This window comes from Sarcophilus harrisii, chromosome 2 (genome assembly GCF_902635505.1).
Source record: "Sarcophilus harrisii chromosome 2, mSarHar1.11, whole genome shotgun sequence".
NCBI classification, from domain to species: domain Eukaryota; kingdom Metazoa; phylum Chordata; class Mammalia; order Dasyuromorphia; family Dasyuridae; genus Sarcophilus; species Sarcophilus harrisii.
This window is the reverse complement of record NC_045427.1, coordinates 154417741-154489829: the sequence shown is the minus strand read 5'-3', so window position 1 is coordinate 154489829 and position 72089 is coordinate 154417741.

The following is a 72089-nucleotide window of genomic DNA, read 5'->3' as shown; positions in this document are numbered from 1 at the left end:
TCTCTCTGTATATGTATGTATATATATATATATATATATATATATATATATATATATATAAAACATATAATGTGGAGAGAGAATGAAAGAGTAAGAGAATGATGATATGTATTAAAATAACCATGACTTTTGCTTCTCTACAGCTTTTAAGTTCTCATGCATTTGTAAAATTAACATATTACATTTTATTTCTAAGGGATTTTCCTTTTTGTGAGTCATCTAAATGGGGATCTTAGATTTGATAATATTAAGGTCCCTTAAAGCATATATATATTCTATAACTCCAAGATATTTTATGCATTTTGAATATGCTTTATGTGAAAACCCAAAGGAACATCTGAATCAATTAGGATACAATAGTCATATTCTTCATTGCCCTAAGAAAAGAAACATTTCTGAGAACCACTAAGATTAGTAGCTCGATCTTGAACAAATCATCAAATCATCCTTTTAATGATGAGGAAACAGGTACAGAGCAATAACTTCCCAAGTTCATTTTGATTTTAAGAGAATGAAGGTGGAACCAGGAGACTAATGTAAAAAGTAAAGTTTTTGCCAGGAAAAATACCTTTCTGTCTTTTTCTTGGAGTTTTGTTTATTTGTTTGTTTTGTTTTGATTACAATGTCCAAGCTAAAGTTTACTTTTGGGAAACAGTAGAACAACAAACTTTCATTGCAGCAAATTTCATTTTCCTGACTAAGGAAATTTCAATTGGAATTTAGAAGCAGTTCCTATCCTGTCTGAGGTGAACAGACTGTGGGGCATGGCATTCCTGTTGAGATACTGCCTTTAAAAACTCTGCTGATTTTCAGCATGGTTGATAAAACAGCGAGTTAAGAAAAGGATCTGGTTTCCCATTTTATGATAGATATGACTAATTAACTATAAATGTCAAGTATCCACACTTAATTAATTCCAGTTCATTTACCTACTGTAATTAGATTTTTTCTTCAAACAAAGCAACAGTCTGCTTTCTAAGGTCATAAACTAACACTACAATAAAAACCATGGATTGTTGCACTTCAGATAACAAATGATCTAATGGTAGAAGTTGAGAGGGGAAAGGGAAATGAACATTGCAAACAAAACCAAAAACAATGGTGGTCTATTTTAGAAAAGACTTACTCTTTATGAATCTTCAATTCATTTTTAATTGATAGTTATTAATAAATGTTTTATATTTCTTTATATTTTTATTTATATTATTTACATATTTGTATTTATACAATATAAGATTTCTCCTTGGAAAGAGAGATCAGATTGGTGACAGCACTGATTTCATTCTGTTTCTTTGTGTCCTAGTTGTCTCACCTTATAGTACTTAGAATGATCTCAAACAACAAAAAAAATCTTCCTGAAGATAAGTGCAGCTCAAGCACAAAGTATTGTAAAATATGAAGAGAGAGAGGTAAATATTCTGAAGATCATGACAAAATCCTTCAAAATGAGTCGGCATTCTCATTGGTACTTGGTGATTTAGCCAATAGCTAACACTATATAAGTGTTATGTTCCAGGAAACATGCTAAGCACTTTACAATTATCTTACCTGATTTGTACTAGGTAGGTGGGTGTTATTATTATCATTCCCATTTTACAGATGAGGAAGCTTCAGCCGAGATTAAGTGACTTCTGCAGGGTCATAAAGATAGTGATTTAATGAATATCTGAGGTCAGATTTTGAATTCAGGTTTTCTGTACAGACTCAAGGCCCAGCTTTCTATCCCCTGTCTCATCTAGTTACCTCAAAAAAAAAAAAAAAAATGCTAATGGAACAAAATGTTTTGAAAAATATGTTGAAAGGTTAAGAAACAGAAAACTTGTCTGGCTTGTAGACTATTTAGAAACTTCAAGCTCGATGGATGGTCTGTGGGACATAGTAAGCATCCAACAGTATTACAAAAATCAAGCTGACAGCAAGTAATGTGGACACTAATGTGGCAGCGATTTTTGATTCAGCTTATTGTGAGCAGTTGGGGTATTGATGCATTTGAAAAAAAGCAAAAAAACAACACCAAGTTAGAGAGCAAGGAGGACAGGAACTTTTGTCTTAGCTATAGGCTGTCAACTTTGTCTCTCCCCTTACAGTGCTGCGAAGTCCCTCTTTGAAACATCAAGATTTTAAGGCAATTTCCATGGTTGAAATCCCATAGTGGAGTTAAATAATTAAACTAGAAACCATGGACTTCCCACGTTCAGAGGCACTAGTGATTCTTTTAGATGTGACGAGATGATCAAAGAAACTGTAAATATATTGATTAGTCCTAAGTCATATTATTCTGGGCTATTCTTATAAAAATAGGGCTAACACCTCCCAGAAGAAAATGGTGTATCATGAGATGACAGCTCCATCAGAACACAGCAGCATTCCAACAACGCACAACGGTTTTGGAGGCAAATGACATATAGGTTGAATTTCAGTAAAAATTTGAATGGTAGAAGTGAGGGGAATTCCAAAACCATACTAAGAGCTTCAAGAGTCAACAATCACAACAGGTTATCAGGAGACAGAGCTTTGAGACAGGTTATCAGGAGATAGAGCCTTTCTTCATAGAGAGAAAGAGACTAGAGGACTTATGGAAGATGATATTCTTTTGTATATGGGAAACTGGGGATAACATTTCTTGTTGTTTGTTTTTTTTCCTTCTGCCATTTATTTGGCTATTCTGTCCCAATTAAGTTTAATCTGTCCATTAATAGAGAATACATTGCACATTTCTGTTTAAATAATGGTATGTTAATATCCAGAGAACCCTAGATTTTCTCATATCTCCCAATAAATCTCTAAAAATGCCTCAAAAAGGACAAGAATACAGAAAAATAAAGGTAAATAGCTATCAGTTCCTCCATCTGGTTCAGAACTGAAAAAAAAAAAAAAAAAAAAAAAAGATGACTACCAGAAATTTGTAGGGACTCTGAGCAGAGACAGACCAGGGTCTACAGAAAGGATAGCATACAAGCAGCCCAGGTCCACAACAGGAAACAAGACCAAATACCAGCATCTAGTTCCAGGCTCTAGCAGCCTGTGCCCAAGCCGTAGCAGGGAACAGACTAGAAGAGTGTTCAGGTAAGTTTGCCAAAGCCACAATAGGACAGTGCCAGATAACACCACATTGAAGTATTTCACATCCAAGCCATTATTAAAAGTCATTGAAAGAGAAAAAGCTATTACAGCACCTGGGAAAGACATGGTCACAAGGACTATAATAGAACCAGAAATAAAAGAAGCAAGAAATATAAAAAGTAAGAAAAACTTAAATGAAAGCTAGGGGGAAAAGTTTGGGAAAGATAATTAGGAAATTAGAAATGAAAGTAGAGGAGATTTCAGAATATAATATTCCAAAAGCCTTACAATCAAGGATAACTTAATTGAATATAATACTACAGTTTAAAAAAAATTATTTTTAATGAAATAGAAGTCTTTCAGTCATTCCTGATGAAAAGACCAAGGATGATTAGTAACTTTGCCAACTTGCAACCTTGAGTAAAAAAAAAGTAAACTTATGTGAGCTATTAGGAGCTGTATGATGATAAAGTAGTAACATTCTACTTAGCGGGAAGAAGCTGCAGCAAATTTCATTGAAGAATTTTAATATTATGAAAGTGAATTGAAGGATTTAAATATAAAAAAGAGAAAACATGGAAGTGGTTAATCTTAGTTTTAAAGGTTTTAAGGGGAGGGAAAAAAGAGGGTAAAGTAAATATACTTATGTAAAAAAGGAGAAAGAAGCAGTGGTCCTTGCTATTCTCATAAGTGAGATGTGCAAGAAGAAGAGTATGAAAGTATGGAAAGACTTAGGAGATCAGGTGTCAGATGAACCTCCAAACTGGACAAAATATAAACAGACTCACAGATGCAAATATGCAAACACAAACATTTTTATAAAGAAATATATCAATTTAGTAGGGGAAATGGGCAGTGCTAAAAATAATGAGTAACAGGGAGGATAGCACCAAGGACGGAACAGTTGCAAGCAAAAAACAAAACAAAACAGAAAAAGAAAATGAAGGAACAATTAAAAGAGAAAAAACCCAAAGAACTGAAAACTAAAATCCTGACTATTAATTTGGAATGGCTGAACAAGTTGTGGCATGTTAATGCAAAAGAATATTATTTCCTTGTAAAAAATAGCAAAAGAGATCATTTCAGTGAATTCTGAAAAAACTTTTACGAATCAATGTAGAGTGAAGTGGAACAATTTATATACTTTATATACTATATAATTTATATATTTTACATGCTATATAATTTTTAAAAATTATAAAGAAAAACAATTTTGGAAGAATTAAGAACCTACAAAAGGACAATGTGAAATAACTTTCTAGCTAAAGACAATTTGGAAGATCAGCAGAAAAGTTCTATCCAACTCTGAGGTACCACTATTCATCTCTCAGATTGGCTAAAATCAGGAAAAGATAATGAAGAATGTTGGAGAGGATGTGGGAAAACTGGGACACTAATACATTCTTGGTGAAACTGTGAATGGATCCAACCATTCTGGAAAGCAATATGAAACTATGCAATTCTTTAATCCAGCAGTGTCTCTATTGTGCTTATATCCCAAAGAGATCTTAAATGAGGGAAAGAGACCCATATGTGGAAAAATGTTTATGGCAGCCCTCTTTGTAGTGGCAAGGAACTAGAAACTGAGTGGATACCCTAGAGAATGGCTGGAGAAGTTATGGTATGTGAATGTTATAGAATATTTTAGTTCTATAAGAAATGATTAGGAAGATGATTTCAGAGAGGCCTGGAGATGCTGATGCTAACTGATGCTAAGGGAAATGAGCAGAACCAGGAACATTGTACATGGCAACAAGATTATGTGATGATCAATTCTAATGGACATGGCTATTTTCAACAATGAGATGATTCAGGCCAGTTCCAGTGGTATTGTGATAGAGAAAGCCATCTGTAGCCACAGAGAGGATTGTGGGAACTGAATATGGATCACAATATAGTATTTTCACTCTTTTTGTTGTTGTTTACTTGTATTTTGTTTTCTTTCTTATTTTTTTTCTTTTTCCTTTTTGATCTGATTTTTCTTCTACAGCATGATAATTGTGGAAATATGTATAGAGGAATTGCACGTTTAATATATATTGGATCACTTGCTGACTTAAGAGTAGGGAAAAGGATGGGAAAAATTAGAACACAGGTTTTTGTAGGGGTGAGTGTTGACAATTATCCATGTATATATTTTGAAAATAAAAAGCTGTAATTAAAAAAAAAAAAAAAAAGAAAAGGTCTGTTGCACTTTGATGAGGATGAAGTTGGCCAAAAGTGGCCATCATAGATCAGAACACAGCAAAGTAATGAACAGGCCTTGGGAACCATTGAATAAGCAGTGGTAACTGGAACTTTTAGCACACAGATAGTAGAAGGCTTCAACTGGTCTGAAGGAGATTACAGGGATCTTTTTGTTAGTACTGAGGAAGGACCCCTCTGCTTTGCCCATGGTAGGATCTAGGTCATAATCCTGTTAGCAGTCCCAGGGGAAGGAGGAGTACTAGTTTACCAGAACTTGTGACCACAATGGAGAGCAAACTTTCCTCACAGTTCTAGGGTGGAAAAGAGTGCTTGTAGTTACAGATCAAAGTACCAACCAGGAGAGGAGAAAACACAACTCTTCTTAGATTATACCACCTTGGAAGGCCTGAAAATTTACAGTCCCTGGAAGGAACTCAGAAAACAGCTGTACAAAACACCTGAAGTTTGGGACAGTGCGTCTTCCACCCTGGAAATAGAAGCCTACTTTGGCAAAGAATTAAAAACCAAGAAATATATTGGGGAAATGAGCAAACAATAAAAAAAAAAATTCTGATCATAGAAAGTTACTACAGTGACAAGAAAAATCAAAATACTCACTCAGAAGATGATGACAAAGTCAAAGGTCCTAAATCCAAAGCCTCCAAAAAAAAATATGAATTAGTCTCAGACCATGGAAGAACTAAAAAGGATTCTGAAAATCAAGTATGAGAGGTAGAGTCAAAATTAGAAAGAGAAATGAATGATACAAGAAAATAATAAAAAAAAGAGTCACCAGTTTGGTAAAAGAGACTCAAAAAAATACTGAAGAAAATAATACCTTAAAAACCAGACTAGGCCAAATGATAAAGGAGATATAAAAAGCTGATAAGGAAAAGAATGCTTTAAAAAGCAGAATTGGCCAAATGGAAAAAGAGGCACAACAATTCACTGAAGAAAAAAGACTACTTATAAAGTAGAATTGACCAAATGGAAAAGAAGATACAAAAGCTCAATGGAGAAAATAATTCCTTAAAAATCAGAACTGAGCAAAATATATATAATTGGAAAAAAATACTAGTAAATTGTGGGAGGGGTGACAACAACAAAAGAAAATATAAGCAGTTAAAAATAGAAATAATTCAAGTATTATGGAGCCATAGTCCAGATAAACCAAGATTTAGCAGCTTCTACAATAAAGGACTGGAGGACTTGGAATATGAAAAATGGATATTCAATGAAATAGAGGATTTTTCCATATTCTTGATGAAAAGATTATTCTGAAAATTTGATTTTCATATACAAAACCCAAGAGAGGCATTAAAAGGTAAATAGGAAAGGGAAATCATAAGGGATATACTAATATAAAACTTTTTATATTCCTATAAAGGAAGATGATACTTGTAACTCAAAAGAACTTTCTCATTATTAGGATAGTTAGGAGTATATATAGACAGAGGGCAGAGGTGTGAGTTGAATATGAAAAGATAGTAACTAAAAAATTAAATCAAAGAGTGAGAAATTAATATACTGGGAGAAAGAGAAAGGGAAAGACAGAATGGTGAATGTAGCATAAAAGAAGTAAGAAAAAACTTTTGTAGAGAAGGGGAAGAGAGGGGAGTGAGTCAACCTTACTTTCATCAGAAATGGCTCAAAGAGGAAATAACATACCCATTTAATTGGGTATAGAATTCTATCTTATTCCAATTGAAGGTAGTAGGGGAAGGAGATAAGGGAAAATGTGGTAGGTGGGATGGCAGATTAAGGGATGGGATATTCAAAAACAAAACACTTTTGAGAAGGAACAGAGTGAAAGGAAGGAGAACAGAATAAAGAGGAGATGGAAATAGAATGGAAGGAAACAGTTATCAATAGTAACTGTGAAAAAAGTTTTGAAGTAAGTTGCTCTGATAAACGTCTTTTTTTCTCAAACATATAGAGAAATGGGTCAAATTTATAAAAACAAGAACTATTCTTCAATTGATAAATGATGAAAGATATGAATAGCTTTCAGATGAAGTAATCAAAGCAATCTACAGCTATATGAAAAAAATGCTCTAACTCAATATTGATTGGAGAAATGCAAACTAAAACAATTCTAAGGTACAACCTCATACCTATTAGATTAGCTAATAGAAAAGGAAAATGACAAATGGTGGAGAAGACATCAGAAAATATGAGACATTAATTCATTGTTGGCAGAGTTGTGTACAGATTCAATCATTCTGTAGAGCAATTTGGAACTATGCCTAAATAGATATAAAATTATGAATACTCTTAACTTGCAGTACCACAAGTTCGCTTGTATCTCAAAAAAAGATAAAAATCAAAAAGGAAAAGGATAAATATATCCAAAATTATTTATAGCAGTTCTTTCACAGTGGCAAAGAATTAGAAATATAATTAAAAATTATATATTGGAAAACAATAGCTCATACCTAAAATGGAAATGGCATGCCCTTCAATTGGGGAACACTGAACAAGTTCTAGCATGTGATTTTGATGAAATGTTATTATGCTATAAGGAATTGTAATGTCTGGGCTAGCTTTCTCGAGGATCTTTCTGTAGCCTGGAGTCTGAGATCGAGCTCGAGCACACTCTCACTGGAGTCTCTCTCCAGTCTGCTTATTTCAAGTCCTCTCATCCCTTATATATCTTAATACAATTGCATCACTACAGCAAACTGAGCATGTGCCAACCGTAGAGCCATTACATCACCAGATTAAGTGCTAAGTATATGTGAACTAGAGAACTATCATCTCATTAATCATACTGTTAACACCTTGCTGTATCTTTGCTTCAAGTATACTTTTCTCAGAATTCCCCAATATCTGAGGTCCTCTACGAGAAATGATGAGTAGTATGCTCTCAGAGAAACCCTGGAAGACTCACATAAACTGATGCAAAGTGATAGGTACTGAGCATAAAGTAATAGCAATATTATAAGATGATCAGCTGTGAATTACAGATATTCTCGGCAAAACAATGATGCAAGATAATGCTGAAAGATTTAGATGAAAATGCTATCCATACACAGAAAAACTGATGAAGTATAAATACAAATTGAAGCATTTAAAAAATATTTTATTATTCTTAAGAAGGTTTTTTGGTCTGTTTTCTTTCACAATATGACCAATATGGAAAAAAAAATTTGCATAAGTATACATGTATAATGTGGAATTGTTTGTCTTCTCAAAGAAGGGAGTTGGAGAGGGAGAAAAGAAAAGAAAACTGGAATTCAAAGTTTTAAAAAAGAATGTTGAAATTATTTTTATATGTACCTAGGGAAAATAAAATACTAAAGAAAAATTTAAAAATGAAGAATAGATAATGCCAGACTAAACTTATTCCTTTTTTGAAAGATTTCATAGGTTATTAGATCAAAGAAACATCAAGCTATGGCTAAGACAACTAAATATATTTCAAAATGATTAGATGAATAGTCTCTAATGGATCATTGTCAATTGGGGGTTAGGTAGGGTTATAAGAATTTATATAGCAGCTAATGTGTTGTATGTAGGCACTGTGCTATTTTACAAATATTTCATTTAACTTCACAACAATCCTGTAAGACAGATACTTTTATTATCCCCATTTTACAGTTGATGAAACTGAGGAAAATAAAGTTTATTTGCCCAGGGTCACATGTGATTCAGTATGTAAGGCCAAATTTGAACTCAGTTCTTCCTGACACCATGTCCAGCATTCCATTAACAGTACCATCTAGCTGCTATACAATTAAACACCAAGTCTTGAGCACTCTAGGACATTGATTCACTTCACTAAAATCAATAAGTTGGACAAAGGCATAAATAATATAAGTATTAAATTGGGACAAGCCAAATGAAAAAAGACCATGGAACAAAGACCTCACTTTTTCTGAAAACTCCCTCTCATAATTGTGATCACATTAGATTTTCTGGTAGCTCTGTCACATTGACTCACATCTAGAATAGGGTGTTAATTTTGGGCATCATATTTTAGAAAGAAAATGAGCAAATTTTTTTTTTTAAAAAAGGACAAAGATGAGAAGGCTTTGAATATATTTATAATAGCTCATACCTAAACTATTCAAATAATCTAGGGAAGTTGAAAATTGACATAGATTTCAATACCATTGCCTAAAGTTTAATTGATAACTGTAAACCAATCACAACAAAGAAATCTTGGGCTTCTCCAGAAACTACTTCAGCAACAAAAACTTAATCATCTTTTCAAATGGAGACATGGTTAGCCAAGAGCAATACCAATTTAAAATATAAACTTGTTTGCAAAACATTAAGGAGGAGAATAGTAGAAGATTACAAGTATTACTACTTTATAAAATATTGATTTCAGCAGAGGAAAAAACATGAATCTTCAGAAAGCTTGGCATGAGACCTAATTCGTATCATCTCCAAAGCATTTGAAAATGAAACTGGAATGAGAACAACAAACAGAATTTTCAGCATTTTTATAATGAACTCTTTTAAAAACTTATGATAATACAATAAGCATGTTTTGACTCTTACACTTCAATTAGACTTTTAAGGTAGTAGAAATTGCACTAAGAAAGATAAGAAGAGTAAGTGGACCACACCAAATAAAAGAAATGCAAAAGAAATACATGTTATAAAGGCAACACAATTTTTTAAAACATTAAAAATTAATTTTTAAAATTTCTGGAAGAGGTGGCTATTAAGTAATTAGAAAAAACATTACTAATATTAATGTTATTATTAAAAGGACAATTAAGAGGATATCTACTGACCACTGCTTATTCTCTTATCTTATAATTTTTTTTGAGAATGATCTATATATGTAATAAGGATATCCTTTTTGGGGAAAAAAGGAGAAGGAAATAAAGAGGTTTCTGTAAGTGATTTTTCTATAGCAGACCATATCTATAGAACCAGACAGTTAACTGGAAAATTGGAGATAATATTTATTTTTTGATGATTAATAGAAAAAGAAAGAATTTGACTCAAAAGTTCCAAGAATGATCTTATAACTATTCTTCAATATGATCTTACATAGGTATTAACAAATGTTTAACAATTAGATCTTTGTGGAGGGCGGGAGGGGCTAGGGAGAGAATGTACACAGTATACTTTTAAGTTTAATCTACATTTTAAACATTTTCTCATTTTCTTCAATCTAAAAATCAATGAAATAGCAAATCAAGCCCTGATTTGTAGCATTTGCCAACTTCTGAGATGTAAATGCTCATACTGAAAATTTTACAATCAGCTCTTGGAAGTCAGGATGAGCTGGCTTCAACATACTTTTGGATGTCTCTCCTGTACTTAGCAAGACAGACAAAATGCTGTAATATGCAACCACATCACTGCCAGTGCTTCCTGTCTTAGAAATAGCTGAGTTCACATGGAAACAGGAACCACTTTCTCCTGCCATAAAATTTACCTGGCTGTGGAGAGACTTACACGAACTGATGCTGAGTGAAATGAGCAGGACCAGGAGATCATTATATACTTCAACAACAATACTAGATGATGACCAGTTCTGATGGATCAGGCCATCCTCAGCAAACAAGATCAACCAAATCATTTCTAATGGAGCAGTAATGAACTGAACCAGCTATACCCAGAAAAAGAACTCTGGGAGATGACTAAAAACCATTACATTGAATTCCCAATCCCTATATTTATGCACACCTGCATTTTTGATTTCCTTCACAAGCTAATTGTACAATAATTCAGAGTCTGATTCTTTTTGTACAGCAAAATAATGTTTTGGTCATGTATACTTATTATGTATCTAAGTTATATTTTAATATATTTAACATCTACTGGTCATCCTGCCATTTAGGGGAGGGGGTGGGGGGGTAAGAGGTGAAAAATTGGAACAAGAGGTTTGGCAATTGTTAATGCTGTAAAGTTACCCATGTATATATCCTGTAAATAAAAGGCTATTAAATTAAAAAAAAAAAAAAAAATTTACCTGGCTGTTTATCATTTTAATTTTTCCCTTGTTCTGTCCTCCTGTTCCAGGAAAGAACTAAATTACTTAATCCAGTTCCAAGAAAATTTCTCATGCATAAAGGAATAACATCATTGAGTATGTCACAGCCATGACTGTTAAATAAAAGATATTATACATCCTTTAGGTGCAGCTTAGAAAATAGTGCTTAATATTGACTGCTTACTATAGATTATACTCTATGGTAGGTGATCCTTCCAAATTTCCACTGCTTTGTTACTAAATAATTCTTTCTGGTATGCATCTAAATGATGTATAATATTTTTTATGAAGGCAACAGGCATAGCTGTGACATTTTCAACTTGGTGCAGTCTGTATTTAATTCATGGAACAAAAGCCAATATATCAAAATAAATTGGTTAAAAAGTTAATAATGAAACCAGCTTTGATTAGAAATCAATCTTTTGCATTTTGGGTGAAGCTTTTTTCATAAAACCATTTACTGTGAAACATATATAAGAAGATTTTGTCCTTGTAGGAGATTTCCAAAAGTAGATAATTGGTCTTATGGACTATGACTCCATAAGGCAGATGAAGATACTTTTTTGATAGTGGTCCTACTGATATGATAAGTATATATTAAAATGGCTAGTTAGTCACACCTAAATGATTTTCTTCTCTTTAGCTTCTTTAGCTGATAATCACAACCAAAAAAAAATTCTCAAATTAAAATTAAATCAAATGAACAACTACCACCTTTATTTAATTGTGAATCCCCAGAAGCTGGCACAGGGTTTTCTCATAAGTGTTTTATAAATGGTTGTTGAAATCAATTCCCTATAACCACTAATGAACAGAAATCTGACCTATCCCTTATTCACTTGTGCCTTTTCAGAAGATCTGTTCCATTCTTCCACCTTTTATATGTGATTCTTCATCATAGTACAGAAATGACTATGGTTCACTTTAAAAACTGAGTGTAAGCTCTGGCTTGTTCTACCTTGAAAAGTTTCAGGAAAATTCCTGAATTTTTTTTTAAGGACTAGCATAGGTGGATATAGAGAGACACACCAATATTAGGCTGTCTCCTTGGTGCTGAAATTAGCCATGGTAACCCATGGAAAACAAAGATAAATATAAAATGTCTCTTGTATATCTTTCTACTTTGGTAGGCATGGTACCAGAATGGTGGAAAGGAGACAGAGAGTGCTAATGTTAACATTTACACTGTTTATAGCCTCCAAATTGGCTGTTGATATACAAAAAATAAATGAGTCATGTGAATGGAAGTACTGCATTATACCTATCTTGCAATCCTTTCTATAAACAAAATCAGAAGGAAGAATTTGGTACTTGGCCACAGCAGATGCTCTTTTTGACAATGGTAATGGGTCCTGGGCTTCATGGGCAGGCATGGATAGGTTATGATCTTAGTTGGAAGGAACATCCTAGATCCATTTGAATGTTGACTTGAGATCCCTGCATGAGTTTCTAGTATTAGTTCCAGTATCATTAATGTTGTTTCCCATTCCTGTTGTCATTGTAGATGCAGCTCATCATGTAGATTCAACACAGAACCAAACTGACACGTGTATCTAAAGAAATAGTTTTGGGGAAATTGGTCCATTGCCTGTGATGAAAATGGGCTCTCAGACCATTTCTGAGGCTGTTTCCTCTTTATCCGCAAAGGAACAAACCTGTTATATCAACTGTCACATCCCATAGGCAATGGAGAGCCATTGAAGGGTTTTGAGCAGAGGAATATAATGAAATTGGTGTTTTAGAAGATTAATCTGGCAGCAAAACATAGAATGGGTTGACAGAGAAGCTGAACCTGAAACCAATTAAGAACCTATTTGAAATAATCCAAGCATTGGATAATGAGGGCCTTGGCCAGGATGGTACAATTCAAATTGAAAGGCATAAATTTGAGTGACAATGAAAAAGGAATCACAAGAATTTAGAAGAGAAGACTAAAGATGGGATAGGGAGGAGTTGAGGAAAATAAAAGCTAAACATAACTCCAAGACGTTAAATTTCCTATATTGAAGTCTTGGAAATGACTGGTAATATTCAGCTTTTATAATAGCCACAGTTCTCTGCCTAGAGGTCAACAAAAGCTATTCCTACACACAGATTCTTTGTGTTTAGAAACATGCCATTGGAAGGTATTTGTGGCACTGGGGGAACACTAGAATATGATTTCCAAAGCTTGGGTCCCCCTCTCACTTCTTGTAACTAGGACTACAAAGTCCTGTTGTACAAATAGACTGGCTATAGTTGGAAACAGCAAAGTGTGCTTGCCGGAAATTATCTTACTCTCTTTCATAAATTTGCTTTTTACATACTGGAATTTATTTATGCAAAGTGGCTCTAGCTTTTATAGGAATGGATATTTGGGGATGGGTTTGTGGGTCAGGGTGGAGAATTGGACTCAATAATATTAAATAATAGGCATCTGTGGTACTATGGTTTTACAAACGTATCCATAGAGATACTTAAGGAAATTTGCATACAAAGATAACAATTTCTGCAGTTTCTCCCTGGAGTTTTCCAATTGGCTTCTGTTTAGCATAATATAAAATATGCTTCAAGAGCAAAACTGCTGCCTCGCATTTTAAAACAGACTTTAGGTTTTGGGATTAGACAGCAGAATTATAATTTATATCTATATAACTCTTTCTATCCCACAGTCACAAAGCAATTTTACTCATTGTCACAATTTCTGACAGTACATCTATCAGTTAATTAACTGTTCATTGTCATTATTTTCTTTCCCTTTACAAGTAGAGAGATTGGTGCTCAACTTCTGACCATACTTCATTGAACTCACTCATTCTAAAGCTTATTTTTGATTTATTCCTTAAGTATCAGTTTACTTACTTATCATTCCTATGGATGGTGGTGAGGAAGTGACTCCTTAATTTTCAGGTTCCCCCACAAAAATGTAAATGGGATCTACACATTGCTTTAGTGACAGGAATAGAGAGCACAGATTTTCATCTCAGCCTTATCTGTTCCAGAGTTGCTAGTATTTTCTTGAGATTTATTGAAGTTTCAAGGTCATTTTTATAACCCGACCAATAACTAACTTTTGGGTCGCAATGAGAATTAGTAGGAATTCACTGACCTTATTCCAATTATCAGGAGGGGCTGGGGTCACTTATTATTAAAAACTGAAGTGAAGATAGTGGTGAATGAAGACAAAAAGGGGGTTTGGATGACACCTGAAAGATTCTTTGGTCTAAAGAAGCTGAACACTAAAGAACAAGAGAAGTCATCACCCAAGTTACATACTTGGCTGGGGCAGGCTTGAAAAATAATGGAAGTATTCCCTTTAAAAAATAAGAGCCAATCAAAACAGCAGCACCTCAACAAACAAAAGCAACAATCTCATTTTGGAAGCAGAAGAGCAGCAGTTTGAGAGGTGGAGTAGAGCAGGAGAAAAACATACTACTGGGGGACAGATGCTCCAGCCACAGCATAAATGGAGATATTTTGAGTCATCTAGAAAATGTGTTCTTTCCCAAGGAACAGGATATGAGCAGGACAAAGAATTTGAGAATCTGACAAAATTTAAAAGTTTTTTTTTTTTTGTCTATCTTATTGATTCCTGCTTTGCTTGTTGGTCCAGAATGCCTCAGATATATTCATGGACTGGCTCAAGTCATATTTAAACAACTAGAGTTATCCCCAAACATCCCATACTGAATCTAGAACACTGAGGATCAATAACGTGGGACTCATACTATATGAGAAAATGATTCTCCATTTAAAAAACTGGTCTATGGTAAATAAACTATTCATTACTTTCCCTTTACCATTAACAGGGTATATTAGAGCAAGCAAATACTTATGAGCTTATAGCTTCGTTTATATTTAAGGCCAAAATGGGGGTATACATCTATATTCATATATGTGTGTGTGTGTTTGTGTATGAGTAAGGAGATAGATGAGCAAATAAGCATTTATATACTAATTATTGTATGAGGCACTATGCTACAATTACAAATCTTATCTTAAATGATCCTCACAACAATTTCTTTGAGGTTCCATTTTTATAGATGAGGAAACTGAGGCAAATAGAAGGTAAGAGATTTGGCTAGAATTCTACAATTAGTAATATCTGAGTTGGATTTGAACTCAGATCTTTCTGACTCAAGGCCCAATGCTCTTTCTACCACTTTACCTGCCAACTTTACTTTGTGAACTTGATTGTTATCTCACAACTTTGTAGTGAGTGAGACATTTTTCCAGTGTTATAGGTGAAATATATTATTTTTGAGTTAATATAGTAAAAAACTGCTTCTGAAATTGAACTATCAGAATGCAGGAATTATAGAGGTAAAAACCTAAATTTTATTATGCTTAATCCCAAATTTAAGTCTCAGAGAAAAATATTAAATCTGTACAAGATTATAATTCTAATAAGGCCTCTTATAGACAAAATTATATCAGGGTGACAGAGAAAGAATTCTTCTACATATTGACATCTTGTATATTCCTCTTGGTCATAAAAGTTAAAAGAAAAGACAGATTCATAACCCCATGCTTCCTTCAATGTTATACAAATTGAACAAATTTAGTTAAGCAGAGTCATAATCTCACATATACCTTAAGGAAACAAACTTAAGAAAACAGATTCTATAAACAAATTTAATCAGGTTATAGATTAAACATCAAGTTTGCAAAATCCAACACCTATAAAACTACAAGACTTGATTTAATTTAATTTAATTAAAATTTTTTTTCAATGAAATGCATTGGAAATAAAAACGCCAAAGGGAAGACATTTAATGAATGGTTGATGAACTGAACTCTAATTCCTCTTTGGACAACCTTCTTAATTGTCTCTACCCTGCTTCATCTTAAAATTCATTTTAGTAAACTCTAGTCCTGGTTTTCACACAATGGAAGTAGCCTGAGTCCTCCTGGTCTGTTTCTCTGGTTGAAAGACTCCTCCTAGAGGACACCTAGGCCATACTTTAAAAATTTTTTTTTCAATAGTATTTTATTTTTCCAAATACATGGGAAGATAGTTTTCAGCATTTATTTTTTTTAATGCTTTGTGTTCCAAATTTTTCTCCCTCTCTTCTTTACCTTTCTTTTTTCCCCAAGACAATAAACAATCTCATATAGGTTAAATATGTCAAACCTCAATTTTAAAAAAAAAATCAAAATGAAGTAATTGAGAGGAAGGTATTTATATATCATGAAAACTTGGTGTCAGGAAAAATTTTCTATATATATTTTGAAATGAAATTCTATATATATAGGGGTGGTCTTAAATATGCTATATTCCTTTCTTCCTTTCATTTGTTTTCTTATCTAAGGAATATCAAAAGTCTTCCCTTGGGTAGCTAGGTGGTACAGTGGATAGAGCACCAGCCTTGAAATCAGGAGGACCTGAGTTCAATTCTAGTCTCAGACATTTAACCTTCGGTAGCTGCGTGACCCTGGGGAAGTCATTTAACCCCAATTGCCTCAGCAAAAAAAAAAAAAAAAAAAAAGTCTTCCCTTAAAACTATTATTCCATGAGACAGGTTTTGGGCCAATGAAGTTAATATTAACAGAAGATAGGCTTTTAGTTAGCCCAAAATTATAGATGTAATGGCATTGAGCCCAAAATAATAAAAAAAATTAATAAAATGAAATAAAAAATTTCTGTAACACTGAAATGCCTCATATTTAATCTTTCCTCAGTTTTGTCCATAGCAGATGAAAACTGAAACATAAGAGAAGGGAAACAGATAGGAAAAGCTACAGTTAAAGATGAAGAAGAGGAATCAGTTATTTCTCTTCTACCTATCTTGAATGATGGATTATGGTCAGATTTACTATGGTGTCATTATTGCCTTATTTACCTAGATATAGGAAAGATCCTTAAAAGAATAGTAATCCTTATAAACAATTTACATTATGTTATTTGCTTATATCTGGGCTTCCCATACCACATCTTTGGCACTGTTGAATACAGAGTGTCCAAAATTATTAGTAATTTTTTTAAGTTTAATATTTTAAGTTTAAATTTTAAGTTTTTTTTTAAATTTAAAATCAAGTTTTTTCCCCATTAACTATGTTGATGGGGATATGTAGAGGTTGATATGATATAGTAGACAGAGTATTGTATAATCTTGGGCAACTCATTTTACCACAATGGATATAATTTTTCTCCTCTTTAATGTGAGGAAATTGAATTAAATGATCTTTAAAATCCCTAACTTTTTGTTCCAAGCTGTCACTTCTGTCCTCAAGCTTTCCACACCATATATACTCCCCATTCCCTCAATCCCCTGCCCGTGGGCATCTTACCTCATTTTTTACTGAGAAAATAGTCATTCAATGGTTTACCTCTCCTCTTGCTCTCTATATCTCAAAAGCTCTCAACATCAAAACTACTTCTCTGTTCCTTTATCCCAGTCTTTGATGTAGAAGTGGCCTTTCTCTTTGACAAGGTCAATCCTTTCTATTTGTACCTTGATCCCATTTCCTCTAATTTTTTTCCCAACATATTGCCTCCTCAATCATTCCATCTCTCTTTATTCTTAAATCTCAACCTGTTCTTATTCTTTCTTTACTTCCTACAAATATGTCCATCCTTTAAAAGCTCTAAATGAACCCTATCATCCCTCCAGCTATCATCCTGCATTTTTTTCACTTTTCTCTCTCTAAACTCAGTATTTCTACTTTCTCTCTTCTTACTTACTTTTTGACCATTTATAGTTTCTGACCTCATCATTCAAATGAAACTACTCTCTCCGAAGTTATCAAATCAGTTGCTATATTGGTCTTTTTTTGGTCTTTTCTCATTTTTCATCGTTCTTGATCTGTGTGCAGTCTGACACTATTGATCATCCTCTCCTTCTGGACAGATAGATACATTCTTTATTAAGAGTTTACTATGGGGCGGCTAAATGGCACAGTAATTAGAACATTGCCCCTGGAGTCAGGAGGACCTCACTTCAAACATTTAATGGCTTTGTGATCTTGGGCAAGTTACTTAACCTCAATTACCTTGAAAGAGGTATCAAGCACTCTTTTAAGCAACAGGAATGCAATTCAAGTAAGAAACAGTTGCTACCCTCATGGAGCTTACATTTTAATGGGGAAAAACAACTCATAAAAGATAGCTGGAATTAATTATGTGAACCTAGGTAAATTGCTTAACTCCTTTGGGCCTCAGCTTTTGTTAAATTAGTTGGATTTGAAAGTCTTTATGGCCTTCCAGCTTCATGATTCCATGATTGATCATTCCAGTTATTTAGGTTCATAATCTGGGTATCATCCTTGATTTCTCCATCTCCCATGTTCCACATTTTCAAGCAATTGCCATGTTTTTTCTTTTCTGCCTTCACTGCATCCATCCAATTAATCCTAATCACAGAGATAACACCCTAATTCAGGCTCTCTACTTGACATTTGTAATAGTTTCCTAATAGTTCTTTCTGCCTCCATCCAGTCACCCCTCTCTTCAATCCTTCTCCACATGCCTACCAAAATAATTTTTACCAAAGTACGGACTTTGCTATGTCACTTCCCCTGATTAATGTCTCTAGTGACTCTATTTACCTCTAGGATTAAGTATAAACTCTTTGATTTAGTATTTAAAGACCTTTCCAACTTGGCTCTAATCTATCCTTCCAGATTTCTAGTCTTATTCATTCTCCTTCACATATTCAAAGGTTCAATCAAACTAGACTATTTACTATTACTTATATAAGCTACTCCATTTCCTCTTTTCATTCCTTTTCACTGGATGCCCCCCATGACTATAATGCATTTCTTCCTCCTCCCCTCCATCTTTTAGAATTTCTAGGTTCCTTCAAAACTCAATTCTAAAACCACTTTCTACATGAAGCCTTTCTTGAGTGCTGCCCTATTCCTTCCTTAGATGCTTTCCTTCTGTCAAAATTACATTGTATTTAGTGTGTGTGTGTGTGTGTGTGTGTGTGTGTGTGTGTGTGTATTCTCTAAAGAACTTTAGCATTGATTTTAAGGTATAGGAGATACTGGCACGGAACTGTCCATCCAGTATGGTATGCCCGCATCAAAGAACAAATCAGAATTTGTGAACAAAATGAACAAATGAACAAATCAGAATTGCAGTAGCTTAATAGAAAGGTGAGACACACAAACTAAGACACCTCTATTTCAAAAGTTCATATGCACTTTTTGTACTCAACTTGTGGTAAAAACTTCTAGGCACCTATTTATTGGTTGATTAGTCCCAATAAGACATACTCTGTCTTGATCCCAATAGAATGATGCCATTTTGGCTTTCTTTGAGCACAAAGAGACTACTATGTGTCAGGTACTATCCTAGGTGTTGAGGATTTAAAAGGAGAAAATGAGTGTTATGCCACAGTTCTCTTTAACTGTTCTGACTTGGTTTCCCTGAACTAGTTTCCCTTGTCTCAGTAAATTCCTTTAGTTATAACCCCCCTTCTGGTCCATTAAGATTGGGAACAGTTTACTCTAAGGTTACAAATTGTTAGCACACAGGATAAACAAGAGAGTAGAACTCCTGACCCTTCCCTGTCCTCAAGAATTTACAAAATCCCTCTAAAATATTCCAAGATACCTCACTGACATCTTTATCTCTGGGTGTTCAGACATCCTGTCTCTGGGCTTTTAGGATTTATGGTCTCCCCCAACCTGACAGAAGTTTTCCCGTGCTTCCTGGTTCTTTGTTTCTAGGGAGTATTTAAGAAGCTGAGTGTCTCCTATTGATTGCTGAATTCTTTGAGATGACAGTCTCCCCCAGCCCTGGGACCAACATGGTTTCCTTGGTCCCAGTATATCTTTATCTCTGTCTGACTGGATAATTTGAGATGAGAGTCCTGTCCAGTCAATTATACTCTCCAATTAATAAAATATTGAAAACTCTCTAATCTCTCTCCTGCCTCAGTTTCTCCGGGATTACATGAGGTATTCTTTGCCCTCAAGGGTTCTCATTCTTTAGGTATCTTATACACATATTTTGAGTTTGCTTGAATGTTAAATAAGAGGAGATAGCAAGATGGGTGCATATTATCATAGTGGTAGCTCCATACAGTAGTAACACAATAACTATTTGGTTGATTTTGATTGCTTATGACAAAAGCAAAAAGCAAAGCAAAACCCCCTGATATTCCTTATATCTACATGGACAATCAAGCAGATGTATTTCTTTAGGGGTACTGTACACTTTCCTTTTTTTGTTTACAGATTTTGTTTGGAGGTTATTTTAAAGTCACAAATGAAATGCATTTCCAAACTGAGATACTGTGATTGAAAGACAGCACAGATAAGAAAAAAAACTTGTGTCAAGTGACCATCTGATCTTAAGAAGTTCTGCTTTTTTTGGATAATTCTCCCAAAGTCCCAAAGTCCCAATGGCCCTATTCAAATTTTTGGAACCTCTTCAAATTCCTGGAAGTGACCCTTAGTCTTTCCATTCCCCAAGAAAAGATAGGTCCTAGGATTATGGATTTTTCTGCATGTACTCTTGCAAGCATAGCTGGGGATTTGGATTTTTATCTTTGGATTTGGGAAGGAAACGCATTCTCTATTGCGCCTTGAGCCATGGAATATATCAGTCACTACAGCATATTGATTTCCTCAACTTCTTCAAATGAGAAAGTGTCTCCTGAATAATAATAAGGTTGCTTTTGGCACACTTGCCGAATAGCAATATTGCTCAGCATCTGTGAATAGAATAGCAATGTTTTAAGTGTTCTTCATCACAACAGACAGTCCTCAATAATGTTACCACATCCCAAAGGTCATATGCAATTTCATTTTGGGCTACTGAGGCACTGCATTTTTATTAAAGAACAGTATGTAAACAAATTATTTATAAATTGAGAAAATGACTGGTTTATTGACTTTTATTATCTTTTCAGAGATCTGCTACCTTGTTTCTGACTGATTTTCAATTGGCAAAATTCCCCTTTCCATTTTAGTACACTTCTACCAACCCTATAGATAGCCTTTACCCCCAAACCATTACTGTCACACAGTCTCTCAATGAGTGGTTTATAATCCATAAACAAATAATTTACAGGTAAATGGATGATGTCCACCTTGTTAAGAAAATGCTAAAAGGATTTTTATAAAGAGAAGTGTTTTGTTTTGTTTTTTAGAATGAGCTCTATTACATTCTATTTTGGCTATTGGGAGCAGACTTATATTGCAAATTATTAGCACAAATATCAACTAGGACCACAGGGTACCCTTGTGAGCAGCATAATGAAGCTATAACAAGTTTGTTGTTACTTATTGTTTGAGTTTGCAAAGGATTGTAATAGCAATTCACATAGGTACTTCCAAATGCACAGATGCTATCTTGTGGAATGGGAGCAAAGTTCAGTTGCCTAGGTTTTTCCTCAGGTCTGGATAGCTGAGTCTCAGAGTTTGCAAAAATGTGTTATAGTTTTTAGTGCCTTTTTTATAAAGTCTATATATAAATCTATCTTTCCCTCTCTTCTCAGGCCCTTTATTTGCCTCTCTTCCCACTAGAAAAGGTTACTCTTTGAAAATCTTATAGGACCTTCCTCCAAGTAAATAGTTGTATGATCTTATTTTGAAGTTCTTTTTGTGTACAAATTTGTTTTTAATATTTGTTTCATGGAATAGTTTTGAATCGAAAATGAAGAGATGAAAATTTCCTATATGAAGATTCAGTATCCCCAAAAGACTTTTGATGGCACATCTATTTCTGAGTAGGTAAATATTCTTACTCTGGACTATGCCTCCCAGAAGAATGAGAAGCAAAGACTATATTTATTGAAAAAAAAGACTTTTAAAAGTGACTTCTCAAGAATATTGCTAATAAACAAAACTAAGAGTTTGTTTTTATGAAAAAACAACAAAATAGGTAATCCTTTGGTTAATTTGATTAGAAAAAAGGAACGAAGAAAACCAAATTGCCAGTATCAAAGGGTGAAATTATCACCAATGGAAAAGAAATCAAAGCAATAATTAGGAGTTATTTGCCCAACTGTAAGCCAATAAATATTATCATCTAAGTAAAATGGATGAATACTTACAAAAATATAGATTGCCCAGATTAGCAGATGAGAAAAAATATTTAAATAGTCCCATTTTAGAAAAAGGAACTTAATAAGCTATTAATGAACTACTTAAGAAAACATGTTCATCTTCAGAGCCAAATGGATTTGTAAGTGAATTCTACCAAACATTTAAAGAACAACTAATGCTTTTTTAAGTGAAATGGATTTTTATATTATTATTATAGCTTTTTATTTACAAAACAAATGCATGGGTAATTTTTCAACATTGAATTTTGCAAAACCTGTTCCAAATTTTCCCCTCCTTCCCCCCACCCCTCCCCTAGATGGCATGTAGTCCAAATACATGTTAAATATGTTAAAATATATGTTAAATCCAATGTATGTATACATATTTATAGTTATCTTGCTGCACAAGAAAAATCAGATCTAGAAAGAAAGGTCCCTTTCCCTTCTTTAAGATCTCTTTGGGGTATAAGCCCAGGAGAAACACTGCTGGATCAAAGAGTATGCACAGTTTGATAACTTTTTGAGCATAGATCCAAATTGCTCTCCAGAATGGTTGGATTCATTCACAGTTCCACCAACAATATATCAGTGTCCCTGATATATAAATCAGGAAAGGTCAAACCGGAGAAAGAAAATTATAGAGCAATCTCCTTAATGAATATTAATGCAAACATCTTAAATAAAATATTAGCAAAGAGATTACAGTAATTTATCACTGGGATTATACACTATGATCAAACAGGATTTATACCAGGAATACAATGCTGGTTCAATGACAGAAAAACGATTAGCTTAATTGACTATATCAATAAACAAACTAATAGAAATTACATGATAATATCAACAGATGTAAAAAAAAGTCACCTGAAATAAATACAACATCTATTTCTATTAAAACATTAGAACGCATAGGAATAAATGAAGTTTATTCCTATAAATAAAAATGAGTGGCATCTATCTAAAATCATCAGCAAGCATTATGGAAAAAAGAGATAAATTAGAAGCATTCTCAATAAGATCAGGAATGAAGCAGAGTTGCCCATTATCACCACTATTATTCCATATTTTACTAGAAATGTTAACTTTAGTAATGAGAAGAAAAAGTAATGGAAGGAATTAGAATAGGTAATGAAGTAATGAGGAAACAAAATTGTCATTCTTTGCAGATGATGATATGATGGCGAATCCTAGAGAATCCACTAAAAAACTACTAGAAACAATTAACAACTTTAGCAAAATTGCAGAATATAAAATTATTCCAAACATATTTCTGCATATATCATGCTGTGGAAGAAAAATCAGATTAAAAGAAGGGAAAATGAGAAAAAAGAACAAGTAAGAAAACAACAACAAAAAAGGTGAAAGTACTAGTTGTGATCCACATTCAGTCTCCATTGTCCTTTCTCTGGATGCAGATGGCTCTTTCCATCACAAGTCTATTGGAATTGCTTTTAATCACCTTGTTGTTAAAAAAAAAAAAGTCCATCATAGTTGATCATAATATAATCTTGTTGCATGTACAATGTTTACTTAGTTGTATTCACTTCACTTAGCATCAGTTCATGTAAATCTTTCCAGGCTTTTCTGAAGTGAACCTGTTCATTATTTCTTATAGAACATTAATATTCAGACTCTAAATGAGAAAAAAAAGATATGTGAAAGATGGAAGCAGAAATAAAAGTATGTGAAAGTAATATGGTTTAAACAGGGATTTGCAGAAGCAAGCTCATATCGGTTTGTGGGAGTTGATTCTCAAGTTTTCACTGTGATTATTTATAACTTGGAAATTGACAAATGCTATAAAACAGGACTTGAATTATTGTTTTATTGACTTTCTAGACTTAATAAAATGGTGGAACAAATGTTAATAATGCTGACTAAACTTTTTTTTTCTTTTTTTTCTTTTTATTTATTTATTTAATAGCCTTTTATTTACAGGTTATATGCATGGGTAAAACTTTTTTTAATAATAGATTTTTTCCCCCAAAATACATGCAAAGATAGTTTTCAGCAATCACTCTTGCAAAACCTTGTGTTCCAAATTTTTCTCCCTCTCCTCCCCCCACTACTCTCACCTAGATAGCAAGTAATCCAATATATGTTAAACATGTGAAATTTTTCTGTATATATTTCCACATTTATTATGCTACACAAAAAAAAATCAGATCAAAAAGGGGAAAAATGAGAAAGAAAAAAGTAAACAAAAAATAATAAAAAAGTGAAAATACTATATTGTGATACACATTCAGTCCCCATAATCCTCTTTTTGGATGCAGATGGCTCTCTCTATCACAAGTATATTGGAATTGGCCTGAATCATCTCATTGTTGAAAAGAGCCATGTCCATCAGAATTGATCATCATATAATCTTGTTGTTGCCATATAAATTGATCTCCTGGTTTTATTCACTTCACTTACTATCAGATCATGTGAGTCTCTCCAGGCCTCTCTGAAATCATCCTGCTGATTGTTTCTTATAGAACAATAATATTCCCTCACGTTCATATACCATAACTTATTCAGCCATTCCCCAACTGATGGATATCCACCAGTTTTCAGTTCCTTCACACTGCAAAAAGGGCTATAGACATTTTTGCACATGTGGGTCTTTTTCTCTTTTTTATGATCTTTTTGGGATACAGACCTAGTAAAGATGCTGATGGATCAAAGGGTATGCACAGTTTGATAGCCCTTTGGGCATAGTTCCAAATTACTCTCCAGAATTGTTGGATCCCTTTACAACTCCATCAAAAATGCATTAGTGTCCCAGTTTTCTCACATACCATCCACGTTTATCATTACCTTTTCCTGTCATCTTAGCCAAACCGAAGTGTATGAAGTGGTTTCTCAGAACTGTCTTAATTTGCATTCTCTAATAAATAATGATTTAGAGCATTTTTTCACATGACTAAAAATGATTTTAATTTCTTCGTCTGAAAATTGTTCATATCCTTTGATCATTTAGCTTATTAAACTTAAAAAGGTGTTTTGTTCACATTTTTCTTTGCAGAGCCAGTTGTTAAATATTTACCAGTACACCCCAAACAGGTTGCATACTCCAAAAGATTTGGAGGACTTTGAAGATCTCTGTTCTCTTCCTGTTGGAAGTGAACATTGGATACTGACATAGTTATATTGTATTACTGGCAACTTCCATTATTCCTATTGATGAATGCCTTCTCTTTGGAGTTTTGCTTATTTACTTTTTCTCTCCTGATTTGATCTGATTGCTTAATTGTATTCCTCTTTTCTTCCCCAATTCATCAAATAGATTTCCTATTTCTCTCATCCCTTTTTGAAGACACCTTGAACATGGACAGTTCATACCTCTATATGAGAATAGGTCAAGTCAAAATTCCTGGTCAGAAGTTTCGAATCTCTAATCCTGAAAGCTCATTGTTACAATGGTGAAAGACAAATTAGTATCTCAACTTTTCTATTCCCTCTGGATAGATCTTGTGGTCAGAGTCACTGAATGTGAATCACAACATAGTATTTTCACCTTTTTTATTGTTCTTTTTTCTCATTTTCTCGTTTCTCATCATCTCAGACTGCAGGATCAGGAGGGATTGGGTTAACTATCTTCCTTGATTTGATATATTTAATAAGATGTGGTAATTTGCCATGATCATAGGAGATGGATATTGGTAGATGTTCTCAATCTTATCATGTATTCTGCTTAATCAAACCAATAATTTCCTTAATATGATATGAGGTTTCAGTGACTGAATCAACATATAATCCTAGAAAGAAAGAGAATGGAGCTGATGGCTGGCAAATAACAACAGAGATACTCCTAAACTAATTTTGCTTTTAATAGAAAAGTGGATGACTGACATTGCACTCATAGGACTCTTCATTTGCTCCATGTTTCTGATAGAAAAGAAGTTTATCATCTCTTGGAACACATATATCTTTTATATATGACAGACTAAGGCAAATGTTATTAAGATAAGGCAAAACACAGGAAGAAACATAGCAAGGGAAATGTCTAGTCATTCATACACAGAAAATAGCAGAAAGAGGAGCCACAATAGTACTCATAACTTCAGAAATCAACATATACAAATGTGAGGTGTACAAACCAATAGATAGTTATGGATTTGGAGTCAGGAAGATGCCTGAAGTTTACTTCTGTCTTGGATACTTATTAGCTGTGTGGTCCTAGGCAAATAACTTAACATCTGCTTGCCTCAATTTACTCATCTGTAAAATGGGGATAATAAGGATATTTTCATCTTGGTATTGTTGTGAAATTCAAATGAGAAAATATTTGCAAAGTACTTTATAAACCTTAAAGTGCTATATAAATTTTAGCTATTAAAATGAATTAGTGATTTTAATTCAGAGAGCTAAATATATTCTTGTGGATAAGATCTGGTGGAATACAAACCATAGCTAAAATTAGGCAATAGAAATTTTTATTTTAAAAAAAGATTAACTAAAAGGCATATTTGAGTAGCATCATTTCAAAAAGATAAATTATATGTGGAAATCCACTTAAATAATGTATGTTGGAATAAATTAAAATTTTTTTTAATCAAAAGCTCAAGAATAATTGGGCAGTTGGATAGAACAGGGCATAAAAATGCTAGGGCTGGAGCCAGGAAGACCTGAGTTCAAATCTGGTCTCATATTTACTAGCTATGTTACCCTGGGCAAGTCACTTGACCCTGTTTGCTTCAATTGAGGATTTACAGATGAGGACATTTGTAAAATGATCCTGGGAAGGAAATGGCAAACCACTCCAATCTCTTTGCCAAGAAAACCCCAAATGAGGCCATGAAAAATCAGATATGACTCAAATAACTATTTATTATATATCTCTAATTCTGAAAGTCCAGCCATATAAATCACTGAAAGAAAGTCTAAGCAATTAAGTTTTAGACAGGCATATAGAAAAATGAATCTATTGCAATTACAATTACTCTAAGCAATTTCAAATAGTAAAAAGTGATCAAGTGAAAGTAGCATTAAGAGTCAGGATATCTTTTTCAGGTAATCATGCTGGCTCAGTTGTGCTACCGGTAATGTGTTAACTCCTTAACCTTTTTTCTCATCTATAAAAAGAGGGGAGTAAACTGACCCTCAGGTTCCTCATTAAATTATAGCATAGAACAGAGAGGCACTGTTTGACTGAGGCTGCAGCTGTTGGTGACCTGCATTAGTCCTTCATCTAGAGCCAGATGTTTTGGTTTGCCTGGTTCATCCCTGGAGAAGATTACACACTCCTAAGAGAGCTAAGCCTACCATTCTCATGTTTACTGATTCTTTACCCCTGTCCTAGAATCCCAAAGAAAATTGCTAATTATGATAATAATAATTACAACTATAGCAACTTTCCCTGCAAGTTCACTTTACTTTGCATTAGTTCATAAAAGTCTTTCCAGGTTTCTGAAAAATCCATCCCTTTTATCAATTCTTATGGGACAATAAAATCCATTATACACATATGCCATAATTTGTTTAGCATATCCTAATTGAAGGACACCTACTTAGTTTCTAGTTCCTTGCTTACTACAAGAAGGGCTCTTTTAAATATGTTGGCAAAATATATCTCATTGTTATTTGTTTTATATTGTTTATAAATGAAATATTCAAAGTACTATTTATTTTATCTTTATCTCATTATTTTTAATTATTTATATTTTATAATTAACATATTAGTACTGTTGTGCCACAGTTTCCTTTTATTGGCCTGCTTTAGTTTCTTTAAATTGTTCTGCCTCAGTTTCCCTAAATTGCCCTGCCTCAGTTTCCCTAAATTCTTCTGTCTCAGTTCCTTGAATTGTTCTCCCTCAATCCCCCTAGTTGCAACCTCCCTTTCCTGTTCATTAGGGTTGAGCTAATTAGGGCTGTAGAGATCTGGCCGCTCTGGCATTCCAAAAGATAAAACTCCAGATGTCCTACCTCAGATACCTAATTGGAATTCTCTATCTCTAAGTTCCAGACTTTCTGTCTCTGACTAGTCTCTTCGCTCCCAGTTTATCAGAATTTATGGTCCTGCCCTCAACCTGTCAGAACCAGATGGATGGCCCCTTTTGGAAATTCCTGCTCTCAGTGTTTGGACTTCACCCCCTGCCTTTGTCTACCCTGATCACTCAGAGCCATATATAAATCACTGGAATCTCACATTCGATGCTGAGGCTGATGCTGAAGGCTTTAAATCATCAGCCTTAGTTCCAAAATGGATCCTTTGGTCCCAGAAAATCTCTCCCTCTCAGAAATCCAAATAAAATATTAAAAACTCTCTAATCTTTATCTTGCCTCAGTTTCTCCAGGATTATAGTACATACTAATAATGAATATACTAGTCTAGTAGTTATGTGCAACATTTATAAATAAAGAAATATAGTATTTTAATTTTTTATTTTAGCAATATATAATTAAGAAAGGTTGGGTGCTACTATCTAAGGGATAGGAGTAAGCCCACTTGCTACAAGTTCCAGGAAATAGCATAAAGAAAGGGTTTTGGTAAGACATAAATACAATTTTCAGGCTGTAGTAAAGTATTTTAATTGCTACTCAGTGTAGGATTTGTCCATATGTGTTTTTCTGGCACAGCAAATATTAATAAGGATCAGAGAATGAAGTTCAGGTACCTGCTGAGCAGAAGGTAGATAAACACTGACCTTTTACAGATAAACTCGCAGGAGAGTGGATTAAGAGGACTGCAGGTGGTCTGTAGAATAATCCTCAAAGGCACTTCTTTGATGAGCCAAGGAAATTCAGAAGATATTCCACTGCACATTAGCAACCATAAATCATTGTGACTTGCAGGCTTTTCAAGTTGCCTATCCCACCAAGCAGTTAACAAAATTTAATAGCTTTAGTACTATTAAACAGCCATTGACAATTATTTTTCTACAAACCTTAGCCTCTTCCTAGGTAGTTTGAGTTTTCTGCTGATTATCAGAAGAATAAAAAAAAATCTTCCCCAAAAGCTGACATTAGGTCATTAGATTAAAACTATTTGGACAGATTTTTGGCAAGATGACCAGGCCTAAGCTGGCTCCTCTTTATCACTTCAAAATAGTAAGAAATGCTGCAAACAAAATATAAGAAATGAAGTTAAAGAAACAAGATAAAGAAGAAAGGAGAGAAATCTTCATAAAAGAAACCTGGCAAAAAAGTGAGCACTTTGAAGAAATGACTATGTCTCTTTTAGATCTCATACTATGAGGTAAAAGAATTCAAGGAGTAGAAAGGTATAATATTGTCCTAACAACTAAACTCCCAGAAATGAAAACAAACTACCATAAAACCCAGCAGATATGTTAGAAAGTAGTTTAACAAAATAATCTAAAGTAGATGGAGGGAAACTTAAGTTCTTAAGAAATACATTTTTTTATAAAAAAAACAAAGAGAATCCATTGATTAGAAGAATTAGAACCCTAGATGAAGTACTGGATGCTGAAAAAGAAAAAAAATTGGCAGAGATAGAGTTAAAAAATGTAGAGATGAAAATACTTAAGCACAAAGAAAAGAAAGTACAATTGGAAAATTGCTTGTGATTTCTACTGGCCAAAAGCAACTGACCTTGAAGACAGAGACTGTTAAGAAAAGCAAAAAATCACTGGCCTCCCAGAAACACATGGCATGTGTACATGTGCACACACACACACACACACACACACACACACACACTGAAACAAAGGCTTGAATACCACATTTCAGCAAATTTTACAAGAAACTTGCCCAGAAATATTGGGGAAAGATGCCAAATGACAGATATATAGTCAACAGGATGCGATCAGAGAGGAAATCCAAGTTCAACTCAGTCAAAAGTGAAGTTACCAAATTCTAAAGCATCAATTTAAAAGAAAACCTTCTAAGATGACAGGAAGAGGCACTTCATATATCAAGAGTCCTAGTTTAAGATCCCATAGGACTATTCATCTATGACAAGATGTTAAAGTAAATGCTGGGATATGCAATACAAAAGGTAAAGGAAAATATTTCAGATAAAATATCCTGAAAAGCTGAGTACACTCCTGTATTAAATAAGATGAATTTTCAAAAGGATGATAAGACTCCTATTCCATCCTTCACAGAAAAACAGGAAGAACTTTAAAAATGAAACTGCAGCAACCAAAAGAAATTTAATACAGGTAAAGATCTTGGGCTGAGGATAAAGCAAAATTTTTGTCTTTTAGCAGATCTTAACTGAGAAATAATGTGAGAACAGTGGCCTGATCACATGAAGAGTGATCAAACTGAAAAAATCCAAGAGAAAAGAAGGCAAGAAGACAAAGAAGAAATTAATTAATATCTCTTGAAATTAAGTCACCACAGATGAATATCATTTAACCAGAGAGATGAGGAGGACATAGGGAAGTAGAGAGAAATTCTATATATTGGGCGATAAACTGGGCTGGGTGGGAGAAGTGTTAAAAATGATAATATCAATAAAAATAAAATAAACATATCCAACTCTGTGATGAAAGGGTGCTGTTTGTGTGGAAGGTTATAAATTAAGATGATATTGCCTCATGTAAAATTAATAGCAAATACAGAGTACTGATTTGAAAACCAAAAACCAAAAAAGAGGAATAAGACCCTAGAGAGGAATCTGGATCTTTGATGGGCAAGGGAGAAAGGCTGTTGGGACTATGTGTGAGGGAAGAGACAGGGATCAGAATATTTTGATAAATATAGACTTCATTATAAGATCAAAAACTACAAATTTGTTACATACTAGAAACACTTAAAATATTAATATACACAGACTGTTGCAGTAAGGAAATGGACCAAAATTTATTATGTATCATCCTAATGCAGAAAAAAGATGCTATTTCAGATAAAACAACAGTAAAAATAAATACCACCATATGCCTTTTTTTCCCCTGAGGCAATTGGGGTTAAGTGATTAGCCCAGGGTTAAGCAGCTAGGAAGTATTTAATGTGTGAGACAAGATTTGATCTCAGATCTTACTGATCAGGGTTGGTGTGCTATCCATTTCACCACCTAGCTGCCCCACCATATGCTTTTTTAAATTAAATTTTTAATAAACAGCAATCAGCTTTCTCTCCCTCCCTTATTATCTCTATTCCCTTTCCTATTTCTGTACCCAACTACACATGGGAACATCCTTTCCACCTTTTGACCAATTCAAATGATTTCTACTTGATTATTTGAGATAATTTTTCCCATCTTTGACCTATTTTTTTTTTTTTTTTTGCATCTAGTATATTCTTGTTCCTTCTTTCTCCATTTTCTTTTAAAATCATCAGACCCTAACAGAGAACCATTACTAGGCTCTCTTTTCTTTCTTTTTTTTTAAATTTTACTTTTGCAAAACAATTGGGGTTAAGTAACTTGGCCAAAGTCACACAGTAAGTATCTAAAGCCACTTTTGAATCTAGGTCCTCCTGACTTCAGGGCCTAGATGCCCCTACTAGGTGTTCTTTCTAATCAGATTCTAACAGCCCCCAATAATAATAAGGTTCTGAGGCAATACATAACATATATCTCATATTTATTTGTTTGTTTGTTTATTTGTTTTTTTGAGGGAGGAATGACATTTTATTTTTAAATTTTTTTTTATTATAGCTTTTTATTTATAAGATATATGTATGGGTAATTTTTCAGCATTGACAATTGCAAAACCTTATTTTCCAATTTTTTCCCTCCTTCCTCCCACCCCCTCCCCCAGGTGGCAGGTAGACCAATACATGTTAAATATGTTAAAGTATATGTTAAATACAATATATGTATACATGTCCATACAGTTATTTTGCTGCACAAGAAACATCGGACTTTGAAATAGTGTACTATTAGTCTGTGAAGAAAATCAAAAATGCAGGCAGACAAAAATAGAAGGATTGGGAATTCTATGTAGTGGTTCATAGTTATCTCCCAGAGTTCTTTCACTGGGCATAGGCTGGTTCAATTCATTACTGCTCCATTGGAAGTGATTTGATTCATCTCATCGTTGAAGAGGGCCATGGCCATCAGAATTGATCATCATATAGTGTTGTTGTTGAAGTATATAATGATCTCCTGATCCTGCTCATTTCACTCAGCATCAGTTCATGTATGTCTCTCCAGACCTTTCTGAAATCATCCTGGTGGTCATTTCTTACAGAACAATAATATTCCATAATATTCATATACCACAATTTATTCAGCCATTCTCCAATTGATGGGCATCTACTCAGTTTCCAGTTTCTGGCCACTACAAAAAGGGCTGCCACAAACATTCTTGCACATACAGGTAGGTCCCTTTCCCTTCTTTAAAATCTCTTTGAGATATAAGCCCAGTAGTAATACTGCTGGATCAAAGGGTATGCACAGTTTGGTAACTTTGCCTTAACTCTGTTTTACTCCAGGTAATTGTCCCAGTAACTTTCAGGAGGTGGAGCTTCAAAACTCCCAAATAATATTAGTTACAGGTCCAAGAAATTTTACCTCCAATAAAAAATCCTATTATCCAAAGCTTCAGATGAATTTATTTATCTCCTTATAACAGTAAGAGATTTGTCCCAGAAAGTTCACAGCTTTTTGGGCATGGTTCCAAATTGCTCTCCAGAATGGTTGGATGTATTCACAAATCCACCAACAATGTATCAATGTCCCAGTTTTCCTACATTCCCTCCAACATTCTGCATTATCTTTCTCTGTCATTCTAGTCAATCTGACAGGTGTGTAGTGGTATCTCAGAGTTGTCTTAATTTGCATTTCTCTGATTAATAATGACTTGGAGCATTTTTTTCATATAGTTTCAATTTCTTCATCTGAGAATTGTTTGTTCATATCCTTTGACTATTAATCAATTGGAGAATGGCTTAATTCTCTATGTATTTTGGAAATGAGACCTTTATCAGAACCTTTGACTGTAAAAATGTTTTTTCCCAGTTTATTGCTTCCCTTCTAATCTAATCTAATCTGCATTAGTTTTGTTTGTACAAAAACTTTTCAATTTGATATAATCAAACATTTGTTAATCCTTATGTAATAACTGTGATTTTTGAAATATATTGCTTGATGTTTTAGTTATAAAAGATAATTTATTGGATATCCTATATGGAGTCATTTAGGCTAAGTGATTTTAATGATCTTTTAAACATATAAGTAACAATAGACAGCCTCTACTTTTCTACTGTCCTAACTCATTATGATTCTGTGTCAAAAATATAAATAATCAGAGCTCCTGAGTGGATGAAATGAGGTTTTAGCTGACCATAACTCCTATTTCTGAGGTCTGAGATAATTTTATACTAGAAGTAATACGGGGCTACTAAGGATTTTTAAGCAGGTGAAGAACATGATTACATCTATACCACAGGAATTTTAAATTAGCTTCTCTGTGGTGGATAGATTAGAGAAATGGCAATCTAGAAAAAAAGGAGTCTTAAGTAGGAAGTGATGAGGGCCTAAGGTAGAATAGTGGCTAGATTAAGTGGAAAAAACACAATGGATATGGACATGTGGTACAGGGGAAATCAATAAAAGTTGAATTCTGATTGGATGGGAAAAGTAGGGTAGAGGGAAATAGAAAGGAGCATTAAGGATGTCTCCTGGGTTGTGAGTGGAAAGATGTTGGTAAACTCAACAAAAAAAAGTGAATTTAAGGAGAAAGATATGAGATTTCATTTTTAAAATACTGAGTTTGAGGCATCAAAGATATCTAACAGGCAGTGGTGAAAAACTAAAATTTCAGGAAAAAAATTGGAGTTGGATATATAGCTTTGAGTGTCATACATTTAAGGATCAGAAGCAGTCTCTCAAAACACAATTATGAAGTGACATCTCCACTAGTGTTCAATAGCATAGAAATAGGAGGGTGAGAGGTACAATGGAAAGGAAACTGATTGTAGAATCAGACCTTAGTTCAAATCCAAGCCCTAGTTTAAATTTCATCCATGAGTCACACTGCCTATGTGACTCTGGTAAGTCACCAGTAAGCACCTTTTATGTGCTTTAGTTCCTGATCTACAAAGTGGAGGAATTGAACTAGAGGGTCTCTGATATTTTTCCAGCTTTTAATAATGATCTTCTCAGTGGAGAAAGTGGATGGTAGGAGTTACCTAAGGCTAGAGTTTGACTAAGTATAAATAGCAAAAGAAAATGATGACAAAGGAGTCAAGAGTAAATGATAGTATATAGTTGAATTGTTCAACCACAGAGTTTAGACTATAAAGGGAAGAAGATGAGGACAGAACAGGTATGATGGACAGGACTGGGTTTGAGCAACAGGAGCTTATCTTGAAAACAAAGAATAAATTTAGGAGAGAGGCAGATCAGAGAGGAATTTTATTTCATTTACAAACCACAGCATAAAAAAATAGAATTAATTAAAAAAATAAGAACAAAAATATGCAATTCTAAATGGAGCCTAATTGATAAGGAAAGATAGAATAATATAATGACTGGAATGCTGAACTTGGAGTCCAGAAGACCAGGGTTCAAATATTACCTCAAAAACTTTTGTGATCCTAGGTGAATCATTCAATATTTCTGAACCTCTGTTTTCTTAACTCTAAAAATGAGGGAGTTGGACTTGATAAATTGAAAGGTTCTTTTTAATTCTAAATCCATGATCTTATGAATAATGAGTAGGTTAAAGCACAGAATAGAAACAATAAATAATTACAATATTTTAAAGAGATTTATAATAGTGAGACAACATACTTAAATTTATGGTGTTCAGCTAAAATGTATTTAAAAGAAAATTTATATAGCTGAACACATTAATAAAAGAGAGGTGATTAATAGATTTAACATGCAATTTTTTAAAAACACTAGAAAACCAACAATGAATAATCCTCGAGCAAGAACAAAATATTAATATCAATCCAAACTTACCAAGCTATTTGTTGAAATATTATATCATACTTGTGCATAAGTCATATCATTAAAGCCTTACAACAGTTCTGTGATGTTTATGCTTTTATTATTTCACCTTACTGATGAAGAAAACAAGGCTATAACAGGTGGCTTGACAGGGATAACACAGTAAGAAAGTATTTCAAAGCTAACTTCAGCAGTGTAACCACTATACTACTCTGCTTCAAAAAGCAGAAATTTTGGAAATCAACAATGAGATAAATAAAATGGAAAATAAGGAATTGATCTCATAAAAAAAGATTTTTTTGTTCTAAGAAATTAACAGATCATCATTGGACCCCACCAAAAATGTGTCACATCTATAAAATATGAAAACTTTACATCATTTTGCCAATTTCAAATACAGTTTCATATTTTTTCCATCACTTACCATTTAAATTGGAAAGGGCAGTGGATGGGGAAAGGGAAATAAATATTTACATAGTACCTACTAGGTGCGAGGCAATGTGATAAGCACTTTTTAAAAAAACATTATCTCATCTGAGCTTCACAATAGTCCTGAGAAGTAGGTTTGTTGTGTGATTTCTTAATTGGAGAAGTAAGGTTATTTAAAAGTTAGCTACTGCATACATGATTTAAAAAAAAGTTTTTGTATCACTGACACACTTATAAGACATCAATAATTTAAGGAATCAGCCAATAAGTAATGTATTTAAGAAGTAAAAAAAACTTGAGAAAACAGCATTCAAAATAATAAGAATGTCTAACATATGACACAGACCACAATTGACACAACAATGTAGTATTGCATGTTGAGTTTTACTGCCTGAGTAAACAATCATGTCATAGCCTAACTTACCACAGAGCACATAATCTGGTTTACACTGAATATAAGAACAAGCCAATCAAGTAACTTATTATTATTCCACCTCTCTATCATCACACACCCAAACCAAAACTTTATTACTATGCTTATTTTATAATTCACATTAAAATATAATTTAAGATATAAAATCAACTTATACCCTATGCCACAATAAATTCCTAGTGGATTAAATAAGCTAAATATTTTCTTAAATTCCTACTACAAAAATTTTATAGAGAAAAGGATGGTTTTATGTTTCATTTTAATAGGGAAAGAACTGGTAATAAGACATGACAGAAAAATCATAAAATAAGAAATATACAATTTTGCTAAGAGACAATACAAAGATCTTTTCCACGTAAACAATATCAATGCAGCTAGAATTAACATATATGAATGGTAAAAATCTTAAACTTCATTGAGCACTATAGTTTTACAACCAACACTTTTCTTTTTAAAGCTTTTTATTTTCAAAACATATGCATGGATAATTTTTCATCATTGGTTGTTGCATAGTCTTGTGTTTCAGATTTTCCCCTCCTTCCTCCCCTCCTCTTCCCTAGATCAACCAACTCTTTATAGAATTAGCACACATCAATAAGCTTGAGTCATTTCTCAACTCATCTATGATCAAGTGAAATGAACAAAAGATTTTTCAAAGAAGAAATGAAATTATCAATAGCCATCATAAGAATTATGAAAAATAAAGTTGTTTTCTAGTTCAGAAAAATGACTAACAAACAGAGAAGTACACATTAAAATAACTCCTAGATATTATCTCATGCCTATCAAATTGGTAAATATGGTAAAAATTATAAAACAAAATGTTGGGATAGCGATCGTAAGACAATAATATGAACGTAACGTTGGTGGAAATGTTATTGGCCCAACCATTCTGGAAAATAATTATTGCAGAGGCATAGTTTTCTCTCCCTTTCCTCCTGCCAAGAATATAAGTCCACTGTATTATGTGCTAAGAGTAGGGAGAAGTGGTGTTCATCAGAGTTGTTTGCTTCTTCTCAGTAAGATCCTGGTGGGGAAGTGGTTTCCATGTTCTATGCAGGAACCCATCAAATTGATCAGGAACTTAACTCCTCTTTCATTGACATGGAATCATCTATATGCAGTTAGACCATTGACAAATTATCTCAGAAGTCAAAATCAACAACAAATAAGGATACAGAAGATACTATGGGCAGTTATAACAATTTCAATTACCAGTTGAAGCAAATCTCAATGATGTGGTATTTAAAGAATCTGAAATGTCATTATGCCTGCTTGCATAGAAATAATAAAGCAACTTCTCTATAACTTAGAAAAATTTTTGGTGTTGTGAGGGTCTAACAATTAATTACCTGTAGCCAGCCTGATAAAGGATCTTTCCCAATTTAGTTTAGTCTTTGGACAACAGACAAACAATTCCCCATCAGGCTGTCCCTGAAATCTTTCCATTTTTCCATATTCTCTGTCACTTATTCTAAAATACTCTCATTTATCCTCTATTCATTTAGCTCTCCAGCTTTCTCATTGAAATATATCCAATATCGGTTGAAACACTGGCTTCATAATGTTCCCTACTTTGATCAAAAAGCTTTAGCAGATCCCTATTACCTAGAGGATATATTTCAAAGTCTTCAGTCTGATATTCCAGGCTTTCTACAATTTGCTCATAAAGCACATCTTTTTTTAAATTGTATCTTCTTTTATTGTTAACATCACAAATTTAGAGATAGAAGGAGATTAGCATTCACTTTGCTCAACTCTTTCATTTTGCAAATGAGAAGTGAACCTGCGGCTTATAGAATTTAAGTGATTTTGCCAAGGTCACTGAATAAGGGTCTGAGACAGGAATTGAACCAGCTTCTGTCAAAGCAAGCAGTACACATGCTACAACATGCTGCTTTTCTACTTCTTCTCATCTGAATGTTATGGGCCATTATAATAATTGTATTTGCATTCAAATGTCTTGCACTTTCTGTCCTTCATGCCTTCATTCATACTGTTCCCTCCCCTTATTCTTTTTTTCCTTTCCATTTCTCCAAATCCCACCCTTTCCAAGGGGCGTTCTGATCTGAGTTTTGATATTTACTACTTATCTGATCTTTAGCATGTTACCTTCCCAGGACTTCAGTTTCCCTACATAGAAAATGAAGGGATTAGACTAGATTATCACTAGGGTCTCTTTTAGCTCTAAATACATCTAATCCTATGATTCTCCATGGAACGAGCTCAAAACTCATCTTTTGTTACAGCTAGGAACTTCACAGACTGACCATCTAATTCAGGACATCTTAAACTGGGATATATTAATTTATTGTTTTTAAAAATTGTTACCTATTTCAATATGATTAGTTTACTTTGTTATCCTATGAGTTTTATTTTATGCATTTAAAAATATTATTCTGAGAAGGGGATCACAGGCTTCCCCAGACTGCCAAAGAGATACATGACACTAAAATGGTTAAGAACCCCTGCAATGGTGTTAATAACTCTGTTTCACATAAATAAATTAGGTTGTTATCATTGTTAGTCCTTCGTTCTTGAAAAAGATTAATGACATCAGAAGCAATGCCTTTACTTGTCAATAAATTGGATTTATGTGAGAAAAGGCTGTGCAAAATCATCAGGTAAGTCCAGGGCAAGACATAGATCAGGTTGACTGGAGATGACCCCTAATGCAGTGGGAGACCTTGTTTTTTTTTTTTTTTTAAACACCCACTCAGTAACTAAAAACTAGGTAAGAAATGAGGCAAAAGGTGGCTTACTCTAGTTACAGAGAGTTTAATAAATTAGCTAGATGTAATCAGTCAGTCACCGGTCTTTTATTAAGCACTTAGTAGGTGCCAGGTATGGTGCTAAGCACTGGGGATACAAAGAAAGGCTAAAACAGTCCTACCCTGAATGTGCTCCTGAAAACCACAATCAAACAACTGCTTATAAACAAGATTTATACAAGGTTACTGAGGTAATTTCAGAGGGAAGGCACTGGTATTATGGAGATCTCAAAGACTCATTAGTAATGAAGACCCTTGTTGGCAGGTGAACATAGCTCTGAGTAATGGAAGAGGGGATAGCCCCTAGTGGGGATCCCATCATCTGAGTGTATGAGGGTTCATCTCAACATGTGAGGGGTTTTCCAGGTAGCCACTGGAAGTAAAGTTTAGGAGATAAGAAGGTAGGAACTCAATTCATGCTTAGTTCTTAGTAGAACTCTAAGCTTGCACAGGGATGCTCCATAGGTCTCCACCTGTTCAGTCAGGCTTCCAGTTGCTAAGGGGGAGGGAGGAGAGTAATACAATTCCTTCTCAGTGGGGTAGGAGGTGGTAAAAATGGCTGCTAAGTGTGGGTAAGTAAGGGTGGGACTCCCCCCAAATTTTAGGGGATTCTAGGAGTCATTAACAAAAGGAGGGCAGGAGTCCAGAGTAAGAGGAGTGCTCAAAGAGGCTAATGGAGGTGAATGGTGGGAAGGAAAAGGGTTGTAGTGTGAGAGTGTGAGAGCCACAATTTCAATCTAGACTTTTCCTACTATACTTTACCAATTCTTCTTGCTCTTCTAAATTCCTGTCTCCATCTCTCTCTCTCTCTCTCTCTCTCTCTCTCTCTCTCTCTCTCTCTCTCTCTCTCTTTTTTAACATACCATCCATTTAGTTTTTCTTTTCCCCTGGATATCTTCTATCTGAGTATGGCTTATCTGCACCAACAGACTAAACACCTTGAGGGCCATGACTGTCTTAGACTACTTTGAATCAACTCATTACCATTAGTATAGTGCCTTCCATATCCTGAGCATCCTGTAACTCTCCTAACTTGGTTTTTATGCCAATGCACCCCTATAATAGAAGAGCTAAAATAGAGGCAGACATTCAAAGGAATTGAGTGAACTGAGCACTGGCTGTCAGTCAAATTCATAATTTCTCTCTTTTTATATGCTTGTTCTTATAAAGTGCCTCCAATATATTCTGTCACATGTTGAGGAAAGGAACTTTGAAAATTTAATATCAGTTCCCAATTTGAAAATCTGAAGTTCCTTCTAAATAGTCAGATAACAAATAAATCTCATCCTTCATGCCTGGTTGAAAAAATCATCAGTGTCTGAAAGTACTTTTTAAAAGTTGCAAAATCTGGTTCTATCCAAATAAACTTTAACTCAAAGCAAGTTGTAATCCAAAGATAAATGCCATAATAGTACTGGGAAAAGTGCCTTAATTGACCTTTATCATCCTTAAGAAGAAAACCCATTTGACTGGTCAGATTTTGGTATAAATAGAAAAACCCAGTAATCTTATTGATGTTTAGACAAATTCCTTTAAATCATTATTTAATAATATATTACAAAAATATCCCTTAGTACAATATTAGAAACAGTATATTCAGTATAGAACATTTTCTTAACCCTTTAAAGTGTATCTTATGTCTTATTCCTTCCATATAGCCCAACCTTAATTAATCAATTAATTTTCTTTAAAGCTATGAGTTTAAAGACATAGCTAAACAAAGTAAAGGGATTTTTACCCTTCTCTCTTCCTCAGTCTCTAGAAAACAGGAGGATCTTTAAACTTACCTCAATTCCCAAATAACACTGATTCCACCAAATTCAGATATATATCATTTTATACTTCAGATGTTTACCACTTGTGTGAACGTGGACAAATTGCTTAATTTTCCTGGGCCTCATAAAATGAGGGTATTAGACTATATAATCTTTGTAGCTTCTTTTAGATCTGGATCTATGATCTTGCAGCCTTGGTGAGGGAATGGGAACCATAATCTCTCTCTAAAGGTCAATGGTAAGGCCAGTTATTCTTCTTTTTATGATTCATTCTTTGTCAATGGAGTTTCTCCTTATTTTTCCTCCCTGCCTATTTCCTGTTCCCTACCACTTAATAATAATAGCTATTATTTAAATAGCACTTTTTGGTTTGTGAAGCATTTTACATATATTTCATTCTATCCTCACAACAATCCTGATAGGTTTGCTGTTGTTTTTCAGTCATTTCAGTCATGCCTGACTCTTTATGACCCTAATTAAGGATTTCTTGGCAAAGACCTACAGTTGGAAGAAAGCAGTAAATTTCTATAACTTTCTCATATTCATCTCTGAACAATCATAAAATAGCACCTCCAAACAAATCCTAGAATAGCAGAACCAACAAAAAAGATGGAGTGAAACAATCTTTAATCCCAAGAAACCTGGAAGATTGGTCAGAAAGGTCTTTCTCACTTGGGTAAAAGGAGAACACAATCCAGGACAGAAAGCCTTTACAAACGAGATAACTGGAATAGATAGAATTAAATAATTTTCCTAGTTAAGTGTCTGTGGCAGAATCTGAACTCTGGTCTTCTTGTCTCCAGATCCAGAGTTCTTTTTCCTATGCAACCTGTCTTCTAACACCTTTCAAGACACTTTCACTACTATGGGCTAGTCCTTTTCTTAAAGAATTGTCTATGAAATGGGTATTGTACTATCTATAATCTATGGATCAACAAGCATTTATTAAGTGCCTAGGTGCCAGGCACTATAGGGATACAAAGAAAAAGTAAAGATCTGGCAAAAATTTTTTGAAAGCTCAATCAGAATTAGCAATAATATTTTTTCCCTAAAACCCTCAATTAAATCCAGTCCTTTGTTCTTTTTTGTGAGTGATCTGCTTGGTCTCTGACAGGATCAGGAAGTTAGCCTGAAATGAGCTGCCACTGCTTTCCTGATTATAAGTCAAATGGAGATAGCTCCTCAGCAGTCACATTCCTACATACTGAAACATAGACTAGCCAAAGGTAAGGAAGAAGGCATTTATTAAGGTTCTTGGGAGAAGTGGGTGTGCCCGATTCACACCTACAGAGGCCAGGTCAAGCCTTTTTATGGGGTTTAGTTAATTAGTGTTATTTCTCCCTTCAGGATCCTGATTGGTCTAGATTACGATGTTTTTTTCCTTATAAGGTAATATCAATTTTAAGCAAAATATGACCAGAACAGTTCTTCTTTTGGTTCTTTAAGCTTTTGCTGTTGGTCAAGTCCCAATTTTCCAATTCTTCCTAGTCCAAGAGCAACCTCCCCCTTCTGGAAACCTTATCACTTTCCCTGGAGTATTTACTCTTCCTCAAGGACACCTATGGAAGCAAAACAAGATTTGCAAAATCCCATCTCTTACATTGGGGTTCTATGAGTAGACTGTAAACTCCTTGAGGGTAGGACCTAGTTTACTTGTTTAGTGTTGGTTTTGTTTAGTTTTTCTTTCTTTCTCTCTCTAAGCATGGAGACCAATAACTAAGATCACATGAATTAGTACTAGAGCAAGGACTCCTGATTCCCTACACATATCATATTGTCTCTATTCCACTGAGATTGTTGGGAAATGCTGGGAAGATAGCACATGAATTGACAAGAAAGATGGGGAATATATGCATATATTCCCTCCCCTCAAAGATCTATGGTTAGTTATATTTGTTGGTTGATTAATAGAAAGAATACAAAATGTTTTAGTTCATTCTCATTGTTTCATGTCTAGAAGTCTTTTTTTAAACTTAATATGCTTTTTAAAAAATTCTGAATGTGGCAAACACCCCAAAAGAGAGAAAACATTATGTAAAATAGGAAAAAGATGACTGATTACATGTAAAATTGTGATTCCCTATTATGCACAATTTACTTTAAAAAATAATCTAATAAATTCATCATGTTACTTTCAGAACTGTCCCTTTCTGTTTCCCTCCAAATTTCCTTCTGTTCTCCTCTCTCCTTCTCTCTCTCTCTCTCTCTCTCTCTCTCTCTCTCTCTCTCTCTCTCTCTCTTTTTCTCTGTCTCCCTTTATTCTCTGTCTATGTCTCTGTCTCTCACTCTGTCTGTCTCTCTGTTTACACGCACACACACACACACACACACTTCAAAACCCCTCTCTCATTTTTATTTTTTGGCCACATTGTTAATAACTGCCCCACCTCCAACCATTCCTCTCATCTCCATAAAAAAAAACAAAAAAAAAAACCTCACAATCCATGCAACAAATAAACATAAGCAAAATAAATCCATGTATTTACCTTCTTCAGAAATGTGTCTAATTTTGTCTTTTATATCTATCACCTCTCTGTTCTAGGTAACGTGCTTCAAAGAAGTATTTCTACTAAAATTCTATATTGTTCCAAGAAGGCAGTTGGGATAATCCTATATTTAAGCAGGCCCATCAATTGAGCATATTAACATGTCTCAAGTCTCCAAAAGGTTGTCTCTCTCAGCCATAAGTAAGGGAACACTTTGGGAGTTACACCCACTCCAGCTGCTTCCCAAGGGTTCACCCCTGATGTCATCCTCAGTGATATGCTGCTCTGCACTGGACTGGCACCACTGAGCCAATGTTCCAAGGTATTTATGGATTTGGCTGCTCTATACCTGATCCTAGCACATGGCTGATCTCCCAAGCAGAGAGCTCACAAGGGAATATACTAGGTCAGAACAATATCAAGGGCATCAAAACCTGGAACTGAAGCTCAAAACAACTGGTGAACTATACAGGTTTCTGAAAGCTAGCCCATGCTGCTGCTCTGTACAGGACACTCAATGACCATTTACAAAATGTTCCATTGAGTGATGATTGTGTTATTATGAGATGTAAATGTTTAACCTCAATCTGAGAGGGGCATAATAGTCTTGGCGTTGCCAATAAACTCTCTGGGTCTTTGTTTTCTTAGATATGTAGGCAAGGTAATTTAAAGCACTAGAACTGAAATCATGAAGACCTGGTTCAAATTCTGCCTGTGTAATTTTGGATAAATAGCTTAATCTCTATCAGACAATCCACAAATATTTATTAAATCTTTACTGTGTGCCAGACACTGTGCTAACCACTTTTTGGATACAAAAAGTCAAAAGACAGCTTCTGTCCTAAAGGAGCTTACAATTTAATGTGGGGGGGTAAGATAACATGTAAAAATATATATATATATATATATACACACAGAGAGACACAAAGGAACGGGGATAATAAAATAAGAATAAGAAATGGGGAGAAGATAACATGTAAGATATATATAATATGCAAAAGAATGGGGATAATAGGAACTTATTTACTGGGAAGATTCCATGAGTTAATAATATAAGTTAAGTGTTTTGCAAACTTTGAAGTATTGTATAAACTCTCTCTATTTCTGTCTCTATTTCTCCTCTCTTCTCTCTCTCTCTCTCTCTCTCTCTCTCTCTCTCTCTCTCTCTCTGTTTATTTGTCTCTCTGTTTCTCTGTCTTTGTCTCTCATTCTCTGCCTCATTATCATTATTTAGAATGAGGTGACATTACTCAGTGATCATTAAGGTTATCCAGCCCTATTTTTCTATGACACAATTGTTCAGCAGTAGGGTTTTCCTAACACAAAGTAAGAGAGGCAACCATATTCATGTTAGCAAAATTGATTGCTCCAGATTTATGTCATCCTTTATGTATATGGAGACAATACTATCATATAGTGCCATCATTACCAGAACAACATGGGGACATTATTGCTCTAGCATTGTTCCTTGTGATCCAGGACATGCATTTGTAAATCTCCGTGATTAAGGATATAGTCTGTAACCTTGAAATTTTTTTTCTCTGAGAACTGGGAACCTATGACCTTAGCCTGTCTATATTAGCACCACATCCTAACTAACTGATTTTTAGGGGTACATAGTATATGTTACTTACCCTTCCCAGAACCACATGCAGGTTTTTCCAAATCCTAGAGCCCACATTTAGATAATTCAAATGTTATATTCTTCACAAAGTCCTCGCTAATCCTCTCAAATGGTATTTATTGGCTCCTTCTCCAAACCACAGCATTTTCTTTATCTCTTGCCTATGTATTTATGCTATTCCAAGGGGTTCTATGGTCATTTGTATGTGTTTCATCTCTACTCACTTGTGAGCTTCTTTGAAGTCAGGGGCCTCTATTTTATTCATCTTTGTATCCTAGTCCCTCAGCCCCAGTAGATAGAGCCAGGTTTGGGAAAAGGTTATTAACAACATTTATTGAATGTAATATGTTTGATCAGTATGTAAGTTTAAATTCAGGCCCTCAAGGCAAAAAAAAAAAAAAAAAAAAATCTGGAAAAAGGTAGTATTTGAAAATTTTTGTATTTTAAAGGATTGCTACCTGAAAGGAAGGATTAGGCTTATTCTGCTAGGTCTTAGATAGCAAAATTAGGAGTACTGGTTAAAATTTAAAGAGGCAGATTCCATCTTAATATAAGGAAATCTCCCTAACAAGAAAACCATTTAAAAGCATGGGCTGCCTCAGGAGACAGGAGATTGGTTCCTACTTTCTGAAGGTCTTTTGTCAAAGGCTGGAGGACCCATCACAAGGCATGTTGTGGGAAAGATTCTGATCAGATATGGTATTATGGTACCAGCCTTGGAGTCCCTTCCAATTCTGATGCTTTATAAACCTCTTTGCCATTAAAAAAAAAAATAGCTTTTTATTTTTCAAAATACATGCAAAGATAATTTTTAAATTTATCCTTATAAAACCTTTGTGTTCCACATTTTTATTTCTTCCTTCCCCGCTCCCCTGGAGAAGAAGTAACCCAATATAGGTTAAACATTTACAATTCTTCTAAACACATTTTCATATTTATCATACTGCACAAGGAAAAATCAGATCAAAAGGGGAAAAAAATAACATGAGAAAGAAAAACAAACAAGCAAATAAACAACAACAACAACAACAACAATAAAAAAGGTGAAAATACTATGCTGTGATTTATACTCAGTCCCCATAATCTTCTCTGAATGCAGATGGCTCTCTCCATCACAAGTCCATTGGAATTGCCTTGAATCACCTCATGTTGAAAAAAGCCAGCTCCATCGCAGCTGATCATCACATAATTTTGTTGTTGTGTACCATGTTTGCTTGGCTGTGCTCATTTCACTTAGCATCAGTTCATATAAGTTTTTCCAGACTTACATGAAACCTATAAGCAAAAGGTTTCATGTAAACCAATCTGTTTGTCATTTCTTATAGAACAACAATATTCCATTACATTCATATATCATAACTTATTCAGTCAATTGATGGGCATTCACTCACTTTCTCGTTTCCACCACAAAAAAGGGCTGCTACAAACATACATACACATGTAGGTTCTTTTCCCCATGATACAGTTACAGATCTTTGGGACACAGATCCAGTAGAGACACTACTGGATCAAAGGATATGCATAGTTTGAGTTGTAATTCCAAATTGTTATTCAGAATGGTTGGATCAGTTCACAACTTCATCAATAATGTATTAGTGTCCCAGTTTTCTTATATACCATCCACATTTATCATTACCTTTTCCTGTCATCTTCGCAATCTGAGGGGTATGAAATGATATCTCAGAGTTGTCTTAATTTCCATTTCTTTAATCAATAGTGATTTAGAGCATTTTTTCATATGTCTAGAAATGGCTTTTATTTCTTAGTCTGAAAATTGTCTGTTTGTATCCTTTGATCATTTATCAGTTGGAGAATGATTTGTATTTTTATAAATTCAAGTCAATTCTCTACATAGCTTTTCTCAGAAACATTGGATGTAAAATTTTTACCAGTTTTCTGCTTCCTTTCTAATCTTCTATTACCTCATTGTTAAAGAGTCATATCCATCAGAATTGATCATCACATTATCTTGCTACAATGTACAATGTTCTTTTGGGTCTACTCAATTTAACATCAATTCATGTAAGTCTCTCCAAGCCTTTCTGAAATCATCCTGCTGGTCATTTCTTATAGAATAATAATATTCTATATCATTTATATACCTTAATTTATTCAGCCATTCCCCAATTGATTCTTCTATTTTTTCATTTTTTAAAAATTTTGTTTGACTAATTCTTGACTTATTGAATCATTCATTTCCATTTATCAAATTCTAATTTTTACTGAATTATTTTCTTCAGTTAATCTCTTTACCTCCTTTTGCATTTGGCCAGTTATAATTTTAAAGGAGTTGTTTTGTTCATTGGATATTTTTTTTTCCATATCACCAATTCTGCTTTTTAAGTAATTGTTCTATTTTTCCATTTCATCAATTTTATTTTTCAAGAAGTTGTTTCCTTTTCCCACTTTGCCAAATCTATTTTTTAAGAAGATTGTTTTAAGAAATTTCTTTCTGGGACCCATGTGTGCAAAAATGTTTGTGGTAGCCCTCTTTGTAGTGGCAAGAAACTGGAAACTGAGTGACTGTCTATCAGTTGGATAGTGGCTGAATAAATTATAGCATATGAATGCTACAGAATACTATTATTCTGTAAGAAATGACCAGTAGGATGATTTCAGAAAGGATTGGAGAGACCTACATGAACATGAAATGAGCAGGAACCAGGAGATCATTATACATGGCAACAAGAAAACTACACGACAATTAATTCTGATGGATGTGGCTCTCTTTAACATTGAGATGATTTAAACCAGTTCCACTTGTGCAGTGATGAAGAGAGCCATCTGTACCCAGAGAGAAAACCATGGGAACAGAGTATGGAACACAACATAGCATTCTCACTCTCTCTGTTGTTATTTGCTTGCATTTTGTTTTCTTTCTCAGTTTTTCTTTTTCTTTCTTCTTGATCTTATTTTTCTTGTGCAACAAGATAATATATAAATATGTACACATATATTGGATTTAATATGTATTTTAACATATTTAACATGTATTGGACTACCTGCCAGCTAGGGGAGGGGATAGGGGGAAGAAGGATAAAATTTGGAACAAAAGGTTTTGCGAGAGTCATTGTTGGAAAAATTACCCATGCATATGCTTTATAAATAAAAAGCTTTGATAAAAAAATTTTTTTAAAAAGAATTTAAAAAAAAGAAATTTCTTTCTTCAGCATTTTTTCCCCATTTCACTAAATGTATTTTTAAGGTGTTATCTTCAATTTGAGTTTCCTTTTCCAAATTCTCCTGCAAAGTTCTCATTTCCTTTCCCCATTTTTCTTCTTGCTCTCTTTTAAGATCTGGGTTGGATTCTCCCAAAAGAGCCTTTTGAGTTGGAGACCAGGGAGATTGTCCCGAGGGCAACAAAGGCTTATCACTGCCTTGGGACTGGTGGTGCTGTAGGTGTGTGTCCCCCGCCCCTCCTTGCATTGTGTGAACCTGGTCTCTTATGCTGGGGTTCGCTATTTGTCTTCTGTAGTTGTGTTGATGTCTCACAGCTAGTCTACTAATCCACTGGCTTTCTAACCAGACCAGAGTAGCCAATGCTACTGTATTTTGGCTAAGAGCCTCCTACTGTCCTGGGCTTCTCGCACCTGGGCCTCCCCAATTGAAACAGATCTTTCCTGAAATTCTTCCAAGATATCTTATGCTGGAAAATTGTTATACTTTGAATATTTGTGGGTTCTGTCACTAAAAAATCCACGGCTTGATATAGTGTTGATTTGAGGGAAATCAGGAAGAACTCAGACAAAGTCCTATCTACTTCCCACCATCTTGGCTTCCTACCTCCCCACCCTCCTGCCAACTTTTTTAATAAGAAAATAAATCACCAAATAAGATAACTTTTTTTTCATAGATTCTTTCAGATATGTAAAGGTGTGCTTGGTTAGTAACCACACATGCAATAACACGAAGTAATGAATAGAGTATGGACTTAGAGTCAGAAAGACCTGGCTTTGCACTCTACCTCAGACACTTTATAACTGTTTGATCCTGAAGAATTCATGTAAACATTAAAATCTTTAATTTTCTTCATTTATAAAATAATCATAATAGCTCCCACCCAACAGAATCTTGTTTTGAGATAATGTATATAAATCACATTGCAAAATTCCAAAACAGTATATCAACAACAGCTATTATTTTTATTATTGTTGTTAATAATAACAATTCATTGATTGTAATCATACTCAATTCCCTGCTCTCAGCAAAGATGTTTCCAACGAGGAAGGGAAAAGTAGTAATATTCTATGACATTGTTTTTGGATCCTTAAAGCTCAGAACAGTGCCTAATACCTAGGAGTTTCTTGATAAATGTTGGTTGAATCTAACTGAAATTAGCTGAATATGCTGTGGATCAGTCTTTCAGTTAATGTGACTCCTTGGCAGGAAGAATGTCCTGGCAAGCCTTATCTTTTTACTGCAACGTTACCCCATCACCAAACTACAGTTGTCATACTTGCAAATCTCTGCTTTGTTTTGCTGGTCAAGGGCAGATCCTATAGGGGCTGTGATCCCAAACTTCACCTACCAAGGCAGGAAGGACTGCTACTTCACAGGGTTGAGGAGATGCCCACTGAGCTGTTGCAGCTGTTCCAGAGTATATCACAGCTTCCAACAACATTCCTGTGGAGTGGCCAATTGAAGTGTTAATGAGGCAGAGTTATCGCCTCTGGCCTGGGCATTTGTAGCTGTTCATGGACCATTACTGGCAAAAAGGAAGAAGGCGTCTTAGTTTGCTTCCCCATTGGGCTTCAAGATAATCCATTTTCTAAAGGGGTGCCAATAGGGAGAATGAGGTCACTTCTCTGGGATTTATTTCTGTAAAATCTGGGCACACTTGACATGCTCTCAGATTATTAAGGTTCTTCCTCTTTACTCAAATAGCCATAATTATGTACATTATTGTACACACCCACACATAGATCCAATATTCCAGCTTCTATCAGGGAGAGGTTAAGTGACCTAATGCAGTGCACAAGACTCTCTGCCACCTGTGCAAGCATCAATCAGCCTTGCAGGGAAGCTTTAAAAAAAAAATCCTAATATAATTGTCCCAGCTAGCAATATTTCCCTCCTGCCTTCTATACTTAACATCACAGCAGCCACCTAATAGCCATGAAGGTTAGCTGCCTAAAGAAACAAAATTATCAGTGCTTTGAGGTATAAATATTTTCTATTTTTATAAAAATGTTTCCTTTTCTTATGTTAGATTTCTTTTGGAATCCACCTTGGGAAGCCCTTCATTTCTTCATCTATAAACTATTTAAAAGCCCTCCCAGCTCCTAATGGAGTTGATTCTAATTTCTCTGGGGTCTTTGTTCTGTGGGCTTGCACTGATTTGTACAGCTCATAAATATGGAGATGGAAGGGACCTTAGAAGTCATCTAGTACAATGCTTTTCAATCTATACTTGAAGGAACTGAGCTTTTGGCTATTTAAATAATTTGCCCATATTCAAATAGGTGCTAATGAATTGTAGCATAATTGGAATCCATGTTCTCTGGTTTAAGGACCATCTTTCCATTGTAACAAGCTGTTTTACCTAATCTAGGACTTTTTAAACTTTTTTCCACTTGCAACCCCATGTCCCCTAACAAATTTTTGCACAACCCCAGTATATAGATATATAAAAGAGGTATCCCAATCAAACATTTTATATAACATTCAGTTATACAACCCCTTATGTGGTCATGACCCACAGTTTAAGAAACTTTGATCTAGTCAATACTTAGGAGATTTTAGGTACAAGAACAATGGTTTGTTTGTAGGAGAGGGCACAAAAATATATTCAACAAATGTTCGTTAACATCTATGGATAAAATAGGAATAGGTGTTATAAATAGAAAGATGAAAGTAAATGAATTCCTGTCTTTAGGACCTTACGTTCTTCTGTGAGATACTACTCATACATAGACAAGTAAATAGGAGGGATTGTTTGTTATTATTGATATCATGGGGTGATGACTCCTTCATGAATTGGTTATGAGGTGGAGTCACACAAAATCCACAGCCCCATTCAGTCTTCCAAAGTCACAGAACTCCAATGGCAAGACAGAAGTCAGGAAAGACTTCATGGAAGGGGCCATGATGAAATTTATAGATACGGAGAGGTAGACATGGAAAGGGAATTCCTTCCAGGAAATGGGGATGCTTGTACAAATGCATGAGTTTGGGAAACCAGCCAGTCAGATTTCAATTGAGGGGAGGCAAGTTTATGTAAAAGACATCAAGGTTTTGGAGAGGGGAGAGATTGTGAAGTTTTAAGATGAAGAGAATTGTTTCCATAAAAGAATAGCACCTTCACTGAATAATGTCAAAGGAGTCACTAGATAGAAAAGCAGAGGTGAGTGGGACAAGTGAGATAAAGTAACTATAAAAACAAGAGTAAAGAAAACAAGAAGATTTGTGTCTTGAAAAGAAGGATTGATTAATAGGAATAATGGATACACTGGAGTAAGAGGGGAGAAAAGATACATCTTGCAGGGAGAGAAAAAATGTGGAGTCAGGCTTCTATAATTTCTGATGTTACTGTTGTTACTATTTGTCCTTCATTCTCTCTTTTCCCCTCAATAGTATTTTATGTTTCCAATTACATGTAAAGATAATTTTCAACATTCATTTTTGTAAGATTTTGTGTTCCAAATTTTTTCCCCTTCTTCCCTACCTCCCCTCCCCAAGACAGCAAGCAATTTGATATTATACATGTACAATATTTTAAAACATATTTCTATATTTGTCATTTTGTGCAAGAAAAATTAGACCAAAAGGGAAAAAAAGACCACTAGAAAGAAGAAGCAAACAAACAAACAAGCATCTCTAGATGAAGATGGCATTTTCCATCTCAAGCCCATTGGAATGGTTTTGGATCAATATATTACTGAAAAGAGCTAAGTTTATCATAGCTGATCATCATATCATCTTGCTGTTATTGTGTACAATATTCTGAATCTACTCACTTCACTAAACATCCATTCATGTACATCTTTTCAGGTTTTTCTGAAATCAGCCTGTTCATCATCTCTTATAAAACAATGATATTCCATTACATTCATATATCATAATTTATTCAGCCATTCCCCAACTAATGGGTATCCACTCAATTTCCAATTCCTTGCCACTCCAAAAACAGCTGCCACAAACATTTTTGTGGGTCCTTTTCCTTCCATTTTTCATTCTCAAAGAGGACCAATGACATCAGGAGGTAAATGGAATTGAGTCTTCCCTCATTCTCTCCAGAGTCATCAGAATCCAGTCACCAGTCACCAGAATCCAGCATTTCAGGATGACTAGCAATTGCCCCAGGGTGATTTTTAAGCCAAGTCCTTTAATGAGAGAGAAAAGAACCAGGTTTATTCAATGAGGCAAGGATCATCTGGAATACAGATTTTGAAAGAGCCAAAGAACATCAGATCCAGCAGTTCAGGAACTGAATCCTGACTCTGCAATATACTAACTCTGAACATAGGTAGGTGTGTTACTATATTTTTGTGAAATGCCATTTTTTTTTCATATAAAAGTGAATACTTAATAATACAGAAGTATCAAACTAGTATTTGACATTATAGCCTATAGCATTCCTAAGAGACCCAAGCCAGATTAAATGTAACTGGGAAATATTTAACAAAATAATTAAAAGTATAATGAAGCATAGGTAACATTTTATTTTAAAACTGAGTCAGTAGACAGACTGAAAGGGTCTTTTATAAGAATAAGTGACCCCTGTTTGTATTCGACTTTTAACACGAGGGCTTTTTATAGCAGAGGGTTGTTGTCAAGAAACCCTTTTGTAAACCAGCATTATATCAACATGAGATATCATTATGTATGTATATATACACACATATTTTAATTATTTTATCTTGTCTTAATAATGTAATAATAATAATGTTTTAAATTTTTTAGCACTTAAAGGTTTATCTTTGTGCTTAATAATTTTATCCTCCAACAGTCCTGGGAGGTAGATAGTATTATTATCCCTATTTTATTAAGAGGAAGCTGAGGGAGATTGAGAATAAGTAACTTGCCTAGGGTCACACAGCTAGTAAATATCTGAGACTAAATTTGAATTCAGTTCTTTTCTATTTCAGTTATAATACTCTATCCACTATACCACTTAGCTGCCTCTCATGAGTAATATTAATTATATTTCTCTAATTATTTATGTCTGTATTCATTCCTTAAAAAAAAGTTTCATATTTGGATTCATATAGTTCCTGAGTATATCTTGGTAGATATACTCCATAGTTATGTTACACCTTTTATTGTTATTTTGAATGGGATTTCTCTTTTTAGGATTTCCTGATATTTCTAAATTTATTAATTGCTTTTTAAAATTCCATTGACTTTTCAAGATTTTCTAAATAAATCATCATCTGTAAAAAGTATAATTTTGTTTCCTCTTTGCTTGTGCTTATTCCCTTCCAGTTTCTCCGTCTTGTCTTATTGCTATTACAGGCTATCTAAAACTATGTTAAATAGTAAGGCTAACAATGGGCATCCTTGTTTTACCCTAATTATATTGAAAAGGCTACTAATTTTCCCCATTCAACATATTTATTATGCTTTCTAAATAAATATTATTATACAAATATTTAGATTATATTTATTCTTATTATTTCAAGAGTTTCTTTTGTTTTGTTTTTTGTTATTGTTTTTTACAGAAACTAGTGTTGAATTTTGTCAAAAGAGTTCTTAGGATTTATTGATAAAAATTATGTACTTGTTAATGTTCAGATCATTAACATGATTTTAGCAATATTTATGGTCTTTCTTTTGTTGAGTCAATCCTATATTCCAAGTATAATTCTATACTGGCCAAAATATGTAATCCTTCCAATATGTTATTGTTTCTTATTTCCTAATATTTTATTTAGAATATTTGTATTGATGTTCATTAGGGATATTGGTCAATAGTTATTTTGTTTCATTTCTTCCCTGTGCTTTGTCCCTCTTTGTTTTAAGTACCAAGATAATATTTGTATCATAGAAAGAGATTGGAAGGTTATTTTTTTTCTTCTTGCTGCAAACAAATTATGTAATATTGGAATTGTTGTGCCTCAGTTTTCTTTTATTGTCCTGACTCAGTTTCCCTAATTGTTCTGCCTCAGTTTCCCTAAATTGTTCTGCCTCAATCCTCTTAGTTGCAAACCCCCACCTCTGGTTCATGAAGACTGATAAAACTTAGGGCTATTTGCTCTAAGGTTATAAATTGTCAATGTGTAAACTCAAAAAGGGGGAACCTAGACTTTCTGTCTCTAGTCAGACACTTTCTTAACTCCCAGTTTGTTAGAATTTATGGTCCTACCCCCCAACCTGTCAGAGCTGAGTTTATGGTTGTTGCCTGGAGATTCCTGTTCATCAGAGTTTGGACTCTATCCCCCTGCCTTTGTTTAGCTGTGTATAAATATATCATGGAGAACTCACATTGGCTACTGGATGCTAGCTAGATGCTGGATTCTTGGAGATGATAGTCTGACTCAGCCCTGGGACCAAACCAAACAGATCCATTTGGTCCCAGTAAATCTCTCCCTTTCAAATAAAATATTAAAAACTCTCTAATATCTATCTTGCCTCAGTTTCTCCATCATTACAAAATGAGCTATTCTTTGCATGCATGATACAGTGGTGGTGGTTGTCCATACTGGAAGAGAAGCAAAATAACATTTACTCAGTTGGTGTAAAAGTACAGTGTGACTATGGCTGATTAAAATAAACAAAATATGAGCTTGGACAATTTTACCATAAGTTGGACACAAATAGTCTATATGAACTTTTGGAGTGGAGATGTCTTTTATAAAATTCACTTGTAAATCCATTCAGTATTAAGATTTTTTTAATTTTGAGAATTAATTTATGTTATTTTATTTTTAGTTTATTATTTTATTATTATTATTTGTAGTGTTCTGCTCACTTGTTATACAAGTGAGCAAAATAGTTTCAGATAAAATTTTTTATTCCTGTTCATTTTTTGTAACTACTCTTTAAAAAGTATCATTTTGGATACAACAGGATTTCTACTTCTTTTTACCAGGTGGGTATCACTAGGGAAGACTTTAAATTTCTGTTTGTCTCAATTTCCTCAATTTCTCTCTTCATTATATCTGACAGTATTAGGAAAACTTTAGAACGTCAATCCTAAGTGTTCTAAATGAAAAGTGCACTTAGTGGAAGATTTTTTTAATGTACATAATCACACCAATCCCAAGAAATGTGACACTTTAAGCATAAGTTTATTTCTGGTAGTTGTTTTCTGTTACTAAGGTGATTTGATCATTCCAATCCTAAAGTCTGGAGGTCTTTGGACCAGCCTTCATTTCATTTGAGCAATCACCATGAGAATAGACAGGAATAAAGCCCAAATTCTTTATTGTCTCCTTGCCTGGGGCCAGGGCTAACTTGGTTTCAGTGGAGGAAATGCAGGAGGACAGGCCAGCTACCACAGTGGTGTGAGATAGAGTAATTTCTGAGTCCCAGGGCTTGTGCTCCAGCCTCCAGCCACCACAAAGGTGGGAAATAGAATGAATGTGTCTCTGAGTTCTACCCTGGCTGAGTTTGTCCCAGTTTATATGCTCTATTATAATTAGATCATTTACAGTATACTGAGTATAAACCAATCACTATATCACTAGGGAACCATTATTTGTTCTAAGATTAAATCGATCATATTGAACTAGAGAACTATTAAGCACCGTGCTAAACTAGATAACCATTGTCTTATCAATTCCACTTAGTTAGCACCTTGTAAGAATCCTTGTTTCAATTATTAATGCTATTATTGCATTATTGTTCTATTATCAATAATATTGTTATTAAAATTATTTCTTCTCTTTATCTGATTTTTTTTAGATTTGGAGGAATTAACCAATTTTCTCTAAGTTGGTAGCTTTGTTATACAAGTGAGCAAAATAGTTTCAGATAAAATTTTTTATTCCTGTTCATTTTTTGTAACTACTCTTTAAAAATTATCATTTTGGATACAACATGATTTCTACTTCTTTTTACCAGGTGGGTATCACTAGGGAAGACTTTAAATTTCTGTTTGTCTCAATTTCCTCATCTATAAAATGGGGATGATAACAGCACCTACATTCTGAGTTGTTGTGAGGATCAAAGGGGATAATAATTGTAAGATGATTAGCATAATATCTGTCACACTATATAAATGTTAGCTATTATTTTTATTATAGTGTATGATCAAGCTGGGCAGAAGAAGAGTTCTGATGTTTTTATTTCCTTTCAGCATTTTGCTTTCTTTTTGTGCCCCAGATCATCAACTCAGTTTTCTCTCTTCATTATATCTGACAGTATTAGGAAAACTTTAGAACTTCAATCCTAAGTGTTCTAAATGAAAAGTGCACTTAGTGGAAGATTTTTTTTAATGTACATAATCATACCGATCCCAAGAAATGTGACACTTTAAGCATAAGTTTATTTCTGGTAGTTGTTTTCTGTTGCTAAGGTGATTTGATCATTCCAGTTCTAAAAACTTCTCTAGAAACTAGAAAAATGATTACATTTAAGCATGAGTGTTGCCCTTCATTTGTGGTAACTAAAATAATTACCTAATTTATAAAGCAGTTTTTTTTTTTTCTTTTTTAAGCTGAGTGCCACTTAGTGATGTCTCTATGGTAGAAAAAAAAATCACAGGCTAAAGTGGCTATGAGTGACAGGAGATAGTAGTTAATTACTTCACCATCTGAAAGTCTGGACAACCTTGTAAACCTGCCTTTTTATGATTGGCTTTTGTTTCTAATAACTAGAGTGGCCTCTGTCCATTTAACATTATGTACAGTATATCTCATAGAGGAGAATCATATATCTCACAGAGAATGATTAGTATATGTGCTGGTGATGACTTTCACTTTACAGTTCACCATATAGGGCTTTTATTGGGTCACCTTTCAGACTCATATTGGACATATAATAGATCACAGGTATCACATACATGAAGAAAGAGACGGAACAGGATCAAAGGAGTCATCTGTTGCAACAACACAGTTTTTGCTCCTTTTTTTTCCATTTAGGATATAAGATCAAACATCATAGAACTTGAGCAAGGAGGAAGCTCAAAGGACATTTAGTTCAACTCCTTCATTTTATGAAGGAGTAGAGTTGAAACCCATCTCATTTTGGTTCTGATGTCTTCAGAAATGGAAAGGAATCAAATAATCAAAACTGTGGGAATAGGGTGTTTGTATACCTCTTTGAATCAATCAAAGCCATGTGTTAGAGACTGGATCATGTCCTCAGTAATTTATATAAAAGAAAGAATCTATCCCAGAACTGGAAAAGAAGAAATTCTGAAAGACATGTCTGAGGGACAATTTTATTGACCACTATAATTAAAGTGATCTAATTATTATAATGGGATTGTACATACAGAGTAGGTAACTAGCTCAATGGATAAAGTGCCACACCTGGAGTCAGGAAGACTCATCATTATGAGTTCAAATCTGATCTCAGATCCCAGGTATGTGACACAAGGTAAGTCACCTAATCCTTTTTACCTCAGTTTTCTCATCTATAAAATGAACTGAGGAAGAAAATAACAATCCAGTCCAATATCTTTGCCAAGAAAACCTCAAATAGGGTCACAAAGAGTTGGACATGACCAAAACAACTGAACAGTAACATTATATAGAGATGAAGAAAGTAAGAGAAAAGAAGTTAAAGTTACTCATAATGGGACATGTAGCTAAAAGTAAACAGAATTTGAATCCAAATCCTATAATGTCAGAGAAATTTTACAGCAAAAAAAAAAAAAAAAAGAATTTAATAGACTTTCTTCTAGTTCTGAATCCCATGATTCTAAGCTAACTTTCAGATTGAAGATGGCCATATAGAATTAACATTCTATAAACATTAATTGGTGTATAGAACTTCCTATGTGAAAATTCTCTCCATTGGTTCATATTGGAAACTCTTCTGTAGCTTATATTTTTAGAGTTGCTTGGAACATTCATTAATTTGCTCATGGTTATACAACTAGTATATGTCTGAGGCAGAATTTGAATCCAGAAGGTCTTCCTTTTTCTTCTAAAATTTTTTTTGTACATTATTTTCACATTTAAATACATTCCCCCTCCCCTCCCTAGCAAGACAGTCTTTGTAACAAAATATGAAAAAAAGAGAAAGACAAAAACTAATTTAGCAAAACTAACTAATATATCAGGCAAATCTGAAAGTATTTGCAATATTCTATATCTGTAGTCACCACCTGCCTCTTCAGAGATGAGAAGGAGATACATATCTCTTCTTTAGGGCCAAACTTATCATAATTATATAGTACTCCATTTCCTTGGTGGTAGTGGTTGTGTTTTTTCTATTTACTTGGTTGTAGTCATGCATATTGCTTTTTAGATCTCTTAACTTTACTTGGCTTCAATTCATCTAAGACTTGCTTCTCTGAATGTTTCATAGTTATCATTTCTTGTGGTTCAGTAATATTCCTTTATATCAATACACCATGGTTTGTGGGAAAATATCCCAACCTACAGGTATCTACTTTATGGGATCTTTTTTTTCTTTTATTTTTGACTCCTTATGGAAGATGCCTAACAGTGGCTAAAAAAGTATGGACATTATATTCACTTTCTGAACATAATTCCAAATGGGTTTCCATAAGAATTGGACCAATTCACAGGTTTAACAACAGTATATTGATGTACTTTTCTCTTCATAAGCTTTCCAACACTGACCACGTCCAAGTGAAATCAGTGTTATTGCTTATGATATTATACGTGTATATACCCCATCATCTGACCATAAGCTTTTTGGAATTTATGTTATTTTTATTTTTTTCTGAATTTTTAGGACCTATCCTGTGCCATGTGCATAGTACTAAATTTGAAAAAGCTCAGTCCTCAAAGTCATTATAATCTAACATTCAGATAATTTTAATTGAATTAAAATCTACAAAATCTAACATTTATTATATAAATGATACTATGCTAAGAACTAAGAATACAAAAAAAAATAAAAAGTTTACATATCCTCAAGAAATTTGTACTCTACTGGAGAAGAGGTTTGTGATGCTAATTATAGTACAACACCTATTACAGTATTCAAATAATTCAATAGAACTATGATCTCATTAAGGTGGATACTCCCTCCAAAGGCTTATCCATACCTGCCTATCTTGTGTTACTCCTGTCCCTGTTGCTCATAGATCTGTCCCAGAGGGCAATGTGTAATATAGCAGGACCTTCTCAGACTCTTGATACTGTGCATATATCACTGGTACTTTTTTTTTTTTCCAGACTCAGCTCAAGACCACATTCTCTGAAGATAAGACTCTGAAATGTGGAAATGAAGAAAGAAAGCTAAGTATAGTGATAGGTTTTTAAACTGGTGTCTGTGAGCTTGTTTTAAAAATATTTTGATAATTATATTTCAATACAATTAGTCTCTTTTGTAATTCTAAATGTTTTATTTTAAACATTTAAAACATTATCCTGAGAATGGGGTCCACAGGTTTCACCAAATTGTCAAAGTGTTTCATGACTCCAAAAAGATGAAAAGCTCATAAGCTAAAAGAAGGTTCATTATGGGCCTATATGAACTTTTCCATGGCCTGATTAAGGCATACTATTACTAAACTATGAGCAGACTGTTTTAAACATGCTTCTGAATTTTGTCCAAAGCAAGCATAGGAAATGGTCTTACATTTCTTTATTACACAGATGTTATCTTTATACTCAATGGGGTTTAGACATCAGCTGCCTGAAAGCAACTTGCATTATACAGATAATTTTTGAAAACCTTTGCAGGATGCTAAGGGCAGTTTTGGCAGGAAGCCATAGCAAACATAAATGCAGCTTTAAAAGAGCACAATATGCATTCTATTGAATAAATGACCCCAGCAGGTAGAAGAACATTTTGGGAGATTTGACACTGGTAATGGGATTTTTGTTTGTTTGTTTGTTTTATTGAGAACAAGTAACCTCTGTTTGCAAACAGCAGGAGTTTGATATTAATTAGTGACCTACTAATGGTTAAGATGGGAAAGTTAATTGGAAAATAACTATAATTGAGAACATTCATCTATCTCAGAAAAATAATATTTTAAGCAGAAACAGTTTTACAGATAAAATATAGTCTTCTTTTTCATCCAGAAAGAGATCAGTGAAGGTAGAATGCAAATTCAGCATTAGAACTTTGTTCCACTGGATAAAATGTTTAGATAGGAAATCACAATCCATTTAACCATATAGTGGTAATTTTTTGAGAAATAAGACAGTTAGGAAGACCTAAATTCAAATCTTTTCTCTCTGAATATTTCTAGCTTCATGGCCACTGGCAACTCATCTAACTTCTTTGTGGAAGAAAAAGCATTTATTTTATATAGTTTAGGAGGGTTTCTCTATAAGGAGGCCATCTTCAGTATTTTATCAGTCTGAAGGACTAGGGGCATAAAAAGCTCAGTCTTTGGAGAATTTGGGTTCCTGAAGTTTAACAGATTTCCTACTGCACATCTTTCTCACCTGGTATTGTTTCCCCAGAGAATGTGGAGGTCAAGAATAGTGTCTGTTTTTAGTGAATTGTAACCTTTTAATTTTATTCAATTTTATGGTCCATAGGTTTTTCATTGTATTCTAATCCCCAGACTGAATCTATGTACTGATCTGAGCTAGAGTTGGCCTAGAAAAGTCTTTAAGTTTTAATTTCCTTATCTGTAATTTGGGGATAAAAATGCCAATAGTGTCTACATCTCAGTGCTAGGGACAGGAGTAACACAGAATAGGCAAGTATGGATAGGTCTTTTACAATTTATAATACCCTCAATATGAAAAAAAATTATCTAACTAATCTATTTATTTAATGCCATCCTAATTAAATTACTAAAATTATTTTATTGAGTTAGAAAAAATAACAAAATTCATTTGGAAAAATAAAATGTCAAGAACTTCAAAGTGTAATGCCCCCAGGGCTGATGGCCAAAACATCTTGCAGCAAATGTGAGTTCTCAATGAAATATATACAAGCTCCAAGCTCAGATACACAAAGCAGGGTAGAGTCCAAACTGTGGTGAGCAGGAATCTCCAGGCAGGGACCATCATTCCAGTTCTGACAGTTTGGGGAGTAGCACCATAAATTCTTACTAACTGGGAATTAAGGAGGTATCCAACTAGAGCCAAGAAATCTGAAATTTAGAGTATAAACAATGCCGATTAGGTATCTGAGATAGGACATCTAAAGTCTTATCTTTTGAAATGCCAGATCTCCACAGCCCTAATCTATCTATTAGATCTATTAGATCTATCTATTATTATCTATTAGAACTATCTCAGTTCTAATGAGCAGAAAAGGGGGGTTGCAACCAGGGAAACTGAGGCAGAACAATTAGGGAAACTGAGGCAGAACAATTAGGGAAACTGAGGCAGGACAATTTAGGGAAACAGAACAATTAGGGAAACTGAAGCAGAACAATTTAGGCAAACTGAGGCAGGACAATTAGGGAAACTGAGGCAGGACAATAAACGGGAACTGTGGTATAATAAAAGAAATTAAAGGGGGAAAATGTGGTTGTGGATAGTGTTGGATCTGACTCTTCAAGGCCCCATGTGAGGTTTTCTTAGCCAAGATACTGGAGTGGTTTGCTATTTCCTTCCCTGGATCATTTTACAGATGAGAAAGCTAAGAAAGCTAAAGAAAGGGATAAGTGGCTTACCCAAGGTCACTCAGCTTCTAAGTGTCTGAGGCCAAATCTGAGTTTTCCCCAACTGCAAGCCTAGCACTCTATTTGCTCCATGGAGCCACCTAGCTGTTATTACTATATAATATTATTGTTATATTACATGATATTATTATATATGGTACTATTGTTATCCCCATTTTATAAATGAGAAAATTGAGAGATTAAGTGACCTGCCCATGGTAAAATCAACATGTTTGTATTAAATGCCTCCTTGTGCTAGGTACTTTGCTAAGCAGCAGGAGTTAAAGAAAGTAAAGAACTGGATACCTGCTCTCAAGAATCATAGTTTGTTTAATGGGGGAGTCAACATGCAAACATGATAAATTGGACATAATCTCAAAGGAAAGGTATCAAATTAAGGAGGACTCAAAAAGGTCTTTTGCTAAAGATAGGACTAGTAATTGTCTGAGGACAGGATTTGAATTCAGATTTTCCTCATTCCAAGTCATGTTCTTTCCATTGTGTCTATAGAAAACAGGTAAACTGCTTTACAAACTTTAATCCAAGACATAGTTATTACAAAAATTAGTATTGGCATTACAATGAATTTGCCTTCCTATGAATTTTCTTCACTAGATTAATTGGTTCTTTAATTTCTCAAATTTATCCTTAATTTCTACTAATGGCATTTATCCTTATCCTTCAATATTTCAAGGATATTTGATTATAAATATGGGTGTTTCTCTGTATTATTGTCCATTAGCAGACAGTCTTCATGAGTAGGAGTACACTAAAATGTTTCATTATCTGTTGGCCAAGTATCTGGTAATTGACCTTTCCGAACTTTGTTAAGTTGGTTCCTAGATGATAGATATCTGATAGTCCATCCCCAATTTTATAACTGAAGCTTTCCTGACTTGTTTATGCCAAAACAGATCCAAGAACTATATAAAGATAATGATAAAACACTTTATACAAATAACATCAGATTTAAATAACTGAAAAAAATATTAATTGTTCATGAGTAAGGAAAGTCAATATGATAAAAATGACAATTTTACCTAACCAATCTATTTATTCAATGCCATCCTAATTACTAGAATTATTTAACTGAGTTAGAAAAAATAATAAAATTCATTTGGAAAAACAAAAGGTCAAAAATTTCAAAGAAACTAATGAAAAATGCAAAGGAAGGCAGTTTAGTAATACTAGAATTTAAACTTTATTATAAGGCAATAAATATCAAAACTATCTGGTACTAGCTAAGCAACAGAAAGATCAGTTGAATAGAGCAGACATATCATACAAAATTATAAAGGACTATAGTAATCTTGTTTTTGACAAATGTGAAGATTTAGTTTTGGGGAATAAGAATTCATTATTTGGCAAAAATTATTGGAAAAGCAGTCTGGCAGAAATTGGGCATCGACTAATATTTTAAACCATGCACAAAGAACAGATCAAAATGAATACATGACCTCTATATAAAGGGAGATATCACAAGAAAATAACATGGAACAGATTTGTAATCAGACTCATAAATAGAAGAACAATTTATGAAGAAACGAGAGATAGAGAGCATTATGAAGTATAAATGGATAGTTTTGATTATATTAAATTGAAAAGCTGTTGTACAAATAAAACCAATGTAGTCAAAATGAGAAGGAAAGCAGAAAATTGGAAGGAAAAACTTTCATAGTCTCCTAGACAAAGGCTTCATACATCAAATATATAAAGGACTTTATCCAATTTATAAGAATATGAGTCATTCCCCAAATAATAAATGATAAAATGATATGCACAGGCAATTTATCAATGAAAAAAATCAAAACAATGTTTAGTTTTAATGAAAAATGCTCCAAATAATTATTTATTAGAGAAATGTACATTTAAACAACTTTTAGATATCATCTAATATTTATAGGATTGTCTAAAATGATACATTTCCTTCATCTTGGGAGTGGTTAAACAAGTTGTGTCATATAATTAGATAGAATACTATTATGATATAAGAAATTATGAGGTTGTTGACTTTAGAAAAACATGACAAGACTTGGACTTATGAAGGCAGATACTATGTACTCCAGAGAAAGAATTGACAGGTACAAATATATATAAGTGTGATCTTACAAATATTATATGTTTCTGTTTCTCTATGTAAGTGTTTAATTAAAGCCCTTTGTAGGGGTGGGTGGGGAAGGAAGTAGGAAAAACATGCACAGCAGAAAACAAAAGAAAACTTAGAAGGAAGCACAGAAAAGCTGGGTAGTTTTGAAAACAGTGTCATAATTATTACATACTTTTAAAAAATGTAAAGAGTTTGAAATGCAAATGAATTGTTTTATGTTCTGATATGCACATGGAAGTATTTTTTTCCCCCTTCTCACTTTGTATTTAAGGTTAAAATGGATAAAAAATTTTAAAATATGTGTTTTGCTAACATAGCTGTTCAGAAACATGGTCACTTCCATATAATTGATGGGAAAGCACATCAAATTAGGACATCCGTGAAGGATTTATTCTTACAAATTAATAAAATTCTAATCACAATTCTACTTTTGATATTGAGAAGAAAAGGAAATTGGGAAGAAGAATTGACAGAGGGTAATTTATCATCTTCAACAAAGCAAAGTTAAGTAAAATTAAAAGCTAAAAAAAGCTTTACCTATTTATAAACAAATTACCTTTACCTACTTATAAATAAATCTATAACCAGGACGTTTTTCCCCTTCGTGGAATTACACAAGTAGAAGAAAACAGACAATAATTTGCTGTCCCCAAAGAAGTACTGGATATCTCAATCACCCCTCCAAATTAGGTAATAAGCATTCTTCATTTATAATATAATAGGTAATTCTGTATTGTGATGATAAAATGAAAATTAAATCCAAAAAAATCTATAAAGTATTTTTTATAAAATATTCTTTTTTCCACTAGGCCTTCTCTCACAGGTTTTACTATACAGTTTTAGTATCACAGCCACACTGAAAGTTGCTTCTCACTCAGCTAGTGTATTCAGCGGCATATTACCTGCCTCCCCCCCCCCCCCCAAGTACTTACATTTCTGCCAGATAGTTGTAGATACCACTTTCTAGGTTGCCAATAAGAAATACTTCTATATTTCAATGGATCCATCATCTTCATCAACATGGGAACTCTCTCCACTGATTCATACTGCAGCAACACATTCTTATCCTAATGGGTTCTTACTTGGTTTCTTGCAACATTCAAGTTGTCCAATATCAATCAAGTCTAGTGTTACTTTGTTACATGTCTAATCTACCTTCTTTTTCTATTCTACTTATCTTTTATAATTTTTTAAATTGGTAATGTGCTTCAGAGGTAGCTAGGTGACACAGTAGATAGAGCACCAGGTCTGGAGTCAGGAAGAGGGGAGTTCAAATCCGGTTTCTCACACATACTAGCTGTGGCATCCTGAGTGTCTTAATTTTGCTTGACTTAGTTTCTTCATGTCTAAAATGAGCTGGAAAAGGGAATGGCAAATAATTTCAGTATCTTTGCCAAGAAAACCCCAAATGGTGTCATAAAAAGTCAGACATGACTGAAATAACGCAACAATAATAACAAAATATGCTTCAGGCTACTTTAAACTCACCATTTATTATTTCATTGATCTTTGAGATACCCACAATTTTGATTATTTAAAGGGTGTAGTATTTCATGATTCACAGCTTCTATTTTAATTAAAGGAGAGAGCTCAATGATTTCAATCAAAGTATAACTATTTTATATTTAATTTTCTATGTACATGCTATTTCCCTCAATAGAAAGTAAACCCATTGAGTACAAGGATTTTTTGTTTTTGTTCTTTTATCCTCAGTAGTAGATGCTTAATGATGATTGATTAATTTATTAGTCAATTAATTTGCATTTATTAAGCATTTACTATATATATCAGGCATTATGCTAAATCCTGGGATATTAAAAATGTTAAAGCAAAATTAATACCCTCAAGGAGTCCACATTCTAATGGGGAAGACAATATGCAAATAGCTTTGTAGAATAAGATGTAGATTATAGATATGTATATGTATGTATATCCATATTTTGTGTGTATGTATGTATATATATTATGTATACATACATATGTTTGGTTGTCCTTTGTTCTCCAAGAGGAGTATGTATCTGACTATAGCTCAGACTAATTCGAGCTCAGCATGCTCTGCCACAGGTTGGACACAAATAGTCCCTAAGAACTCTCTACCTTTGTGCATCTCATGTGAGCAATCTCAGGGACATTAGCAGTGAGAAGCCTCCTGCAGAATTTGGCATCTGAGCTAAGCCTTGAAAGAAGCAGAGGAAGCAAGGGAGTTAAAGTGAGAAGGGAGAGCATTGCAGCCATGGAGACAGGAGATGAAATGTTGTACATAGAGCAAGAAGGTTGATCATAGAATCATGTATAAGAAAACTGGAAGGGTAGGAAGGATCCTGATTGTGACAGGCATTAAAAGTCAAAAACAGTATTTTATATTTATCCCTTAGGTAATGGGGAGGTATTAAAGTTTTTAAGTTGGCTATTGACACAGCCATGTCTGTCTATGCTATAGAAAAATAATTTGGGTAGCTACATGAAGGACAGAATGAAGCAAGGAGAGAAAGTGGGGTAGGAAGAGAAATCAAAAATCTATTGCAATAGTTCAGATGTGAGGCAATCCTTGTGGTGATTGATATGAATGGAGAAAAGGAGTTTTAATTGAGATTTTGTAAAGATATAGACACATGAAAATTTGGCAAATGATTGCATATATATAAGTGAGCAATTGAGGATTACATGTAATTTTGAGCCTATGTGACCAGGAGGTTGACAGTCGTAGATTTTGGAAGAGGGAAGGATTTTGAGGAAAAGATAATTATTTCTGTTTTAGATAACTTGAGTTGGAGATAACTATGGGAGATGTGGTATAAGATGTCCAGAAGATGGTTGGCTTTGTGAGACGAGAGCATAGGAGAAAAATTAGGGCTTTTAAGCATTAACTACGTGTTTATAAACCATACTATGGATACAAAGATGAAAGCAAAACAGTCCCAGACCTCGAGGAGCTTACATTCTAATGAGGAAGACAACATATACATATACAGGTTATTTTAAATATCTTAGTGCAATTTTAAATTTTAATAGCTTAAATTATTAAATTGCTTTAATTAAATTACATAAGACTTTTGGGACACTGTGTGTGTATAGGTATATATACAAAATATATACAAACTTCAGTAGTTACAGGGATCAGGAAAAGCCTCATGTAGAAAGTGGTGCTTGAGCTGTTTTGAGGAAATCAAGAATTCTAAGAGGCTGTGATTCAGAGGGACTCCATTTTAGCCACTGGATGCTGCCAGTATACAGGATCAGACATATGAGATAAATTGTGGTGGGCAAGAAAAAGCAAGAAGGACCACAGAATACATAAAGGAAAATGATATGTGGTAAAGTTCGGAGTAGGATGGGGCCAGACTGTGAAGGGCTTTCTTTACATGTCAAAGAATTTGTATTTGAGCCTTGGAAGAACATAGAACCATAATAGTTTATCAAGTAGAGGGTTGGTATAATTAAACTTGTGTGTGTGTGTGTGTGTGTGTGTGTGTGTGTATAATAGATGGATTGGAAGGGAGAGATAGGGAAAATAATTGGGAGAGTATTGCTGTCATGTAGGAGAAATATAATGAGAAGCTAAACTAGGGTAACTGAGTGGAAAGAAGATTTGTATGAGAGATGTTGTTGAGGTAGAAAGGACAAGATTTAGCTATGTGCCATTGGGAAGAATGAGAAGTCAAGGTTGACAATGAGGTTGAGAACCTGGGTAACTGGCAGGATAATGGTGGTCTAGATATAACAGATATAAAGCACTGAATTAACTTAAGATCCCTGAGAGCATACTGGAATTGGAAAGATGGAGGTTTGTTTCTGGATAGCAGCTTGGCATCATTGGAAGCCCTGTGAAATTTCTCAAATGCAATCCAACCCACTTCCTCCAACCAATTCTGGGCACTTCCTTGTTCATCCACTTCACTTGACCAAGATATATGTATTTCATAAAATTGATTTAAAGTTTGACAGTAATACAGGGGCATTGATAATAGAAGGCACTAGTTCGTGCCCCTCTCCAACCCTTGAGCTTTGGGACATTATAGGTTAAGAGTTTTTAGTCTGTTGCCATCTCTACTTTGTTTCCTATCTTTGTCAAAGTTACTTCACACACTTGACACTGGTAATATGGACATCTAGTGGTACTGTTGCCTTCCATCTGATTACACAATAATCAGTAAATAAATAAGCACTTATTAAGCACCTACTATGTGCCAACCACTGTACCATATACTAGAGACACAAAAATAAAAATAAATCACTTCCTCTCTTCAAAAAGCTCACATTCTATTGACAATAGAAGAGCCTGTGACAACCCCAGGTCTTCTAGGTTTCTAGGATCCCTGGTGGGGCTTTAACATTGGCCCCCCCTATTTTCTAGTGATAGTACCAACAAGCCTCCAAGTGGGAACCAGGAGGATGACAAGCAGTACAATGCCTTGATGTACTAGGAACTAGATGGTCTTTAATCACTGAGAGCTGACTGTATATCAAATAACTGCTGACATTCAAAGAACCTTGCCTATTCTCTCATCTTGGGTTTCTAGCTGCCCGTCCTTGTCTTTGTTGATTTAAAATTGAACTGACTAAATTAATGGATGTATTTGCTGAGCAGCCGGACTATTTACATTTAACTTGAATGTAAAAGCATGAACCCACTGAATATGAATAGGAAAAATGTTTCATGTTACTTTTCTCTGAACAGAAAAAAAATTCTATCAAATTAAATTCAAGATACCTGATTAAACCAAGGAGGGAAGCATGATATAAATCAGCACTGCAGGAGAAACACTGTCAGAAATGAAAAAATAAATATATCAAGAGGTTTCTTTTAATTCTAAATTTCAAGTGTGACTGGTAATGAAAATTAGCTTCTGATTGAGACTGATTTAGGGATAGGCTAGCTGGAATCTAAGGGGGAAAAAAAAATCAAACAGTAAATTGAACTACCATGAATTAATCATCATATTTATACTTTACATACTGATTCACTAATTAATTATTAATTAATTGGTCCACTTGATAGACCTGTAAGATGTTATTAATTTTTACATAAGATTACATTGGTATAGGGAATTCCCAATGAGGAAACTCCCCCAATGAAATGAGATTGTTTCTTGTTCTACAATTTTTAATTTTAGAGACTTGGCCTGTGGCACTGAGAAGTTGGTTAAGTGATTTACCTGGGTCCATACAAAACAGTATGTGTCCCAGTTAGCCCTTGAATCTAAGTCTTCCTGATCAGTTCCAAGATCAGTTCTTAATCCAGTACATCATACAAGTATTAGCATTACCATGCTAACAAAAAGGAAGAAAGAAGAAGCATGGAGGATCTATGTAATGAATAAAGAAATGACCTTGAAACCAGCAAGATCTTGAGTTCAAGATTGCTCATAGTGGCCATGTATCCCTGGATCACATTTTGCTCTGGGAAACTCTCTAAAACTCCAAGTTTAAAAAAAGTTCTTAACCTGCATTGGTGAAAGGAGTTTCTTCTTCTGGAGTTACCAATACCAATGAAAAACAAGTCTAGGTTCTATCCATAATGAGTCAAGTCTACAAGTATTTATTTATCACCTACTATATGCTCACACAGTACAAGATGAACAAGAAGGAAACCATGGCAATGGGAAATTAAATAATGTGCTTCAAGTCACAGACCATATAACCAGGTTTCAAACTGGATGGGACCTTAGAGATCATCTTAGAATGCAAATTCCTTCATATTAAAAGATGAGGAAACATGGCCAATGAGGTAAAATGATTTGCCCAATATCACATAGGTAGTTAGTACCAGAAGTAGGATTTGAATCCAGGCCTCTGCTTCAGAGTCTCTTTCTCCTCTAGTATGTTTGTCCAAGGTAGGAGAGTTAATAAATGTTAAGGCAACATTCAAATCCGGATCCTCTGACTCCAATTTTAGAATTATTTCCACTTACCCATATTACTTTTCCCAGAAGCAAGGACATAATTCAAGTCTTCATGGCTATCCTATACTTGGGCAGCCCCTCATTGCTGGCAAGGGCTATGTTTTGCCCCAGAAGGAGTTATACAACTTAACATTAAGTGAGAAAGTTACTTTCACAATGTATTTTCAGAACAAACAGATGTAACTGCATACAATGCCTGGCTTCTGAAAGTCTTGAATATTTACAAAGGGCACCAAGAGGACAGAGAATAATGATTCAATGGAAAATATACACTGATCTTTATCTGCTGACTAGCTGCTCTTGAGCTGTTTATCTTCAAGTCTCTTACAAAGCTATCCCAGAGTTCAAAGTTAGAAACATATTTTCAAAAACCATGTAGGTGTTGCATTATTATTATTGTATGTATTTTCGCAAACATTTTCTCTAAATATTTCTTTTTCTAAATACTCCCCTGAAAATGCCTTTACAATGTTTGGAATGTCAGGAACTGTCTTAAGTGAACATTCTGGTGGAGATGAACATTCTGCTGTACTATAAAAGCTCTTTATTTCAGGATTAAGAAAACTGAAAAAAAGAAATAATAATCAGAATAAATCCAGAAAACTAAGGTATGTGCAATGTTCCTAATGAGTTGGCAGATAGACCATGAAATCCCATCTGAAGTGCTGGAGAAACACAGCTCAGCTGCTTTATCTTCATTCAAATTCATGGAAGAATAAACCAACGATGTTTGAAGCTGCTTGGAACAAATATGAATGTGACAGGCACTGGAGGAATTATTGGAGGGAAGAATTCATCTTTGTGTGCTGGGTTTACCAAAATTCAGTTTATTCACTTTTGAACCATATAGGGGGAGAAGTATAAGCAGATGTTTCCTTTTTTAAGCACATTTATAACAAGTACCATCAGTGATTAAACATAATTGCACCTTGTATCCAGTACAAATTGCTGTACTGTTTTCAGTTTGTGAATTCTTATATAACTAACAACTTGGGTAAAGCGCTTTTGTCCATTGACTTTTTTTTTTCCTGAGGCAATTGGGGTTAAGTGACTTGCCTAGGGTTACACAGATAGGAAGTGTTAAGTGTCTGAGGTAAAATTTGAACTCATGTCCTCCTGATTTCAGGGCTAGTGCTCTAACCATTGCCCCACCTCGCTGCCCCTTGTCCATTGATTCTTTAAAAACTGGGTCACCACAAAAGGAACCAGATTTTATCTGGAACAATTTTACTTTTGACTACTATAGCAGGTTTGATGGAAATGTTGAACTTGTCACAAAACAACTTTCAGCATTTCACAGGCAATCTTACACCATGATTGTTCCATATATAGACCCAGGAGTGTGCTAGTTTAATGTTTAACAACTGACTCTGTGGTGGGGAATATACTCCCAAAGTACTTTTAAGTTTAATCTCCTATTATTCATATTTTACCATCACTTTCTTAAAGCTAGACAATAAATAAAACAAAAATCAATCCCTTATTTGTAACTTTTACGGATTTCTGAGGGATAAATGCTAAAAATGAAAATTTAACAATTGGCTCCTGGGAGTTGGTTTAAGCTGACTCTTGTACAAGCCTGTGTTAACTAAGTTTCATAGAGTTACTTGAGGATTTCACAGTTTGGGGGCAGAACTCCTTTCTTTGAGGATGGATATGGATGGGAAAGGGGAAACCCTTTAGCTTCTGCTAAAGATGCTTAATGCTTTAGAAATGCATGGGCCCAGAATTCTGGGGTTCTCTAAAATTAAGCTTCAGCCTACCCTTTTATTTTTATCTCATATCACTCCCCATTACATACTCTAAGATCCAGTTAATATGAACACAATGCTCTGCACGGGAAATATATTTGCCCATTTTAATCAAATGAAGTCTTTCCATACATACATAGTTAAAATGTTCCCATTCATAAAGTATTATCTGATCCTTCAAACTAGAAGGTTCTTTAAAAAATCTGATCACATAGCATTTTATATTAAGAATTCATCATATTTTATTTTATCTTAATAATTTATTATGTTAATTTGTTCTAAACCCTCATGAAATGGGGCTCAGATCACAGGAATTTTTAAATGATTATTTACTTATATAATTAACTTTGCCTAGACCCATTTAGGAAACTGTGATCTTGTGAAATAAACTTAAGTCAAGGCACTTAGACTCAGCACATTAACAGATCCAATCATAGAATAGAATGGAAATATAAATGAGGAATAAAGCCACCAAAAACAAACTTAGCCAAGAGCAGAATGAGCAATTTCATTTCCCCCCAATGTAATTTATAATTCCAACTACATCCAAAATTCTTAAGTAAGCCATAATAAGTAGTCAAAATCTCAGTAACTTGAAGGTATCTCCTCATTGGTTCCCAGACTAAAGATCACAGCAAAGGGCTAAGACCAAGCCTAACCCATTAAGCACATGTTTAATGATTTCTGCAGTCTCCAAAGTACTACCTGGCTTAGTCTATCTGAGGCATTATTTGCTGCTCCCAGTTGTTCTCATAGTTTGCCAACTTTTGTATTCTCATTCCATTATGATGGATGCTCCAGTAATCTTGGATTCCATGTTCTTGGATGTTACCACTGCCTCACAGTTATAAGCCTGATAGAAAGCTTATATATATATATATATATATATATATATATATATATATATATATATACACACACAACTCTGCATCCATCTCTCTGATAAAATGAATCTATGCAGTGAGTACACATGGTCACCTGTTTCCCTATCTATTTTGATATATAACTACACTAAATTACTTGCATACATGTCCAGTCTTCTTTTATCAATATGAATGAGGTTCATCAGATGCTCTCTCTCCCTGCCCCTTCTTCTATATTTGTATATTCTCAAAACTGCTCTTTTTTCTTATTTAACTCTCTCAATACCTTTTAAAGACATAAGATTC